At 36.3% G+C, this 72,089-nt stretch overlaps 2 protein-coding genes across 7 annotated transcripts; one reads left to right on the forward strand and one right to left on the reverse strand.

Annotated features, from left to right (window-relative positions):
- Positions 1 to 42,432: 42,432 nt before the first annotated feature.
- Positions 42,433 to 49,828, reverse strand: LOC113778340 (B3 domain-containing protein At3g06220-like). 6 transcript variants are annotated; one of them, XM_027323726.1, is made up of 5 exons: positions 49,726 to 49,828; positions 49,243 to 49,354; positions 44,680 to 45,064; positions 44,485 to 44,603; positions 42,433 to 42,953 (listed from the first exon to the last, which is right to left on the reverse strand). In XM_027323726.1, exons 1-5 carry the CDS (start codon positions 49,731 to 49,733, stop codon positions 42,714 to 42,716), a joined length of 864 nt encoding a protein of 287 aa, XP_027179527.1. In that variant the 5' UTR covers positions 49,734 to 49,828; the 3' UTR covers positions 42,433 to 42,713. The 6 variants fall into 6 exon arrangements, with proteins under 6 accessions (XP_027179527.1, XP_027179523.1, XP_027179522.1 ...); XM_027323722.1 differs by having other exon boundaries at positions 44,485 to 44,591; positions 49,225 to 49,354; XM_027323721.1 differs by having other exon boundaries at positions 49,225 to 49,354.
- Positions 49,829 to 56,266: 6,438 nt separating this feature from the next.
- LOC113777161 lies at positions 56,267 to 56,953 on the forward strand (the record flags this gene model as incomplete). The annotated part of the gene is made up of 1 exon (XM_027322201.1): positions 56,267 to 56,953. A coding segment is annotated over one exon (687 nt), but the record flags the coding sequence as incomplete, so codon positions are not given.
- Between the last annotated feature and the right edge of the window lie 15,136 nt (positions 56,954 to 72,089).

Raw genomic sequence — 72,089 nt, forward strand, 5'->3', positions numbered from 1 at the left:
CCTAGTATAAGATAGTTCATGTTAAGTGTGAAGTGTGTGATGGACGTGGGACCCGCTATTGCGTTAAGTGCGATAAATTTTTGATGATTAGGTGAAGTTTACATAAAGGGATATTATGTTATAAGGTGCTAGAGAATAATTACAGGGTAGTTATATGGTGTACCATTGGGAGAAAAGAAGATAAGATTAAACATTCAAGGTGCCAAGTGTCGCGACCCGATTGATAGTTGGACTTTGACCAAAGGTTTCTTAACTTTACTAAATCAAAAAAATTGACCAAATTCATCTCATTTTCTTCATGCTTTGGCCAAACCTCTTAGAGGAGAAAAACAAGAGAAAACTTTCAACCTCAACTTCATTTTCTTGCTCAATCTTGAGTTTCAACCGTTAAAATTTCAAACTACTCCATAGAAGTTGCTCTCTAAGGGATATTAAAGGTATTGGTAGAGTGATTTTGGAGGGAAAGGCACTAAGCTACTATCTTTCTTGTGGTTCTAAGGTGTCTTGCCAAGTAATCTCTTTTTACTCCTAATACTAGCTTATTTGTGGTTCAAGGTTGCAAAATATGTAGCTTTATGAGAATATTTCATGGTTTGAAATAGTTTTATGGTAAATTTCAGTTTTATGGTGAAAATTCTGGTCACATGTGATGCTTGAGGGTTGTTCATGTTTTGATAGCTTTGCTAAATGAATTATTGAGGTATTATGTGCTAGATGGACTTGCCTAAAGAAATTTCCAACTTGGGTGCAAAAATTCCAGCTTTAGGGTTTCTAATTTGAGCTACCATTTGGTTGTATTTGAAGGGTATTGTGACCCTAATTAGGTGTGTTCAATAGCTTGTGATTTATATGGGAAATTGTGGCTGAAATGAGATGAGATTGGTTGTTGATGTTAGGTTGGAAAAGTAAAGAAAAACAAGGGAACTGCTGCTGAAATTTTTCGCAGGAACCTTTGAGCAGTTTTGGGAAATTTTCTATATCTTGTCATAGAAATACCGGAATTGAATTTGTTTGTCGTGTTTTAAACTAGATTCGTAGAGCTATAAACTGTAAAAATTTCAGACCCTGGTTCTGTCTGTGTGATTTATAGTGATTTTTCAAATTTGACTGAAATTGCATACCTGTTCTGTCTTTTACTGGATAAAACAGTAATTTGAGGCTCGAATTTGACTGACTTGTGATCTGAATCTTATAAATGTGTCTTCTGAGAAATTGTACCCCTTTGAGTTTATTTTTGGACAGTATAAATTTTATCAATTTTGGACTTAAAAATCTTGAGATATGATTTTTCAAATGGTAGTGCCCAAAACTAGAAAATTCTATTTTCCTAAAATTGTCCTTACTCTCATTTTTCCACCTTAAGTTTGGATTTAGTAAATCATTGTAGGTATGATTTTTGGTAGAAGTGAAGGGTTTGGGGTCATTTATGTTCTTAGGACCAACCGTTACATTTTTACTCCAAAGCCACCTTTTTATCTCCTTGCACTAGTAGTTAACTCGGAGAGGCATACGATTTGTAGTCGAGTCTCATTTATGCATTCTGTTTACTGGATTCGTGAATGTGGGCACTATAATTGTTTTACCTTGGTTATTCTAGGGTTTCTCAGTGATTAAAGCCATACTTTAGGTGAAAACTTTTGAAGTCTTTTTGCTTGAACTGGTGAGTGCCACTCCCTTAAATTGGTGCTTATCTGATTTATCTGTACTTGCAATTTGCAACCTGATTATCTGTGACTTCTGTATACTCTGTATGAAACGAGGGTGTACTTTATCACACTCGTCTCTTCCGTCTGTCTGTTCTGGTTCCTGTATACGTTTGAATCTGTTATCTGTATCTGTTTTGATGTCGTTTGGAGGTTTGTATCCAATGACCCTTCTGTGAATTTTGAGCCCCAAACCTGTGGCTAGTTACTCGAGTCGAGCCGGCAAGGGTCTGGTCGATTAGATAACGAACCACGGTAATCTGTTTCTGGGAAATATTTAGGTATTGTAGACTCTACATTTCCGGTATGCTCGAGTATTACCACTTCTGTTTCTGAATGTTTTGCTGGCCCGAAAAGGGGTATGTTTGGTGGACGGAATTTGGTGTATAGTGGTACTCTACTGGGTTGGTTCCTTTATTTGAAAGTTGACGGAGTGTCAACTACTGTTTGATCAAGTTCTGGTAAAGCAAAAAGGGAAATTTGGCTTGAGAGCCACCTGTATCCTTTCTATTTGAAATCTTTGTTTACTACCTTATCTTGCGTGTATATTTGACTATGTGTACTTCTGGTACCTCATTGAGCGTAAGCTCACCCTGTTCCCATTATTTTGTTTTCCTTACAGGAATACTACTATGGAAATCATGATTTTTGAAAAGGAAAGTTGAGCTAGTAGATATATATGATTTTGTTAAGCTTCTTTGTAACAAAACCCTAGTCGTATTTTGTATATGTATGAAGAATGAATACTATGGCTTGTATTTCAGGTTATTTTGTTGAAGCTCCGATGTATATATGTATTTAAGTGCTTAATCCTGTATATTAAGTGTATTTATTGAGATGATACGTTATTATGGCTCTGGTGAACATTTCTTGTATCCATTAGGGAAATCGAGCGAGCCCGGAACTTGAACGAGGAAGAAAAGTATTTTTGGCAGGAAACTGTTCATCGAATCCGGCCATATATCTGGCCAGTTCTTGGCCGGATAGTTGGCCCGATTGGCAGGGGAGATTGAAAAATTTGGGTTTCGCCACTGCCTCGGATTCGGCCAGTAATTTGGCCGGATTGTGACGTGGTAGTAGCACTTTCATTTTTGTTTTCGATTTTCATTAGAGCATCGTATCAAAATTCTATTGCATCGCTTAGTTTAGTTAATTTGGTTTCTGAGAGTTCGATTTCTCGAAGTCTTTTTGTGCGTTTTGTAGGGTTTATGTATGTTCCGGATCCGTAGTCCCGACAAGAGCTAGGCAGGCGGTCCGTCGAACCCTTTGGTTCGCCTTAGGGGGAGGTGGGGCTATTGCAGGTGGTATCAGAGCCATTTCACGTGGTCTCTGCGCGGAGTGAGTTTGGGCCAAGTGGTGTTATGATTCCGATTGTGTGAATGAGTGTGAAGGAATAAGTGCTCTTCTGGGCCTAAACTATGAATCATGAAATTTTATAGGTTTCAAACCTTTATCATGGTACTTGGAGATACTAGATATGTATGTCAGGTAGGAATTTCAAATGTAGATGATTTACTCTTGGAACTGGCCAGCTCGAGTTGTGAATTATTTTATTTTGAATTTTTGTACTCGAATACGGAAGAGATGAGAGCCTAGGTTAGAAATGATTTGGGCAAATTAGAAATTTGATTTTTCGGAACTTCGTGTGATATCTTAGGGTTTCATTAAGTGTGATTAGCCCTGAGTAAGATATAGACTATGTCTTCTTGTAGGCTATGGACGGAGCGAATGGAAGGCTCTTAGTTAGATGTTTTGTATTTTTGGGCCTAGTTTGTATACTGTATTTTGGATATGACCCTGCTACTTCCTTGGGCTTATTTTCACTTGTATCTGACTGTTACTGTGTGATATATATGTTAAAGTTGTGTTGACTGTTTAGTTTTGACTTGTATATACCTTTGTAACTTGTTTATGCCATTATCTCTCTTTAATCTTATATTCACGCTTCGACCCTAAATTGATTAAACCACATGGAGGGTATCCGTAGTAGACGAGGTCATGGGCGCAGACGTAGGCAACCGTCGAAGGAAGGAGAAAATCAGAAACCCATACCTGAACCCAATCCTGAACCTAGGGTCGAACCTAATGCTTAAGTAGCTGCTGCTATCCAGCGTATGACCGATTTATTATCTCATGTAGTGGAACAACAGGGCCAAAACCCTATTCTTCAACCTGAAAATCCTGGTGACCAGGTAGAGGGCGAGAATAGAGCTCTCGAAAGATTTCAAAAGTTCTCCCCACCAAAATTCATTGGAGGACTAGACCCAGACGTGGCCGAGAAGTGGTTGTAGAAAATGGTTGATATCTTTGCCGCGTTGCATTATACTGAGAAGAGATAGGTGACATTTGCTGTCTTCCAGTTGAAGGGAGTAGCCCGTTCTTGGTGGAATGTGATTAGAATGAAGTAGGAGAGAGAACAAACCCCAAGGACTTGGGTAAACTTCATGAGGGAGTTTAACACTAAGTATTTTTCGCCCCTAGTTCAGGAAAAGAAGGAAGACGAGTTCATTAGACTTCGCCAGAGAGCTCAAACTGTGGCTGAATATGAGAGCCAATTTACTAGGTTGTCTAAGTTCGCTCTCAAATTAATTGTGACTGAGCAAAGGTGAATAAGACTATTTGTTCAGGGGCTGAATGTAGAGATTCAAAAGGATCTAACTGTAGCCCAGATCAATACATTTAGCGATGCTGTGGAGAAAGCTCTACGAGTTGAAAATGCGAGGTTACAAGTTAGAAACTTCCAAGCAAAGAAAAGGGTTATTCTTGAAAGTAGCTTAGGTCAAGAGAATAATAGTACATTTCCTAAATTTGGAAAGGGAACTGGAGGAGTACGATTACCGGGGGTGTCAAGAGCTGTCTCACAGGGAGGCTCAGCCTCTTCTCGTAGTCCCTGTGGATATTGCGGAGGGCCAACTCACACAGAGGAGAACTGTTGGAAGAAAGAGGGAAAATGCCTGCGTTGTGGGAGCGCCGATCATCGGATTGCTCACTGCCCAATTCTACTACGCGAAGGGAGAGGGACCCCGCAACCAACTAAGACCAACCCTGGACAGTCAAAGGGAAAAGGAATTGGAACGAAGGTGTCGACTCGGGTGTATTCCTTAGAGCAACATCAGATCCTTGACTTGTATGAGGACTTAGAAGGTACGATCCGCCGTTTAACTTAGATGTTAATAGATCCCGTTGATAAGAAAATTTCGAGAACGAAATTTCTTTAAGGGGGAGAGAGTGTGAGGACCCGTAAAATTTCTTTATTTTATATTATTTTATTTTATTTCTTCGCGTGTATTTTCTTTACTTTACTTTATTATAGTTATTTTCCAGAGATTTTTTTAAGGGAGTATAGTTTTTAAATCATTTTTCTAGTATAAGATAGTTCATGTTAAGTGTGAAGTGTATTATGGACGTGGGACCCGCTAGTGCGTTAAGTGCGATAAATTTTTGATGATTAGGTGAAATTTACATAAAGGGATATTATGTTATAAGGTGTTAGAGGATAATTAGAGGATAGTTATATGGTGTACCATTGGGAGAAAAGAAGATAAGATTAAACATTCAAGGCGCCAAGTGTCCCGACCCGATTGGTAGTTGGATTTTGACCAATGATTTCTTAACTTTAATAAATCAAAAAAATTGACCAAATTCATCTCATTTTCTTCATTCTTTGGCCGAACCTGTTAGAGGAGAAAAACAAGAGAAAACTTTCAACCTCAACTTCATTTTCTTACTCAATCTTGAGTTTCAATCGTTAAAATTTCAAACTACTCCATAGAAGTTGCTCTCTAAGGGATATTAAAGGTATTGGTGGAGTGATTTTGGAGGGAAAGACACTAAGCTACTATCTTTCTTGTGGTTCTAAGGTATCTTGCCAAGTAATCTCTTTTTACTCCTAATACTAGCTTATTTGTGGTTCAAGGTTGCAAAATATGTAGCTTTATGAGAATATTTCATGGTTTGAAGTAGTTTTATGGTAAATTTCAGTTTTATGGTGAAAATTCTAGTCACATGTGATGCTTGAGGGTTGTTCATGTTTTGATAGCTTTGCTATATGAATTATTGAGGTATTATGTGCTAGATGGACTTACCTAAAGAAATTTCCAACTTGGGTGCAAAAATTTCAGCTTTAGGGTTTCTAATTTGAGCTACCATTTGGTTGTATTTGAAGGGTATTGTGACCCTAATTAGGTGTGTTCAATAGCTTATGATTTATATGAGAAATTGTGGCTGAAATGAGATGAGATTGGGTGTTGATGTTAGGTTGGAAAAGTAAAAAAAACAAGGGAAGTGCTACTGAAATTTTTCGCAGGAACCCTTGAGCAGTTTTGGGAAATTTCCTATATCTTATCGTAGAAATACCGGAATTGAATCTGTTTGTTGTGTTTTAAACTAGATTCGTAGAGCTATAAACTGCAAAAATTTCAGACCCTGGTTCTGTCTGTGTGATTTATGGTGATTTTTCAAATTTGACTGAAATTGCATACCTGTTCTGTCTTTTACTGGACAAAATAGCAATTTGAGACTCGAATTTGACTGACTTGTGATCTGAATCTTATAAATATGTCTTCTGAGAAATTGTACCCATTTGAGTTTGTTTTTCGAGGGTATAAATTTTATCAATTTTGGACTTAAGAATCTTGAGATATGATTATTCAAATGGTGGTGCTCAAAACTGGAAAATCCTATTCTCCTAAAATTGTCCTTACTCTCATTTTTCCACCTTAAGTTTGGAGTTAGTAAATCATTGTAGGTATGGTTTTTGGTAGAAGTGAAGGGTTTGGGGTCATTTATGTTCTTAGGGTCAACCGTTACCTTTTTACTCCAAAACCGCCTTTTTATCTCCTTGTACTAGTAGTTAACTCGGAGAGACATACGACTTGTAGTCGAGTCTCATTTATGCATTCTGTTTACTGGATTCGTGAATGTGGGAACTATAATTGTTTTACCTTGGTTATTCTAGGGTTTCTCGGTTATTAAAGTCATACTTTGGGTGAAAACTTTTGAAGTCTTTTTGCTTGAACTGGTGAGTGTACCACTCCCTTAAATTGGTGCTTATCTGATTTATCTATACTTGCAATTTGCAACTTGATTATCTGCGACTTCTGTATACTCTGTATGAAACGAGGGTGTTGTGAGGACTTACAAAATTTACTTATTTAATCTCCTATTTCTAACTTATTTAATTATTTATTTGGCCTTTTACCCTGAATATTATTTTCTAAGCTCTTGAGACCTAATTACATGGAAATATAGTTTCATTATATTTTTAAAGTGACTTGTTTCAAAAATTAATTTCCGAAAGCTCGTTTAGTGAAAATAGTGAGCATGTCTTTGGAAATCTTGACCGATTGAGAGTACAAAAAGTTTGGAATATTAGAGATGTGGCGACCCCACTTCCCCCTAAGGCGAACCAGAGGGTTGGCGGGTCGTTTGCCTAGCTCTCGCCAGGACTCACACAAGCAAACTATCCAAATCCTTCCGAAGAATAACCTAAACTATTACAACACCGTTTCCTTCCAAATAGGCTGATGACTAAAACCACATTAATTTCAGAGATAACAGCATTTTTAAGATAGCCAATCGTCGACTCTTAAATACCTTACGCGTTACAAACCAGGCAACAAAACATACAATCCAAATACATTAGCACAAGCCAAATAACAATTCCAGGGTTTACACTTTTCTAGCTTCAAGCGGCAATCCAAAATAAAAGATACAATGTTTAACTCAACTACATGCATAAAAGTGAAATTAGATTTCAAGTCTTGCTCAAGTGCCAGGACCTGTCAAGGAAAACAAATGAACGTGGGGTGAGCTAAAGCTCAGTGCTGCCCCAAAACATGCAATCACGTAAATCAAACAGCGAGTAACAATTTTACAAATTGAACAATTAGGAAAGCGTATAACAGCACAAGATAGGATACAGGGCTCTCAGGAACCATTCTCCACGCTTGATCAAAATTTACCGTAGTTGACCCTCCGTCAACTCTCACTACCTAAGGTCCATGTAGATCTTTTTATTTTTCTTAACGCCGGCCACCAATCATACCCTTTACCGGGCCCGAACGCCAAACACGAGAGTGGTAATACTCGAGTATACCTTTGGGACTGGTCGAGGAATTCATCCAACGACGTTACGTCCAACAAGAGATTAGGGACTAGTCGAGGAATTCATGAAAACATTTCAAGCAAGTCACCACTCGAACGGCTAGTGTGATAAAGTACACACTGCTCACTTCGATGGATCAGAAACCATTTTTTTCCAAATATCACATATCAAGTCAAGAAAGCGCTTTAATCAAGTAAGCATAGAACAAGCAGGGACACTCACCAAGAGTGAAGTCACAAGTCAAGCTGGGAATCAAAATCCGCGTCCTCGCTAAATCCTAGAAAACCAAGTTTTAAGAACTATAAGTTTTCTATTCAAGTTCTAGGTTTATAAATATAAAAGATTCTCTAGTATATAAATAGTTTATTTTCTCGAAATAATTCGACAATCCACTTAAGATTAAAACTAGTAAAAGTAGCAAAATATTCCGTATAGTTTCCTTATATTACTTTTCTTTCTAAAGATGTAACTAGAGCTACTTTACTTGAATAAGTTTGCTTGCCGAACAAGTTTTCCTCTAGAATAGCTAGCCAGGACAATTTTTAAAGAAAGAAAAGGAAATAGAATAAAACCTAGGGTTTTAAAACTAGTGAAATCATTTTCTAAAAATGGTAACGTTATCGTATAATACTAAATTTTATCGTTCCATACTGGTGTAAAATATATTTAAATAGCTTGATTAAAAATTGTTCAAGTTCACAGGGCCAAAATGAACTTCACGATTCCGATTCACAAGCACATTATATCTCAGATTTGCTAATATAGTAAAATCACATTTCAACCAGCAATTTCACTAGGGCTTCGTCAATCATTAGCCCTGGGTTTCAACAGATTCATATCTGATTAAAATTAAACAAATGACCAAGGCTTCGTCAATCATTAGCTCTTGGTATCCAACAGGCTCATATCAGATCACAGTTAAACAAATAAATTCAAGGCCTCCAGGCAATTCCATCGACTAAACCGCAAGGGTTTTATCCACCAAGTGAAACTAATAACATGTAATTCCAGCAGTTAATTCCATCAAAATTTAACGCTTGTGCAATTCACTCAAATAGCCAAGAATCTCCATCTCAACATTTTAGCCATAAACATTACATTGTCACCCCAACTTTCACATGCATGACCCTTTTAAAATGTTCTAGAGTGAAATCAACAAGTATAGGATATTTTACAGCGAATCAAACTTTAATGTAACAATCTGGAACCCAAAATTTGCAAAAGAAATCTGGAAAATAAATTCTTTCTTCTTCCCTCGGCTAAGCTGAGAAATTCCAGCACTTTGCTTCAACATTTTTGGTCAATTCAACCAACCAATCAAGTGTTTCACATCTATATATCTTATAAGACTTTAAAACAACCTATTTCATGCATTTCCAAGCATTATTTTCCAGAGAAAAATTCCCAAAAACAACTGCAAATTCCAGTTTCACTCCCTCGGCAAATCACGTAAATTTTCCAGCACTTAGTTGGTCTTAAATCCGAATTTACCTCGGTTGAATCATTGTGTTAAGTACCCAAAACTAACATGCAAGGCTACTTAATGAAATTACTATCATTTCTAGTTCAGATCAAGTTCGGACAGCAACTATAAACATCCACAAATCCAGAAATTCATTCGGCTATTCTCGGATGATCTTGCATGCAGCAGATTTTCTTGTTCATTTTTTTTTCTTGCTTAACCGAGCTAATGAGCTGCATGCAAAGCTTAATCATCTTGTCTTAAATTAGTTAATCACATTTATAAGCTCAGATTGCCTCAGGGAAACAAAATTAAAGCTGCATTTCCATTTCAGCTTCTCGGCAAACCCATTCCTTCCAAATCAGATTTTTCTAATGCTTTGATTTCATCATCCGGAAGCATAAACTTCACATGCAAGCTCTTAAACAGCTTCATCTACCCATAATTAGCTAGCCTAAGTCTAGAATTTACCTCGGCTGGAAGCTCAGCTCACGCAACAAGAAGCTGCAATGTTTCTTTCTCGGCTAGCTCTCTGACAGCACAGGAATGCAGCCCGCCAACTCCCTCTCTTGCTCAAGCTTGCACGCGGAATGGAATGGAGGATGATCGCAGCTGGTTGAGGTTGAAGAAAGGAATGGAAGCTCTAGGCAGTGAGGAAGAGGATGATAAAACTCACGCGGTTATCACTCACACTCACTCGCGAACAGTTTAAGAAAGCAACTTGCGCAACTTCCTCCCTTGCTCAAGCTTCTGATCAGACAGGAAAATGGGAAGCTCGGCTCTTCACTCTCGGTCGATAATAACAAGGCAAAGAGAGAATGTTGTTGTGGTTTGAGGTGTGATAGTGGAGTGGAGATGGGGTGCTGAAATGAAGATGAATCGCGGATGGAGGAGGTTGAGTGTTTGAGAGGAGAAAAGAAATGTGATCCGGCAGAAATGGAATTGTGATTTTAAAAGGTTGGCCAATGGATCCTTAGTGGTTGCATGGTAATTTTCGACGTGGTGGAGGCTATTTTAATCTTTTCACGTTTCCTCCGAATTTCCACTTAAGTCCTTATTCTTAATCTAATTCCAAAATTTATCCCAAATGCAGTTTGAATGCCTAATGATATACTATTCTTGCAAAAGTTTACTTATCGAAATTTTTACGTCCTAAGTATACTTAGTATACTTGTATCGCTTGTATATAAAATTTATCGACTTCGTCCTAGTACTAAGGTTCCTATTAGCACTTAACCTTATTAGCAATTAAAACTAACTATCGAAATTCAAAGAATTTATTTTAAGGCAATAAAATTAATCTAACTAAAGAAATACTAATTTAGCATAACAAAACCAAGTAATTTAATATTTTAGCACGATTATATTATCTTTCACATAAAAATTGTTTTTACGCCCTTATTTAAAACAAGTGAAAGTAATGCTAGAATTTATTAAAGAATTAAAAATTACAAATGAAATATGCATTGATATTTATAGATTTCGAGGTTCTCACAGGAGACATGTACAATGGACCTAAATTAGGTATTTTAATGTTTAAATACTCAAGTGATAGTTATTAGTACTATCGTTATAAGAATTTCTCGGAAGTTTTGCGTTATCGCGCTTAAATTGGAGATACGCGTTTTCACACGCGCGATTTAAATTGAGGAACGTTAGACCCTTATTTTAGGACAATTGAGAGTGAATAATATTTATATGAATATAAGTGCATTAGAGGTTTAGTGCACTAGTGAAACAAACACGAGAGGAATCGAGCACGAAACGCGGGAAAAAGAGTTGACCTTTGAATCAATGAGAGCCACACATTTTAGTTTCGCATGAGAGCATCACACTAGATTAAAACCCTCCATATACTTACCTCAATTGCTGCCTCTTTTGCTTCCATTCCAGCCGTGCAACATCAAGATAGAAAAGGACCAAGTTTACTTCACCAAATTCCTTCATCAAATCTTCATCATACCTCTTCCAATTCACTCCAAATTCGAACTACACTTAACTAAACATTTAGAGATCCCATTGAGCTAAGAAAAGGAGCTGTTATTAACAGTTTTTCTTGTGCTAAGGAAGGCCAAAAATTCTGACTTTTCTCACCACACAAGTAGGTAACGATCAACTACCGAAATCTTGTTTTATGGAGGTTGATTAACACCTTTAAGCTCTTGTATTCATATGGGTGGTTGTTATTGTTGGAAAATTTGGAAGGTGGGCTCTATGAACGCCCACCCTTGTCTTGATGGCTGATGTGATGATTGATGATGAATTTAATGTTGGTTTAGTGCTCAAAATGGTAGATTAATGGTGTATTATTAGTATGAACTTCAAGAGATGCATGGGGTAAAAGTTTCGATTCTGCCCCTGCTTTGAACGTACCTATTTCTGCGGAATTTTTGAGGTTCTAATGACTTGTTTATGATGTATACATGTTATATGAGTTGTGTAGAAAGTTTCATTGAAAAATAACATGATTTGGTTGGTCAAATGAGTTGATTTCCAAAGTTAGCAAAACTGGAAAATGAATCCCGTATTGCCCAGGCAGTCATTTTGTATCGGCCATAACTCTTTGCTCTGATGTCGAAATCAAGTGCCGTTTGTGGCACTGGAAACTAGACATTCCCAGCTTTCCATTGGTATAAAATACACGACCTAGTTCCACTCGAGTGAGCCACACCATTCGTTTGAAAATCACTGCCCTGTTTCGTTGCTCTCCAGGAGACAGGACAGAAATTACTTCTTGATGCTCAAAAACGAGCTGTTTGTGGATGGAATTTGAAAATGGTTTCTTCTAAGAAAATTCAGCTTTATGAGATATCTTTCCAACGCCATCAACCACGCCCAATTCCAAGTTGAATTGAGTGAGTTGTGGCCAAAGTTTGAAACTGCTACAGTGATAGAATTTTCCACTTGGACAGATTTGTAACTAACAATGATTTGGGACTTGTTTTCCGAAGCTTCTTGGTATAAATCACCTATCAAATGCACCTTGGACATATTTTAGACATTTCTTACTGGAATGGACCATGTTTGAAATGTGCCTGGCCAAACGTTTGAAAAACGGCAAAACGGAAGTTCAAAGGCAACTTAGCCTTGGAATTTCTTGTGGTTTCATTAACCGACTTCCCGTACATATTTTTCTATGAAATTTGGTAGAGGAATAACCCTTATATGGTCGTATATACATACCAAATTTTGTACTATTCCGAGGTCGTTTTGATGTTCAATCAAACTTCCAAAGTTCATGATTTAAGTTTGAAAACCCTTGTTTAACAAGGAAATTTTGGTAACTTTGGGTCACCATATCTTGGTGCTCGAAACTCCGTTTCTCATTCCGCTTGTTTTTTTATACTCTTGGATTGCAACACTAATTGATTTCCAAATTTCAAAGGTTAGTTCAAAACAAGTGAATTTTTCCGAATTTCCAAAGTTGGCCAAAAACCAACTTAAATCTGTCTTGGTAGTTCAAGTTACCAACTTTGAGCCAAAATTTGAGTGCCTTTCACTTACATTCGTGGAAAAGTGTCTTCTAAGAACTTTTAGTACTTTCAAAGAGGTTTCCAATGGTACCAAGTTTTTCAATTTTTGACATGTAGAATGTGAGATACGATTTTTCAAAATATCGTATCAAACCTGAAAATTTTCCGAATTTCCAAGGGAAGGGAGTTTTCAAATACTCCTTATTCCTTCGATATTACTCGAACATTTTATACTTGATTTCCAAAATGAAAACTCGATTGCTCATGTACTTTAAGAAACTCCTCTTGAACCTCGATTTACGAGTAATTGAGGTTCATTTTCATAAGATTTCCTTAGATTGCTCTAGCGTACAATCTTCCTCGATAATTAGAGATTTGTAGTGATTTTGAGTGGTAGTTGATTATTGTTTGCTCAGGCACTCGAGGGAATCTTCAAGAGGATCTCGGAGCGGACACCTAAAACGCTTGTTTGAGAACTACTCGCTTGTTTTGACTAGGTGAGTGTTCCATATAGGGATACGTAATTGAATAAGTCTAGGACATGCTTATTTCATGATTATTAAAAGTGTTAAGTATTTACCATACTCATGCCTATTTAAGGAATGTATACTTGCATTGCATATCTACATGAATTGGTTAAATGATTAACCATATCAAATGACCATATGAACTCGATACATGCTTAACTTGCTAGATTGCTTGCTTAGCCTACTCAATTTTGAAAAATGGAGTCGAGTGTGTATTTTATCGCACTCGTTCTCTTTTGAGATGAATAACTCATGCTTGGAAATGCTCAAATAACATGACTTGGTATGCTATGGTTGCATACGTCGTTGGAGTGAATCTCCTCGACTCTCACATGGTAAAAATGGGATAACGGCCAATGATGGCCTATTAATATGACAAATGCCTGTCAATTAACCGTCACTACTCAACCGTTACCCGTCAACCGTGAACCGTTTATCAAATCACATGACTACCTGATTACTTGATTATCTGTTTACTCGATTTCCAATTTACATGAATATGTGATATCCGTGAATTACATGCTCCCATGAAATCAACTTGTATTGCTTACGTGCTTACGTGCTAAGTATCCACTTGATCACTTGATTATCATGAATCGCATGTTATATGAAGCTGTCCATCATTGTTAGGCGAGTGTGTACTTTATCTCACTCGACCTACTCAAATGATGAATTTTACCTTTTGCCGAATTACTTGATTACTTGTGCATGTTGTAAACTCTAAGCTGAACTGGGCCCTGCTCATGGTTACTAACCTACTCGAGTCAGGACTGGGCTCGATCGGGTAGGTTGGAATCTTGGGACACCGTTTCGGTATACTCGAGTATTACCACTGGAGGGATAAGGTGATGGCCAGGCAAATCGAGGGGATCCGAAAGTCATAAGGTGCAGATGACCGACAGAGTTCCACCGGAACACCGTATCCTGCAGTATATGTTTACCTTGTATCATGATAATTGTTTCATGCTAAAATGCCAACATGAAATCCTGAGCTATGCATGTGATATGCTCCATACCTGTTACCTGTCCAATGTACTCATATCATGATACCTGTTTCATGTTAATGCTCCATACCTGTAACATGCTTAATTACTCGCACCTGTAATAAGCTCCAATCACTCGTGAACTATACATGCCAATGTCTTGAACCATGATGACTGTCTCATGATAAATGTCTCAAATTACCCGTACAATGATTATCACCTCATGATAACATGCCATTGTGTAACCTTGAACCATGCATATGATATACCCAACTTACTTGATTTATTTGAACTGTTAGAGTGTTTTGGAACCTCACTGGGTTGTGTAGCTCATCCCACGTTGTGATTTTCTTTTACAGGGTTCGAGACCAAGGGTGCTCGTGAGTAGTACTAGATTATTTTCTTTTGAAGACTTTAAGTTATATTATAACGGATGGCTATTGAACCCTTTTCCGTTGGGTTGTATTTAAGCTTGAAAGCTACATAATTGTAAGTGTGAGATATTTGAAGTGCTTTAATTATGTATTGAAGTTACTTAAAGTATTTCGAGCTTTTGAATAATGGATTGTAGTGAGTCCTGGCGAGAGTTGGGCAGGCGTCCCGCGGATACCCTTTGGTTCGTCTTAGGGAGAAGTGGGGGCGTCACAGTTAGTATCAGAGTTTAGGTTTCAGATCTTTATAGTGTATCCTAGGCTTAAATGTTTAGAATGTCGGACTGTGGGACTGGTCTGAAAGTTAAATGATTGCTTGTAGCGATGAAATTTAGAGCCACTTCACGTGGCCTCTACAGATGAGCAAGATAGGGTCAAGTGGTGTTATGGTCCTTACTATGTGATTGAGTAAAGGCTTAAGTGTCCTTCTAGAAATGTAAGCTGTGAATCACGAATGTTATAAGTTGTAAAACCTTTATCTTTTTATTTGAAGAGAATTTGATATGTATGTTGGGTAGGAATCTCGAATGTGGTGATTTACTCTTGGGACCGGCCGGCTCGAGTTGTGAATTACCTTATTTCGGATTCTTGTACCCGAGTACTTGAGAGTGGAAAGCAACCCTAAGAACTTGATATCTCCATTTGTGGGGAATATGAATGAATTGATATTTCATGGGAATGGTTACAAGAAACCACTAATTGTTTGGTTAAGATGGTACAATAATTAAGAGTGGAAGATGGAAAATATCGTAACCCAAAAGATCCTTGTGTTGGGATTGAAATCGAGCATGTTAGGGAACGAGAATCGTCTAGTTCCAATTAATCTAGTGAATCTCTACTTGTGATCTTTCATAGTGAGACAATGGGAGTAGAACTTAAGAGTTTACGCCTTGGAGATGAATGTACTTGTGATAATCACTTGTTTATTTTTGTTATTGACTTTGACTTGGCATGAACTTTACTTGGCCATAATTTGTGTTATGATTTAATGAACTCTAGTTTGTGTTTACTTGCATAGTGATAATGATATTTGTATATGTGATTTCTTTTCCTTTAAAGGTTATTACTGGCATATGTGTGTAGTTCGACTATGGTTTAGTGTGAGGTTTATACATATGTGTATAGATTAGTTGTGAACATAGAAACTAGAGGACAACGAAAAGGACGTCAACCTAGACAACCCCGAAATGAAAGAGTAGATAATAGATCTGATATTGACCAAAATGCCGAACTAAGTGCTGGGAGAGGAAATGACCAAATGGGACAAGTTTTAACTCGCATGACGGATATCCTAGAGCTCTTAGTAGCTCAACAAGGTCAAGGTGTTGGAAAAGAAAACCAACGGGGAAACCAAGAAATAGGGGAGAATCGAGCTTTAGAGCGGTTTCAGAAATTTTCTCCCCCCAAGTTTGCTGGAGGACCTGATCCAGAGGTGGCTGAGAATTGGTTAGAGAATATAAGAAATATATTCGATGCCTTGGATTACACAGAGGAGAGACAAGTCACCTATGCTGTATTTCAACTTGAAGGAGCAGCCCGAACATGGTGGAATGTTATAAGAAACAAGTGGGAAAGAGATCAAACCCTAAGGACTTGGATAAACTTTGTACGTGAATTTAATGAGAAATTTCTTCCTCCATTTGTCCAAGAAAAGAGAGTAGATGATTTTATAAAGTTTCGTCAAGGAACTTTAAGCGTAGCTGAGTATGAAACATGCTTTACGAAGTTATCTATATATACCCCAGAATTGGTGGCTACTGAACGAAAGAGAATAAGATGGTTTATCCAAGGATTAGATTTGGAAATCCAAGATGCCCTTGCCGCAGCACAAGTTAAAACATTTAGTGACGCTCTCGAAAAAGCGCAAAGGATAGAAAGCACAAAATCTCAACTAAAAGCTTTTCAAGCAAGAAAAAGAGATGCATCTGACAGTATACTAGGAGAAAATGGACCACCACCCAAAGTTCGAAAAGAAGTGGATGGAGTAGGACTGTTATTTCCTGCACCACTCATGATAAAGGAACCAAAAGAAACTATGTCGCGAGGGACTTCAGTAGGACAGACACGATCAAAGAAAACCTCGCAAGCAAGTCAGGTCACAACACCTCGTTCGACTTGTGGATATTGTGGAAGGACGAATCACACTGAAGAAAACTGTTAGCTAAAGGGACGAAAGTGTATGGGGTGTGGGAGTACCAACCATAAAGTTCATGACTGTCCAAGGAGATATCCACGAGAAACAACTGCTCAACAAGGAAATGGAACTGTTCCTCGACAAGTCAATGGAAGGAGAAACCGATCAGTGGCATCTGAAAGAACGCATGACATGAACACACCACACGGTTCAGAGTTGTCTGAGATTACAGAAGATATGAATTTCGAGGACGAAATTCTTTTAAGGAGGGGAGATTGTGAGGACTCGCAAAATTTACTTATTTAATCTCCTATTTCTAGCTTATTTAATTATTTATTTGGCATTTTACCCCGAATATTATTTTCTAAGCTCTTGAGACCTAATTACATGGAAATATAGTTTCATTATATTTTTAAAGTGACTTGTTTCAAAAATTAATTTTCGAAAGCTTGTTTAGTGAAAATAGTGAACATGTCTTTAGAAATCTTGACCGATTGAGAGTACAATAAATTTGGAATATTGGAAACATGTACAATGGATCTAAATTAGGCATTTTAATGTTTAAATACTCAAGTGATAGTTATTAGTACTATCGTTATAAGAATTTCTCGGAAGTTTCGCGTTATCGCGCTTAAATTGGAGATACGCATTTTCACACGCGCGATTTAAATTGAGGAACGTTAGACCCTTATTTTGGGACAATTGAGAGTGAATAATATTTATATGAATATAAGTGTATTACAGATTTAGTGCACTAGTGAAACAAACTCGAGAGGAATCGAGCACGAAACGCGGGAAAAAGAGTTGACCTTTGAATCAATGAGAGCCACACATTTTAGTTTCACATGAGAGCATTACACTAGATTAAAACCCTCCATATACTTACCTCAATTGCTGCCTCTTTTGCTTCCATTCCAGCCGTGCAACATCAAGATAGAAAAGGACCAAGTTTACTTCACCAAATTCCTTCATCAAATCTTCATCATACCTCTTCCAATTCACTCCAAATTCGAACTACACTTAACTAAACATTTAGAGATCCCATTGAGCTAAGAAAAGGAGCTGTTATTCACGATTTTTCTTGTGCTAAGGAAGGCCAAAAATTCTGACTTTGCTCACCACACAAGTAGGTAACGATCAACTACCGAAATATTGTTTTATGGAGGTTGATTAACACCTTTAAGCTCTTGTATTCATATGGGTGGTTGTTATTGTTGGAAAATTTGGAAGGTGAGCTCTATGAACTCCCACCCTTGTCTTGATGGCTGATGTGATGATTGATGATGAATTTAATGTTGGTTTAGTGCTCAAAATGGTAGATTAATGGTGTATTATTAGTATGAACTTCAAGAGATGCGTGGGGTAAAAGTTCCGATTCTGCCCCTGCTTTGAACGTACCTATTTCTGCGGAATTTTTGAGGTTCTAATGACTTGTTTATGATGTATACATGTTATATGAGTTGTGTAGAAAGTTTCATTGAAAAATAACATGATTTGGTTAGTCAAATGAGTTGATTTCCAAAGTTAGCAAAACTGGAAAATGAACCCCGTATTGCCCAGGCAGTCATTTTGTATCGGCCATAACTCTTTGGTCTGATGTCGAAATCAAGTGCCGTTTGTGGCACTGGAAACTAGACATTCCCAGATTTCCATTGGTATAAAATACAAGACCTAGTTCCACTCGAGTGAGTCACACCATTCGTTTGAAAATCACTGCCCTATTTCGTTGCTCTCCAGGAGACAGGACAGAAATTACTTCTTGATGCTCAAAAACGAGCTATTTTTTGATGGAATCTGAAAATGGTTTCTTCTAACAAAATTCAAATTTATGAGAGATCATTCCAACGCCATCAACCACGCCCAATTCCAAGTTGAATTGAGTGAGTTGTGGCCAAAGTTTGAAACTGCTACAGTGATAGAATTTTCCACTTGGACAGATTTGTAACTAACAATGATTTGGGACTTGTTTTCCGAAGCTTCTTGGTATAAATCACCTATCAAATGCACCTTGGACATATTTTAGACATTTCTTACTGGAATGGACCATGTTTGAAATGTGCCTTGGCCAAACGTTTGAAAAACGGCAAAACGGAAGTTCAAAGGCAACTTAGCCTTAGAATTTCTTGTGGTTTCATTAACCGACTTCCCGTACATATTTTTCTATGAAATTTGGTAGAGGAATAACCCTTATATGGTCGTATGTACATACCAAATTTGGAGCTATTCCGAGGTCGTTTTAATGTTCAATCAAACTTCCAAAGTTCATGATTTAAGTTTGAAAACCCTTGTTTAACAAGGAAATTTTGGTAACTTTGGGTCACCATATCTTGTTGCTCGAAACTCCGTTTCTCGTTCCGCTTGTTTTTTTATACTCTTGGATTACAACACTAAATGATTTCCAAATGTCAAAGGTTAGTTCAAAACAAGTGAATTTTTCCGAATTTCCAAAGTTGGCCAAAAACCAACTTAAATCTGTCTTGGTAATTCAAGTTACCAACTTTGAGCCAAAATTTGAGTGCCTTTCACTTACATTCGTGGAAAAGTGTCTTCTAAGAACTTTTAGTACTTTCAAAGAGGTTTCCAATGGTACCAAGTTTTCTAATTTTTGACATGCAGAATGTGACGATTTTTCAAAATATCGTATCAAACCTGAAAATTTTCCGAATTTCCAAGGGAAGGGAGTTTTCAAATACTCCTTATTCCTTCGATATTACTCGAACATTTTATGCTTGATTATCAAAATGAAAACTCGATTGCTCATGTACTTTAAGAAACTCCTTTTGAACCTCGATTTATGAGTAATTGAGGTTCATTTTCATAAGATTTCCTTAGATTGCTCTAGCGTACAATCTTCCTCGATAATTAGAGATTTGTAGTGATTTTGAGTAGTAGTTGATTATTGTTTGCTCAGGCACTCGAGGGGACCTTCAAGAGGATCTCAGAGCGGACACCTAAAATGCTTGTTTGAGAACTACTCGCTTGTTTTGACTAGGTGAGTGTTCCATATAAGGATACGTAATTGAATAAGTCTAGGACATGCTTATTTCATGATTATTAAGTGTTAAGTATTATGTGTTAAGTATTTACCATACTCATGCCTATTTAAGGAATGTATACTTGCATTGCATATCTACATGAATTGGTTAAATGATTAACCATATCAAATGACCATATGAACTCGATACATGCTTAACTTGCTAGATTGCTTGCTTAGCCTACTCAATTTTGAAAAATGGAGTCGAGTGTGTATTTTATCGCACTCGTTCTCTTTTGAGATGAATAACTCATGCTTGGAAATGCTCAAATAACATGACTTGGTATGCTATGGTTGCATACGTCGTTGGAGTGAATCTCCTCGACTCTCACATGGTAAAAATGGGATAACGGCCAATGATGGCCTATTAATATGACAAATGCCTGTCAATTAACCGTCACTACTCAACCGTTACCCGTCAACCATGAACCGTTTATCAAATCACATGACTACCTGATTACTTGATTATCTGTTTACTCGATTTCCAATTTACATGAATATGTGATATCCGTGAATTACATGCTCCCATGAAATCAACTTATATTGCTTACGTGCTAAGTATCCAATTGATCACTTGATTATCATGAATCGCATGTTATATGAAGCTGTCCATCATTGTTAGGTGAGTGTGTACTTTACCTTACTCGACCTACTCAAATGATGAATTTTACCTTTTGCCGAATTACTTGATTACTTGTGCATGTTGTAAGCTCTAAGTTGAACTGGACCCTGCTCATGGTTACTAACCTACTCGAGTCAGGACTGGGCTCGGTCGGTTAGGTTGGAACCTTGGGACACCGTTTCGGTATACTCGAGTATTACCACTGGAGGGATAAGGTGATGGCAAGTCAAACCGAGGGGATCCGGAAGTCATAAGGTGCAGATGACCGACAGAGTTCCACCGGAACACCATATCCTACAGTATATGTTTACCTTGTATCATGATAATTGTTTCATGCCAAAATGCCAACATGAAATCCTGAACTATGCTTGTGATATGCTCCATACCTGTTACCTATCCAATGTACTCATATCATGATACCTGTTTCATGTTAATGCTCCATACCTGTAACATGCTTAATTACTCGCACCTGTAATAAGCTCTAATCACTTGTGAACTATACATGTCAATGTCTTGAACCATGATGACTGTCTCATGATAAATGTCTCATACCATGATAAATGTCTCAAATTACCCGTACAATGATTATCACCTCATGATAACATGCCATTGTGTAACCTTGAACCATGCATATGATATGCCCAACTTACTTGATTTATTTGAACTGTTACAGTGTCTTGGAATCTCACTGGGTTGTGTAGCTCATCCCACGTTGTGGTTTTCTTTTACAGGGTTCGAGACCAAGGGTGCTTGTGAGTAGTACTAGATTGTTTTCTTTTGAAGACTTTAAATTATATTATAACGGATGGCTATTGTACCATTTCCCGTTGAGTTGTATTTAAGCTTGAAAGCTACATAATTGTAAGTGTGAGATATTTGAAGTGCTTTAATTATGTATTGAAGTTACTTAAAGTATTTCGAGCTTTTGAATGATGGATTGTAGTGAGTCTTGGCGAGAGCTGGGCAGGTGTCCCGCGGATACCCTTTAGTTCGCCTTAGGGAGAAGTGGGGGCGTCACAGGTGTACTTTATCACACTCGTCTCTTTCATCTGTCTGTTCTGGTTCCTGTATACGTTGGAATCTGTTATCTGTATCTGTTTTGATGTCGTTTGGAGGTTTGTATCCAACGACCCTTCTGTGACTTTTGAGCTCCAAACCTGTGGCTAGTTACTCGAGTCGAGCCGGCAAGGGTCTGGTCGATTAGATAACGAACTACAGTAGTTTGTTTCTGGGAAATATTTAGGTATTGTAGACTCTAGATTTCCGGTATGCTCGAGTATTACCACTTCTGTTTCTGAATGTTTTGCTGGCCCGAAAAGGGGTATGTTTAGTAGACGGAATTTGGTGTATAGTGGTACTCTACTGGGTTGGTTCCTTTATTTGAAAGTTGACGGAGTGTCAACTACTGTTTGATCAACTTCTGGTAAAGCAAAAAGGGGAATTTGGCTCTTGAGAGCCACCTGTATCCTTTCTATTTGAAGTCTTTGTTTACTACCTTATCTTGCGTGTATATTTGACTATGTGTACTTCTGGTACCTCATTGAGTGTAAGCTCACCCTATTCCCATTATTTTATTTTCCTTACAGGAATACTACTATGGAAATCATGATTTTTGAAAAGAAAAGTTGAGCTAGTAGATATATATGATTTTGTTAAGCTTCTTTGTAACAAAACCCTAGTCGTATTTTGTATATGTATGAAGAATGAATACTATGGCTTGTATTTCAGGTTATTTTGTTGAAGCTCTGATGTATATATGTATTTAAGTGCTTAATCATGTATATTAAGTGTATTTGTTGAGATGATACGTTATTATGGCTCTGGTGAACGTTTCTTGTATCCATTGGGGAAATCGAGCGAGCGCTGAACTTGAACGAGGAAGAAAAGTATTTTTGGCGGGAAACTGTTCACCGAATCCGGCTGTATATCTGGCCAGTTCTTGGCCGGATAGTTGGCTGGATTGGCAGGGGAGATTGAAAAATTTTGGTTTCGCCACTGCCTCGAATCCGGCCAATAATCCGACCAGATTGTGACGTGGCAGCGGCACTTTCATTTTGTTTTCGATTTTCATTGTAGCATCGTATCAAAATTCTATTGCATCGCTTAGTTTAGTTAATTTAGTTTCTGAGAGTTCGTTTTCTCGAAGTCTTTTTGTGCTTTTTGTAGGGTTTATGTATGTTCCGGATCCGTAGTCCCGGCGAGAGTTGGGCAGACGGTCCGCCGAACCCTTTGGTTCGTCTTAGGGGGAGGTGGGGCTATCACATAAGAACTGTTAGCCAAAGAAAGCATTTTGATTTAATGTGAATTCCAAATCTAGTCATGTGGAATTCCTCATTGAATTCAATTCCACGAATCCAAACGGATCGTAACATATTTGGTTTATGTGAATTATTATCAATTATCAAGACGCAAGTTGAAACTTTTATGAACCTTGTCATGCTCAAAAGAATTTGTACCTTATTTGTATCTCACTGCCTTATTTTTTTTTCACACTGCGTAAATTGGAAGAAAAATATTTGCAAAAGGGTTGTTAGAAGGCAAATTATGGACAGTGTAGAACTTCAAATATTTTTCTGAGAGTTCTTGTCTACCAACATTTATAGATATTGAACAGTTAAGTTTATGGAATATACACATATATTTTTTCTTTTTCAAAACTCAGCAATATGTCTTAACACCAAACGACAAAATTGTGCTTTCTATGAGAGTTGGAATATAAAAGTGCACATTTTTCACTTATCTTCCTTAAATAATTTGCATTTGTTTCCAAAAAGATTGTCTAGCGTAAATGTGGAATTAAATCATCATTTACCTTTGAAGTCAATATTTAATAGAAAATTTTTCAATGTACAAGGAAATCTTTAAATAAGTGAGGCAAGTGTAGTTGTAAAAACTTGAGCAGAACTATCTCAATATCATAAAAATTCAAGGAGCTATGTGAAATTGTCCTTTAATTTTGCAGACAAATTTGACGTGTAAATCAACTCACCATGCAAGTTGAGAAATTCAGCTTTCTTATTTACTTATTTTACACCAAAAAAACCTCATACTTCTGTTGTTGATATTATGCATTGGGACTAAAATGAATACAACTAGTGTCTAATCAAACCAAATGTATGAAGAATAGAACTAGAAACAGGATTCAAATGATAATTTCTATATTTTCAGACTCGAACCGGATATCGACTCGGTCGAGGTCAGGGGTCAGGGGGTCAATCGATTCGATCAGGGTTGAACCAGATGACGTTATAAATAAAAATTATTTAAAAATTAAAATATTGTATGTAAAATACCTAAGAGCATGTTAATATTAATAAATGTATATTCATATATATTTGATGTTTCAAATATATTTAACAAGAAAAGACAAAGAAATTAGAACGATCAAGTAGCAATTTATATTATTTAATGAACATTAATAAGTTTAGAATTAAAATTGTGGATTTGATTGAAAAATAACATCAAATTTTAGGACAATATTTATAATGTATGAAATATTTGAGGTATATTAATAATTTTTAACAACTTAGGGGTCAAAACATAATATTAAAAATATTTGACCTTTTTTCAAAAAAGGCTTCGACTAAACCTGTTCTTTCGGTTTTTTTTCCCTGTCAAATCCAGTTTTTGACCGGGTTAAACCGAGTTTTTATTCATTCGGTTTTCTAGACTAACTCGAATCTAACACTTGGCCGGTTCTCGGTTCGATCGGTCGAGTCCGAGTTTAAAAACACAGGATAATTTCGGTTAAAAAGAGAGGTTCTCATTGGCCTTCCAAATGATCCATCTGTAGTAGATGACGTCTGATCAAATTCAACAGGGAAATTGGCTTTAATACTAGTGGGGGTAAGGCTATTAACCACATTACATTATATATAGGGACTAAGGGCACGGACAATCGTGTCTTGAATGGTGTAACATTTTTTCAACGAGACGTAACTTTATGTGAATTATTTGTAAAATTTAAAAACAAAGACGTCATATAAACAGTAACAAAATATTATACTTTTGTTATAAGAATGTATAAAAAGTTTATTTAGATTTACAAAACATTCAAAAAATATTGCACTACTGCCCCATGTACAGAGGGAGACGTGGGGGCAAAAGGAAGGGAAATTTTGCTAGATGGAAAGAGGAACTTTCATTATTCAAAACAAGGGATTAACTTTGTTATAGTTCACAAGGAGGAAAAATGCCATTGCTGAAAATATAAACTGTAGACACCAAATTTTTGGTGTAATTTTTTTTACTGTTTATTTTTAGTTTTTTATTTGTCGTGTTAGTTTTATTCGATTTTTAGTTTTTAGTTTCTAGTTTTATTTTTATTTTTAAGTTTTTAGCATAGAGTTTCTTAGAAAAAAGGAAAAATTGTTCACAAAAATATGTTTATTTCTTTAAATTCAATCTTTGGGCACTTTAGTTATTTTTATTAAGTTATGTTGAGAAAAAGAAAATGATGAAAAGAGAAAAATTTGGAAATGTTAAAAATGGCCATTTTGTTTAGTTTTTTTGTTTAAAATTATTTTTGTTTTGTTATTATTATTGTTACCTGGTTTGTGTAATTTTTGTTATTGTTATTATTTATATTTTATTTTATCATTTATGTAATTATTATTGTAAAAAAAAAAAAAAAAAAAAGAAAAGACATATTTTGTCGCGGCATGCACGCTGCAATTTTTTGCAGCGTGCAAAGGATATTCGTAGGAGACAATTGGAGGGCTGGATTTCACAGGGGTAACAAGCCCTCATCCTCATCGTTGAGATGAGGGTTTTAGGAGATTTGGAAGTGGATATAAAAGAGAAAAGAGCTACAGCCGCAAGAGGAGGATGGAAGAGAGAGTTGACGGACTAAGGAAAAAACTGAGGGGAGAGTTGGAAGGCAAAAAGAAAACAGAAGCTAGAGAGGGAGTGAACGGCTGAGGAAAACTGAGAAGCGAGAGAGCGGGAAAAAATCAGAAAAGCTACGGAGAGATTGAAGGAAACTTCAAGGAGAAAGGGGAGAGAGGACCGAGAGTAAGGAAGAACTGGAAGGTTACTAGAGTTTCTGAGGAGGGGGGAGAGGATCGGAAAAAACAGAAAGCATTGTAGGGAAAAAGGGGCTGAGATTCTGAGAGAGAGCATATGGTTTGAGAGAAAAACAACAGCGGAGGGAAGAAGGATTGAAAGTGGCGGCTGCAAATCTGAAAAAAAAAGTAGAGCAAAACAGAGAGGGACGGCTGCAAATCTGGGAGGAAAAGGAGAAAAGAAAGTAGCGACAGAGAAGGGGTTTTAGAAAGGAACGAAAGAAAGGGTCTTGGAAAGGAAGTAACGGCTGAGAGGTCCTGGGGAAGGAAAAAGAAAGCAGAGCAATTGTTGCTCATCGCCATCATTGCCTGCAAACCCCCATAACCACCGCCCGTGAACCTCCAACCGCCAGTCCGCATCTGTTGCTGCCGCCGTCTGTCGATCATCACCCGCACCATCACCATCTGGTTTTAAGTTAGCTTCAGAAACCGAGAGTTCTGTAAGTTCCTCTCAAACTTTTGAAGCATGTCTCTCATGATTTTGCTTATGACTATATGTCTGTTGGGGTCCTCATTTTCTGGTTTGGGTTAAATGTTTAAGGGCTAGAATTGAAGATTTCAGCAGGTTTGATGGCATTTGGTTGTGTGTTTAATTGCATCTTATGGAAACTCCGAAGTTAAATCTGTCTAGCTGTACGTTACTCCGCATGATCATCTTTCGGTTTGTGATTTAAAATTGCAGAATGTTATTTCTATGCTTGCATGATCATCTGTCTGAGTTTCAGATGTTTAAACATAAGATTTTTGCGGCACTTTTTCTTTTCCCTGTTATTTCTGTTTGGTATTCCTGGTAGTCAGCTCTGTTTCTCTCTTTCAAACCTTGCCATGAAGCCGTTTTTTTAGCCGAGGTTGGATAGGTGTCATTCTGGTTTCTTATTGGTTTTGTTTGCATGATAAAAATGGGAGAGATTGTAGCTGGTTAGTTGTAGAAACCTGCGCATGAAGCCTGCTGCAATGAGTTTAAAGCTTTGGTCTCGTTGAAGCAACACGCGCGAGTAGATTTCTTTTTCTTTAGATGGCCGTAGCCTTGGGTTTGTTTGAAACACTGGATTTGTTTGCTGCTCTTTTGTTGCATATTCAGTTTTGTTGTGTTAATCAAAGTGTCCAGATGTTAAGTGAGGTCAAGTGATAGTCTTTGCTGGTTTTGTTTGAAGTTTACTTGAAACTTGCATTTGAGAGCTTAACGCTGCAGGAAGGAAAAATTCTGGAATGAACATTGCAGCAGAATATTGCAAAAAAAAAAAACCTGTGGCACTTTTTTCTCTTCTTTCTATTGCTGTCTTGTTGTTTAGTTTTACCTCTGGTGGTCAGTTTCATTCATTGTTTTAATCCTGCAATAAGAGTTGCTGTCTTAATCCTGCAATGATGAAATGGTTATGCTTAGATGAAATGTTTTTGATCAATGCTTGGAAATGGAAATGAGAAATGCAGCAAGCTTGCACTTTCCGTTTGCAGAAATCTTCTTGAGTTTGCATGAAAGATTGCTGGAATTTACATTATCTCATCACAATTTGTTGGCTTGTGGAATTCTGTGTTAGTTTTTAGTTTAATGCCGATGGCTTTGATTGATTGGTGAGATGTTAGTTGCATATTAGGATTGTATTTGAGAAGTTTAGCATGTTGCAGATGAAAGGAACCAGCAAAACAAAGAGATTTACGTAGCATGCATGAAATATGTTCTAAAATTTGCACTTTAACCCCCCAAGTCTCCCCTTGTCCTACTATGGCCCAATCAATCACATGTTTTCCTCAATTTGGTCCTTGGTAGCTTTTGATTTTGCAACTTCATTGCTTGTTTGCTTCAATTAACTACCATGCTTTGTTTCAATTGCGCTTAAGCCATGACTTTGGGGACTTTATGATCAAGTGAGCTTTGCTTTGCACATTTCTTTTAATTTTTCTTAAATAAATTGGTACCTTGACCATTTTTTTTATTTTGGAGGGTAAATTAGTAATTTCACTATGTTGGGGCGTCGCTTCAAGGGAGGTACACTCTATCCCTCATTTGCACTTCATTTGACCCTACGTGCTCCTACGTGTTATGTGAACATGCATGCCTACTCCGCTTTCCTTGCCTCCTTGTGTGCATTTACTTGCTTTTACTTTTATTTAAGTTTTATGGGGTATGTGTACACCTCTTGGCTTGTAATAGATAGGGCTCGGAGAGCCTTTGGTCCATTTCCCCTTCCCCTTGGTTGCTTTTATTTAAGTTTTATGGGGTATGTGTACACCTCTTGGCTTGTAATAGATAGGGCTCGTATAGCATCTGGTCCATTTCCCCTTCCCCTTTATGCTTTCATGGGGTATGTGTACACCTCTTGGCTTGTAATAGCTAGGGCTCGTAGAGCATCTGGTCCATTTCCCCTTCCCCTTGGTTGCTTGTTTTTGTTGCTACATGTTTAATTGCTTTAGTAGGCTCTTGCATCTAGTCGAGCATGCTAAGTGCTACGTGCTACGTGTTTACGAGCGTTTTGGCATGTCTACTTGCTTTCATAACCATGAATGAATGGAATGGATGAATGTACGTCACCACACTAGTCCAATGCTAGTTGTGGCTCATTAGGCCATCCCTTTTTGTTAGTGCATATTTGCATGTTCACTACATGTCATGCATTTTTCTTAGTTTTATCATTTGGCATGCTCCTCGAGCCCCTTTTCCCTCATTTTAGGATTCTTTGCATCTCATGCTAGTTAGGGTACATTTGCCTGAAGAGTCCCCTTCCGATAAGGGAAACGAGCGAGTGTGGCTACTCGATAGCCTTAGCACGCTAGTTTCGCCTTCTAATCAAAGGGAAAATCAAGTCACGATTTAGGTCTCCCCGTCCCAATATGCATGAATTCCCTAGGCTCATGCATTCTCAATCCACTCTATCATTACACTTTCACTTTTGTCTCATTTGCACACATGCACCTTTTTATCACTTCCACTTGCACACGAACCCTTTTATCTTCACTTGCGCACGAACATGTTTATCTTCACTCGCACACGAGTACTTTCATCTACATTTGCACACCTTCACTCTTATCTTACTACTTTTATCATTTTTCTCACAAACTCACACTTTCACATGGCATGCATTCCACTCATTTTTCACGTCATTTAGGTTTAGGTATGACCTCTCCAAAAGGATCATTATTGGGCTTCACAATTAATGTGATTGGCACCACTCAACCTTTGAAGAGAAATTTCCCCCAATCCCCCTAGGTCTAGGTTTTTGCATTCATATAGACATATCCAATACGCGATACATATATTGGGTAGAAAATTAGGAAAGGTAAGGTTAAGTCGCGCAACTAGCCTTGGCTAGGTCAAAAGGGGTGCCTTGGATTCTATCCTTGCCTTCCCCTTTGTCAATCGTGACCCCCGAACCTTTTTCTTTGGCTTACGTGGACTGGGAGTCGTTTTAAAAAGGGTTTTACTACTTTGTCTTTAAAAAACACTTTTTGGGTGACTTGGTACACCCCAAATCTATACCAAGTGGCGACTCCGTTTTCATATTTAAAAAACCCTTTTTAAAATTTCATTTGGCCAAATCGTCGCTTTCCAAAGTTCCATGGCCTTTTTACTTTTCATTTTGCACACGTTCACACCACACTTCACACACACACCACATCACAATTCATTCGAAAAATGGGGCGCGACAGTTGGCGACTCCACTGGGGACTTCCTAAGTGGGTCCGAGCATTTGATTTGGCCATTCTTTTCCCTTTTCTACCCTTTTTATGCATAGCGTTTGGATATTAGGGTTGCATTTTTCCTTTTTAGGACTTTTTGCCTCGCGCACGTACCAAACTACTCCCCACTCACGTATGTATGATTGGTTGTTTGGATGTATATTTTACTCGTTTTATCTCGCGCTTTGCATTGCATTTGGGTGGGGGATGTACCCTAGAGCCTCGCGTTGGTTCTTGATCCCTCCCCTCCAAACGAGCACTAGCATACGCGCATACGCTTTAATTATTTTTTACCCCTCATTTATTTTTCTTTTAGTGGCTTGTCACGCCACTGCACCTTATTAGGATTTTAGGCGACCCACTTGGACATGTGATCGTATCACGACGTGTGCGTAGCATGATCCGAGGGGTCACTCGATCTTCCGCTTTAAACATTAGGTTGATAACCTATTAGTTTTTAGTCGAAGGTTGAGGATTTTTTAGATTCGCCCAGACGGGTAGCCGTAACACGACGTGTGCGTAGCAACGTCTGGGGAATCGCTCGAGCCACCGACAAGGAACCTTGGGAGTGATGACCCTTGGTTTCCAAGTCTGAAGGCTCGGGGACCTATGACTTATCGAGTCTAGATGCATTAGTGAACCCTAACCTCATGCATCCATTTTAGCTTGCCTAGGGTAGAGTCGACCTTACCCTATTAGGGACACTATTCACGAGGGGAGGGGTCCAACCCCTTTCTCCCTTTTATCGCTTTATTTCTTTGTGCTGATTTCGTTGCCACAATGTGTTATGTGTATTTATCTGGCTGAGCTAACCTTTCTTGGTTTTGTGTCCCCATTGCATTCACAAACCCTAGCAAATAAGAGGTCTGGTATGACCTTCTTTTAGAACCTACCCTCGTAGATAGGTTATTGCACGTTTAAAGATTTTGGTATATTGCATTCATAGATTAATAATTGCATGGCATTCTAAGCCTACCTTGGCGTATAAAAGGTCCTTTTAGGTCATGTTTCATTTCGGATTGCATATTTTACTGCTTTAATAAAATGGCATCATGCACAAACCATAGAAAGGGAATGCCACATAGGGAATCCCGTGTTTAGGAATAAGCCACCTTGTGTCTCGGATACTTAATCCAGTGAGACTTGCACGTTTACATTTTTGTACCATCCAAAGGGGTAGTGCACAAGGTAAGGTAGGATCCGATCATTTTCATAGAGTGATCTTTGGAATATGAGCATCTAATAATCACTTTTTGGCCATTTTTATCAAAATTGGTAAAAATCCTTTGCATAAAGGACATTAATTTGAAGAAAATTCACAAATGATTCCTCATGGTTGAGATTATAAATTGAGGCCAAAATTTGATTTTTAGAAGGTCATAGACTAATGCACTTCAATAATTTTGAAATAACCAATGGCCGGACAATTCAACCAATCCATTTTGCCAATTCATTCAATAAATTGTCAATTCATTTGACCAATTTACCCTTTTTAGGGTCACCTGGTCGATTTTTCAATAAATTGTCAATTCATTTGACCAATTTACCCTTTTTAGGGTCATTCGGCCGATTTTTGAATAAATCACTAATTCAATTTCATTCATTTGGCCAATTTACCCTTTTTAGGGTCATTCGGCCGATTTTTGTATAAATCACTAATTCAATCTCATTCATTTGGCCAGTTTACCCATTTTTAGGGCAACCGAGCCGATTTTGAATAAATCAAGTTTCGTTCAATCTGTTTGATCAGTTTACCCTTTTTAGGGTGATCTGATTAATTTTGGATAAATTTCATTCAATTCATTTGACCTGTTTCCTTTTTTAGGGTAATTCGGTCGATTTTAAATAAATTGTCAATTTCATTCAACCCATTTGCCCTATTAGGGTTTCATTGTCAAAATCCAAATTGGGAAATCTAGTCAATTTTGAAGAAAACCGTTCATTGCATCCAATCACTTGATCAATTAGGGTTTTGACCTGTAATTCACTGAGAAATTTTATCAACGAATTCCAATCTCTTCGATAGGAGTTCGTCAAAGTCAAACCCGTGCGTTTTGCAAATCAAAGGTGATCAATCCTTTCGGACGAGATCCTCATTTTGACAAACGTCTCTCGTCACTCCAATTGGCCAAATTTTTTCAAATTATGTCTCACTCAATGAGTTGATCAGATCCATCAGGTATGGTATGGTGCCTACCCTAGAGGATTGCATTTTCATGCTAGGCCTACCATTGGCACAAAAAGGGTTCCCTCCATAGGGCATGCATACCGATTTTATAGTCTTGATTACTAGCTCAGGGTATTTTTCTTTTGTTTTTCCCCCTCCCCTGCATTCATAAAAATGTTTCAATAAGGTGAAAATATTTCTTCTATACCTGATAACAATTTTGATTTGATAGAGTATCAAGATTACAAGTATTATTTGATTCTTGGGCAGATCCTACATAAATGTTTCCGCTAAAGCCTCTGGGAGATTTTGTAATTATTTTTCAAAGGAAAATTCTGTTTATTTGATTTGTTAATACATTTTTGTTTCAAAAGGAAAGGAGACGAAAAGTGTATATGTGGAGCTCTCTAGAAATTTCCCTCCTCATTTGTATCGTAATTGAACGAGGAATTTTTGTTTCAAACTCTTTCAGCAATAAAGTTTTGGACAATTATTGTTTTGTGTATATTCATGTACATTTCATTCTTTTGCTCATTGGAGATTTCATGATGAATTTTAAGAAATAAGACCAAATTGAGATTTTTCCGACCTCTGGTCTGAAAATTCACAAGTGCCTGCCTTAAAAAATCCTTATGTACACCAGATTGTTGATCCGAATCATCCAATAAGAGTGCTAAACAAAAAGGGGTCCTTCAAAAGGCCCAATGAGATACCTTTTCTCCTTCGCTGAACAATTCATGTTTTGCCACTTCTATTGACCCCATTGGGGCAACCTTTACTTGGAAAAATGTCCATGGTGTCTAATTAGACTCAAATCACATCTAAGTGAAAGCGAAAGGGTGCATTATTCTTATTTGTTTTGAAAATTTGGAATACTTTGAGCATTCGGTTCTCTACCCATACAGATTTTATCATTTGCTCTCCCGTTTGAGCCTTTAAAAGAATAACTTCGTTTCAAATAAGCGCCTTGATGATCACAACCCTACAATGGAAAATTTTCGAATATCAAAAGGGGGAATGGATTCTCAATGAGCATTTTCTTTACTTTGGTTTGTCATGAAGCGTAAGAATGATGCTTTGGCCATCGTTTCTACCACTTAAACACTGTTTTACCCCTTGCATCCTCATTTGAGCTAAAATTGGTGGTTCTTTTCAAAGCACCTATGATCGCACCCCACATTGGGGAAGGAGATTGGGGAATTTTGAAAAAGAAAAAGGGAGAAAGGGAACCGCAAATTGGGAAAATTTGATTCCACTTGGGGTCCAATTTTGGGAAAAGAAAGAGAAAGAAGAGTTTTGTCCGCGTGGATCGCCTATGTTTCACAAAATGTGGATGAATAACGGTCTTCCTCAGTCAGTTAATTCAGATACATGCCAAAAATTTCCCATTAATGAAAATTTCTTTTCAGAGTCAATGTAAGGAACGGAATACAAGTCAGGCCATCTTCTTTTCCAATCAAACATTCTATCCTTAGTTATCCCTTTTGAGCCTTCAGAATAAATACTTCATTTGGCAACCCCTGAGAATCGCAAACCCCACACTGGGGCAAGTTTGAGTTGAAAAGGAAAAAGTTTCAAGAAGTAAAAAGGTGAAAAGCCACAAAATCAAAAGACAAAAGAGAAAAGAGAACCTCAGTCCAAAAATAAACTGGGGCAAATTTTGTGAAAATTTCAAAAATGGCAGAAGGCCGAAAAATCAAAAGAAAAAAGAAAATGAAAGAGAAAAGCCTCAATTGAGCATAAACTGGGGCAAATTCTGATTTAACCCTAAAATAGGGTTGACACAACAATGCGATCTCAGATTTTTCAAACCGCTTTTGAAATCTGCCTTCAAGCCTTAACTTTTTTAAGCACCCCACCTGACCCCATTACAAAAACCGAAAGTCCTGACTTCTGTTCTTTGCAATGGCCCTGTCAAGAAAATTTCTGATGCCGGAACATTTCAGCTATATTTCTGAATTGCTTGGGTATGGGGTTGACGCTACTCACCATGTGAAAACCCACCAAGTTGAGGGAAAAAAAAGAGGCAAAAAGCAAAGCAAGAAAAGTAAATGCAAGAAAATGCAGAAACATTCGACGCTGGAGTCCTTGGTGAATGATGAAAAATGCAAACAAAGGCCAAGATCTTTGAGTTCAAAATAGGGGCAATTTTGGAAAAATGCGATCTTCGGTGCAATATCCCTGAAAGTCTTATTCTTTAACTATCGTTTTCAAGTTACATTACAAGCTAATAAAGTCCATCGTTGACTTATTCCTTCATGACAATCCAAAGTGAGTATTGTGCTCATAAGAAATCCATCAATCATTTGTGATCTTAAGGCTATAGCCTGTTCCCACATGATTAGCCATCATTTCTGTCCACACGTTACAAGCCTAAAAAGCTTATATGTTGACTAAGTTTTCTCAAGAAATAAGGGTGACAAACTCTTTGCTTTCACTAAGATGTGACATTGAATGGATTACATACAATTGGGGCACAAAAATGAGACAAATTTTGACCTCCCATTTCCTTAGCCATTTCAAAAAATAAAGTCACTTGATTGGTCCTGAAAGATGAACCAACCAGAAATAGTGACCTATCACCCAAAGCATTGATGCTAAAGTGGGGAAGAAATCTTTCGTAATTTGGCATTATTTTGAGAAATTCATCATGAAATGTGCTATATGAGTTTAAGCAAGACATTCAATTTTCTTCACATAATATGTTAGGAAAAGCAATTGCTTACTTTGTTCAAATAATTGGAGAGTCATCCAAACAGTTTTTGCAATTAAATGGCCCATACTGGGGCAAAATTTTGTTTATAAGATTTTGTGAAAGCAAGCCCACACAGGGGCAAATATTTGTGTAGTCCAATTGAGGATTTCGTCCAAGAATCAAATAATGCATCTTTCAAATCAATCACGCTGCTCTTTTCATGAAAATGTGAATGCATGTCATATTTTGGTAAGCCCCCTGTGCAGGTATTCATTGTTGAAATCAACGAAAGAACATCTGGTGATGTGGAAGGCCGATGCCGAAGAAAGAGAAAAGAAGGGAAAAGGGCCCTACACTGGGGCAAATTATTTTGAAAAAAAAGATTCTCTCGAAAAATCAGAAAAATTCAAAGAAAAAAAATTCAAAAGTCAAAAATCAAATCCAATTTCTTATTTCTTGAAAAATCCAATTTTCATTTCTTGTTGGCGAGTCTCAACGTCCGCCGCACACCTTTCTACCTCCTTTCTTGACAACCACTTTTAATTCACTAACTTTAACCACCGTTAGCATCGAGTCTATCTCACTAACGTGTGCGTTTTTTTTACCACCGTTAGCATCGAGTTTATCTCACTAACGCATGCGTTTTCTCAACTGCCGTTAGCATTGAGTCTATCTCACTAACGTGTGCGTTTTTACTTCGACCGCCGTTAGCATCGAGTCTATCTCACTAACGTGCGTGTTTTCATTCCACCGCCGTTAGCATCGAGTCTATCTCACTAACGTGCGTGTTTTCATCCTACTGCCGTTAGCATCGAGTCTATCTCACTAATGTGCGTGTTTTCATTCTACCGCCGTTAGCATCGAGTCTATCTCACTAACGTGCGTGTTTTCATTCTACCGCCGTTAGCATCGAGTTTATCTCACTAATGTGCGTGTTTTACTTCAACCGCCGTTAGCATCGAGTCTATCTCACTAATGTGCGTGTTTTCATTCTACCGCCGTTAGCATCGAGTCTATCTCACTAACGTGCGTGTTTTACTTCAACCGCCATTAGCATCGAGTTTATCTCACTAATGTGCGTGTTTTCATTCTACCGCCATTAGCATCGAGTTTATCTCACTAATGTGCGTGTTTCATTTCTACCGCCGTTAGCATCAAGTCTATCTCACTAACGAGCGCGTTTTCATCCTACCGCCGTTAGCATCGAGCCTATCTCACTAATGTGCGTGTTTTCATCCCACCAACACTCCATCTCACTTCAATTCATCTAATTTTACATTTCTGTCCGGGTCTATCCCGTGGGTCTATCCCAATTTTAAATTTCAGTCCGGGTCTATCCCGTGGGTCTATCCCAATTTAAATTTCAGTCCGGGTCTATCCCGTGGGTCTATCCCAATTTTACATTTCAGTCCGGGTCTATCCCGTGGGTCTATCCCAATTTTAAATTTCAGTCCGGGTCTATCCCAATTTTAAATTTCTGTTCGGGGTCTATCCCAATTTTACATTTCTGTCCGGGTCTATCCCGTGGGTCTATCCCAAATTTTACATTTCTGTTCGGGTCTATCCCGTGGGTCTATCCCAATTTTACATTTCTGTCCGGGTCTATCTCGTGGGTCTATCCCAATTTTAAAATTTCCTGTCTGGGGTCTATCCCCATCGTTTGAGTAATTCGCAGCCGAAGAATGCAGGTAGGTATTTGGTGTCTACTTCTTTGTCTCAAGTTTTTTCAAAACTCAGACAAAGAGGGGCAAACTGTAGACACCAAATTTTTGGTGTAATTTTGTTTACTGTTTATTTTTAGTTTTTTATTTGTCGTGTTAGTTTTATTCGATTTTTAGTTTTTAGTTTCTAGTTTTATTTTTATTTTTAAGTTTTTAGCATAGAGTTTCTTAGAAAAAAGGAAAAATTGTTCACAAAAATATGTTTATTTCTTTAAATTCAATCTTTGGGCACTTTAGTTATTTTTATTAAGTTATGTTGAGAAAAAGAAAATGATGAAAAGAGAAAAATTTGGAAATGTTAAAAATGGCCATTTTGTTTAGTTTTTTTGTTTAAAATTATTTTTGTTTTGTTATTATTATTGTTACCTGGTTTGTGTAATTTTTGTTATTGTTATTATTTATATTTTATTTTATCATTTATGTAATTATTATTGTAAAAAAAAAAAAAAAAAAAAGAAAAAAAAAAAGACATATTTTGTCGCGGCATGCACGCTGCAATTTTTTGCAGCGTGCAAAGGATATTCGTAGGAGACAATTGGAGGGCTGGATTTCACAGGGGTAACAAGCCCTCATCCTCATCGTTGAGATGAGGGTTTTAGGAGATTTGGAAGTGGATATAAAAGAGAAAAGAGCTACAGCCGCAAGAGGAGGATGGAAGAGAGAGTTGACGGACTAAGGAAAAAACTGAGGGGAGAGTTGGAAGGCAAAAAGAAAACAGAAGCTAGAGAGGGAGTGAACGGCTGAGGAAAACTGAGAAGCGAGAGAGCGGGAAAAAATCAGAAAAGCTACGGAGAGATTGAAGGAAACTTCAAGGAGAAAGGGGAGAGAGGACCGAGAGTAAGGAAGAACTGGACGGTTACTAGAGTTTCTGAGGAGGGGGGAGAGGATCGGAAAAAACAGAAAGCATTGTAGGGAAAAAGGGGCTGAGATTCTGAGAGAGAGCATATGGTTTGAGAGAAAAACAACAGCGGAGGGAAGAAGGATTGAAAGTGGCGGCTGCAAATCTGAAAAAAAAAGTAGAGCAAAACAGAGAGGGACGGCTGCAAATCTGGGAGGAAAAGGAGAAAAGAAAGTAGCGACAGAGAAGGGGTTTTAGAAAGGAACGAAAGAAAGGGTCTTGGAAAGGAAGTAACGGCTGAGAGGTCCTGGGGAAGGAAAAAGAAAGCAGAGCAATTGTTGCTCATCGCCATCATTGCCTGCAAACCCCCATAACCACCGCCCGTGAACCTCCAACCGCCAGTCCGCATCTGTTGCTGCCGCCGTCTGTCGATCATCACCCGCACCATCACCATCTGGTTTTAAGTTAGCTTCAGAAACCGAGAGTTCTGTAAGTTCCTCTCAAACTTTTGAAGCATGTCTCTCATGATTTTGCTTATGACTATATGTCTGTTGGGGTCCTCATTTTCTGGTTTGGGTTAAATGTTTAAGGGCTAGAATTGAAGATTTCAGCAGGTTTGATGGCATTTGGTTGTGTGTTTAATTGCATCTTATGGAAACTCCGAAGTTAAATCTGTCTAGCTGTACGTTACTCCGCATGATCATCTTTCGGTTTGTGATTTAAAATTGCAGAATGTTATTTCTATGCTTGCATGATCATCTGTCTGAGTTTCAAATGTTTAAACATAAGATTTTTGCGGCACTTTTTCTTTTCCCTGTTATTTCTATTTGGTATTCCTGGTAGTCAGCTCTGTTTCTCTCTTTCAAACCTTGCCATGAAGCCGTTTTTTTAGCCGAGGTTGGATAGGTGTCATTCTGGTTTCTTATTGGTTTTGTTTGCATGATAAAAATGGGAGAGATTGTAGCTGGTTAGTTGTAGAAACCTGCGCATGAAGCCTGCTGCAATGAGTTTAAAGCTTTGGTCTCGTTGAAGCAACACGCGCGAGTAGATTTCTTTTTCTTTAGATGGCCGTAGCCTTGGGTTTGTTTGAAACACTGGATTTGTTTGCTGCTCTTTTGTTGCATATTCAGTTTTGTTGTGTTAATCAAAGTGTCCAGATGTTAAGTGAGGTCAAGTGATAGTCTTTGCTGGTTTTGTTTGAAGTTTACTTGAAACTTGCATTTGAGAGCTTAACGCTGCAGGAAGGAAAAATTCTGGAATGAACATTGCAGCAGAATATTGCAAAAAAAAAAAACCTGTGGCACTTTTTTCTCTTCTTTCTATTGCTGTCTTGTTGTTTAGTTTTACCTCTGGTGGTCAGTTTCATTCATTGTTTTAATCCTGCAATAAGAGTTGCTGTCTTAATCCTGCAATGATGAAATGGTTATGCTTAGATGAAATGTTTTTGATCAATGCTTGGAAATGGAAATGAGAAATGCAGCAAGCTTGCACTTTCCGTTTGCAGAAATCTTCTTGAGTTTGCATGAAAGATTGCTGGAATTTACATTATCTCATCACAATTTGTTGGCTTGTGGAATTCTGTGTTAGTTTTTAGTTTAATGCCGATGGCTTTGATTGATTGGTGAGATGTTAGTTGCATATTAGGATTGTATTTGAGAAGTTTAGCATGTTGCAGATGAAAGGAACCAGCAAAACAAAGAGATTTACGTAGCATGCATGAAATATGTTCTAAAATTTGCACTTTAACCCCCCAAGTCTCCCCTTGTCCTACTATGGCCCAATCAATCACATGTTTTCCTCAATTTGGTCCTTGGTAGCTTTTGATTTTGCAACTTCATTGCTTGTTTGCTTCAAATAACTACCATGCTTTGTTTCAATTGCGCTTAAGCCATGACTTTGGGGACTTTATGATCAAGTGAGCTTTGCTTTGCACATTTCTTTTAATTTTTCTTAAATAAATTGGTACCTTGACCATTTTTTTTATTTTGGAGGGTAAATTAGTAATTTCACTATGTTGGGGCGTCGCTTCAAGGGAGGTACACTCTATCCCTCATTTGCACTTCATTTGACCCTACGTGCTCCTACGTGTTATGTGAACATGCATGCCTACTCCGCTTTCCTTGCCTCCTTGTGTGCATTTACTTGCTTTTACTTTTATTTAAGTTTTATGGGGTATGTGTACACCTCTTGGCTTGTAATAGATAGGGCTCGGAGAGCCTTTGGTCCATTTCCCCTTCCCCTTGGTTGCTTTTATTTAAGTTTTATGGGGTATGTGTACACCTCTTGGCTTGTAATAGATAGGGCTCGTAGAGCATCTGGTCCATTTCCCCTTCCCCTTTATGCTTTCATGGGGTATGTGTACACCTCTTGGCTTGTAATAGCTAGGGCTCGTAGAGCATCTGGTCCATTTCCCCTTCCCCTTGGTTGCTTGTTTTTGTTGCTACATGTTTAATTGCTTTAGTAGGCTCTTGCATCTAGTCGAGCATGCTAAGTGCTACGTGCTACGTGTTTACGAGCGTTTTGGCATGTCTACTTGCTTTCATAACCATGAATGAATGGAATGGATGAATGTACGTCACCACACTAGTCCAATGCTAGTTGTGGCTCATTAGGCCATCCCTTTTTGTTAGTGCATATTTGCATGTTCACTACATGTCATGCATTTTTCTTAGTTTTATCATTTGGCATGCTCCTCGAGCCCCTTTTCCCTCATTTTAGGATTCTTTGCATCTCATGCTAGTTAGGGTACATTTGCCTGAAGAGTCCCCTTCCGATAAGGGAAACGAGCGAGTGTGGCTACTCGATAGCCTTAGCACGCTAGTTTCGCCTTCTAATCAAAGGGAAAATCAAGTCACGATTTAGGTCTCCCCGTCCCAATATGCATGAATTCCCTAGGCTCATGCATTCTCAATCCACTCTATCATTACACTTTCACTTTTGTCTCATTTGCACACATGCACCTTTTTATCACTTCCACTTGCACACGAACCCTTTTATCTTCACTTGCGCACGAACATGTTTATCTTCACTCGCACACGAGTACTTTCATCTACATTTGCACACCTTCACTCTTATCTTACTACTTTTATCATTTTTCTCACAAACTCACACTTTCACATGGCATGCATTCCACTCATTTTTCACGTCATTTAGGTTTAGGTATGACCTCTCCAAAAGGATCATTATTGGGCTTCACAATTAATGTGATTGGCACCACTCAACCTTTGAAGAGAAATTTCCCCCAATCCCCCTAGGTCTAGGTTTTTGCATTCATATAGACATATCCAATACGCGATACATATATTGGGTAGAAAATTAGGAAAGGTAAGGTTAAGTCGCGCAACTAGCCTTGGCTAGGTCAAAAGGGGTGCCTTGGATTCTATCCTTGCCTTCCCCTTTGTCAATCGTGACCCCCGAACCTTTTTCTTTGGCTTACGTGGACTGGGAGTCGTTTTAAAAAGGGTTTTACTACTTTGTCTTTAAAAAACACTTTTTGGGTGACTTGGTACACCCCAAATCTATACCAAGTGGCGACTCCGTTTTCATATTTAAAAAACCCTTTTTAAAATTTCATTTGGCCAAATCGTCGCTTTCCAAAGTCCCATGGCCTTTTTACTTTTCATTTTGCACACGTTCACACCACACTTCACACACACACCACATCACAATTCATTCGAAAAATGGGGCGCGACATAAACAAATATGTCTTGTGATGAGACGACCAAAAGGGCCCAAAATTTCTAGCCTACCTTTTGTATTTATTTAGCATCTTCTTTTTCTCTTCATTTGCTTCTCTTTTTCATCCTCCTCCTCCTCTCTCTCCATCTATTTGCTTGTTATTTCGTTTTAATTTTCCAATCAATACATGTGTTGGCATATCCTTAGTGACGTGTTTTTAGAGAATCTCGTTTCCTAATGAATTTCTTGTAATTGTTGTGATAATTAAAAAGGATCATTTTTGTGATTGTGATGGGTGTTTTATAACTCATACCAAGGCAATAGAATTAAGAAAATCGTTTAAAACGTCCCTCACATTTTGTAAAATAATTTTTTTGTCCCTAACTTTTAGAAGTATAATTTTACTTCTTCTACAAATTCACATTAGCCAATTTTAGTCCGTACCTAAGTTTCCAACTATTTTTTTTGTCAGAATCCACCACGTGCCTTGCACATGATTATTTTTTAGGGATAAAATTGTCAAATCAAATTTTACATAATTTGATCCATAGTCCCTCACATTTCATAAAATGAATTTTTTTTCATCTCTCGTTGACCATGTGTATAAATAGCAATTTTTTTTAACCCACATATATATCTATTTGCTTTCTCTTGAATAGCATGAATAGCGTGTAATATATCTTTATTTGATTTCAACTATAAACAAATTAATTGTAATTGTACACATGCTATTTAATACATATATACATGGGTTTAAAACTAACAATTTTTTTTTTAACTCATGTACATATTTATTTGATTTTACCATGTGAACTCGTTCAATATTTGTGGTCTTTTCTCTTTTAATAATAATTCATTTATCGAGTTGTATAATAAGGCCATCTAATTAATGGGTTTTAATTCAAATTCTATAATCATGCTAATAAATTGCAATTTAAATCTAAAATTTCTACTTGCCGCCTTTAAGACCCACTGTTGAATTATTTGTCTTGTGATTATCTTAAAATTTGAAAGTGCCAATTACTTATTTCCTTCTGTCATACTTTTCATTTGTTTATTTTTTCTATCCAAATTTAATTCGATATAAACACTTGACAATGTTTAGCATTAAATCTCTTCTTTGTTTTCAATTTTTGAGTAAAAGGAAATGAACATGAGTGAAAAGCTAATAATTTTTTTAAATCCATGTATATATCTATTTAATTTCACCTAAATAGTATGAATACTATGTAATATATCTCAATTTAATTTCGTCTAAATAGATTAATTGTAGTTGTACACATGCTATTCGTATTGTTCAGGTAAAATTAAATAGATACATACATGAGTTTAAAAAAAATTATTCGTACATATGATCAATAAGAGATAAAAAATTCATTTTGTGAAATATAAGGAACTATAGATAGAACTGTGTAAAATTTGATTTGACAATTTTGTCCTAAAAAATGATCACGTGCATGGCACGTGATAGATTTCGACCAAAAATTAGTTAGAAACCTAAATAGGGACCAAATTTGACCAATATGAATTTGTAAGGGATGTAAAATTATACTTTTAAAAGTGAGGGACAAAAAAGTCATTTTACAAAATGTGAGAGATGTTTTGAACGATTTTCCCTATTTTAATAAGGATCGTGATAAACTAGTAAGCATGACTAATTGTAATTTACAAGTCCACCGGTATTATTTTAAATATGACAGCAATCAAAATTAAGTTTGGTATATTGTAGTTAGTGAAAATTAATGAAAAATTTCTTCATTTGTCAAAGTCATTGATTTGACGCATCTTGCACTATATCAGCTTATAAATTGCACTCAATACTTATATATTATGTGCTTTTTAACCATCATTCATCATTTACATCAGTGAAGCCACCATGTCAGTAAATGATTGATACTCAATTTTTGCTCATTGGGTGCTCAATCTTTGTTTCAAGTCCATTGTGTATTGTAAGAAATGATGGCTAGACTAATGCTCCTTTTGTTTATCATTATTTCAATCCTGATTTCACCTTGCCCCTACAGTGCACTGGACAGTCGATACAAGCAAATATACTTTTCTTTTCGTCATCTCATAAGATTTGATGCCAAATGAGTCGACAATAAAATCAAGCCATGAAATTGATCCAAAAGGTAGCCAACCCTTTCATTCAATAGATCTTCAGAGTCAGTTTTCCTGTGAGCTTCACGCAAAACTCAGGAAGCGAAAATCACACTCTTGTATTGGGCAAGGCAAAACCAAACAAAAAAGATCCTAATCTTTTCCCCTTACGCAAAGAAAGACCAAACAGGATATGCTAAGTCACTGGGGCAACTATACTATAGTTAATTACAAGAAATTCCAGCACAAAATGTACTCTATATACGCCAAGTTTAGCCAATATACTAGAGGGCCTTTGTACCTAAACCTTGCACACTGTTATCATCTTTCCTCCTCTTCCCTCGTCAAACACCAACTTGAATTTGTCACCCTCGCACATTCTGTTGTCTTTCCAGAATGCCATCCATCCAGTCCCAATACATGCACGGCCATCTCTGAAGTGTGTGAATTTTACGGGCCACTTTTCTTCCTTCTCATTGCAGAGCATTACATTTGACCCCAGTTCTATGTTGTTCTTAGAGATGAAACCTTTTGAAAGCATCTGAAATCATCAAAAAATATTCACCCGCAAAAAAATTATTGTAGAAGGATGAAAGTCTTAAATGAAAAAAAAAAAGATAAAAAGGCTGAAAACTTGAGAACCTCGAAATGTGCTGTTCAGATTAGCTTATAATAACATGGAGGAGAAAACAGAACTGGATGAAAACAAAATTTCATGTATGAAAGCAATCAAGAAAAAGAACGGACCATAGAGGAACTCAGATTTCCTTGGGATCACGTTATCAGTAATTACTGCCTATGTCATACATCATTAGAGTTAAATTATCACTGTACAACCCGAAGTGAGAATGAAGAAGTTAAGGATCCAAGGGGATAAAGATTAAAAGAGACTCAGAAGAGAACTCCATGAATGGTGCATAAAAACACCGTGACTTTCAAGCAAATACATGGAAACCAAGAGATCATCTCTAGAAAAGAATATCAAAGAACATAATAAAAAAAATAGTTAGAATGGCCAAAATCAAAACAAATTTTTTAATGATCATCTTAAAATGCCTGATTACTATTTTCAATGAAATGCTCTGTATCTTTTTGTTAGAAAAATCTACTAAAATTGATCATTATTTCTCTCTCTTTTTCACTCTGTCTCACAAGAAGAGTGTTTTTTATATTCTACTAAGGCATGGCAGTAAACTTTAAAAATACACTCAGACTTTGAGCATAAAAACCTCCTCCGCATTTGAGCCAGAGAGTGAGTAAAATCAAAATTATTACTTGAGCAAGATATCTAAGGATTAACACAAGCCCAGATATGAGACTAGCCCTGAAAGGGAAGTCATAATCCTACAAGAACAATTGCATTCTCATGTTTAACAAAACTGAGAGAGAGAGAGTAATCTTCCAGGTTAGAAGAGAATATAAAAAGAGAATTCCGTAAAATATAGTATCCTATCGAGCATAAGAGCATCTCAAATGCACAGTAGAAGCCGCTTTTTTGGTACTGGGCTCTAACTCTCACTAGTAAATCATCATCTTGGAAACAAGACGCTGAAGGCCCTATAATAAGCTCTGAAACAAATTACTTCCTTAATCACCAACCAGGACACATTCATCTAAATTCTGCTAACAGAAAGTTCTGAAAACGGTAATCCAATAATTTTCTTCTCTTTCAATTCTTATCAATCTCTAAGAATAGCTTAGTCTAATGAAGCTACAAGCATGCTTTCATAAAGTTCACTGTTTACCACAGCAACCCTGTGAAACCAAATAAATGGCCGGAAAGAGACATCTTTAAGCATATGAAGTACTTTTACAAACTTGTATTGTCTGTTTACTAAACCCACTGTTCAAAATTTAAACTTCTTTGTTCAGTCAACCAACAGGTATGCAGTCTAATGGGCATTACATTATATCAAAGTTACGGGCAAACCAAAAGAATAATCAGATATGCAAATCCTAAATAGTATGGTGTTCTGAATACAAAATGTCTGGAACTGGATGGATGTCAAAGCACATGATGCTTGACCATGCTTCTTATGAATCAGTTCTGAGGTGTAAAATTCAAAGCATACCAGCTTATGCATCTGTGTGCGACTGATAGACCTGATACTGCCAAATTCAGAGTCCCGCTCCATCTGAACTGTCTGTGAATGAAATCTGGATGACATTTGCTGCTTTCCTTCTCGTACACCTGCATGTACATATCATATTCGATACCACAGAGCAATAGTATTGCAAAAATACTTCTAGAAACTTTCAGAACTAACCTCTTGATGTATCAAGCTTATTGCCCTCTCCATCTGAATTGCAAGAGTGTTTTGCACTCGTATGCTCTGTAGCTGCAATCTGATCTTCCAATGGTTCAATTTTCACATCTGCAGCAATCTTCTCTCTGACAAAAGCTTCCTCCTTGCATCCATGTGTCCGAAATATCTTAACAGTAAACACAGAATTTCCATCATAACGGAAAACTAAAAATTCTCCAAGTTTCAAGAGATGATGATCAGCAAAAGCTTGCCAGCCATTCTTCATGAAAACACCTTCCTGAGTTTCTTCAACATCCACATCCCAAATTTTCCCGTCAATACATCTGAGTTTTATTCTTTTGCATACTAATCCACTGAATTTCTTAACAAATAGTGGTGGCACTCGCTGCAAAAATAACAACCATTTCAAGTTGGGTACATCATAGTATATCCAGAAGCGGAATGCAGCCCCTAGTTCTCTGTCTACACATAATTATTCTAAACATATTGTACACTGCTAAAGAGCAATGATCAATGTGATAATCTTCAAAATGGAATATCCAGCTTTCCTTTCCAGGAGTGGAATGCAGCCCCTAGTTCATTGTCTACACATAATTATTCTAAACATATTGTACGCTACTAAAGAGCAATTATCAATGTGATAATCTTCAAAATGGAATATCCAGCTTTCCTTTCCACATAAGTAGGGGGGAAAAAGTAATGGAAAAAAAAAACTGTCCTACAATTACTGGTTTTCGTATTGATACTCAGAGAAGTTGATTGGAGCCTAACATGCTCCTTTGGAGACCACAATGGTGCCCCACTTCATCTTTTGGTTTCATACTTTAGTTGTCGCATGAAACTTGATGTCAAGTGGAACTACTACAGAACAGATGGGAAATAGCAGATAAGAATACACAAAGGCAACATGAAATCATTAGACATATTTTGTGTAGAGGACAATAAATCCACAAACTGGAGTACAACATATTATCAAATCCTACTTAAGCACGCAATGGCGTTCTGTCTGCTTTTAACTCCAAAAGTCATATTATTGAATCACTTTCAAATAATCTTTACTCCTCTCTTAATTGCCTCAATTAGTCTTAACAGCTTGAAGCTGTATTTGTACATTTGCACATCTACTATCCTCATGTTTCATCTCAAAAGGCTAAATGCAACATTAGTTTGGCATAGTTCCTCATTTTGCAATACCCTTTTGACATCAACAGTTGCTTCCAATGTATATCTCATCATAAAAACTCAAATTTTCAATCCTAGCATGTCTGAAACATGTATATTATCGTATCATGGTTTCTATAAATGAAACTGCTATTTTCACAGCTTAACAGGTAACCACAATTAAAGTTTTTCAAGCTGCATAAAAGCCCTCTTATTCTCTTGGTTATAACTATAATTATAACTACACACACACATGCGTGCACATGCACACACACATACATACATACATATTTATGTATATGAACATACGATCAGAACAAACACTTTCTGATGGCCCATCCTATAATTAGAAGGTTTCTATATAATGTTCACCCAAAAGGATAAATTTGCACAGTTTATACATAGAGGCACTGGATTTTAAAAAGAATATCTAGCCACATCCGTTGCCAGACATTCCCCTCCCTTGAAAACCCTTGTCCCATTTAGACTCCTATCGCTTACATGGTCCTCTAAATTCATCCATGGATAAGTAGCTATCACTTTGTTCTTCCCTGATAGCGTAAATCTATGTTTAGATCCATATTTCATCATTTACAACAAGAAGTTTCCATGTCACTTTTTGTTTAAAATTCCATGTTAATACATCAATTTTATATGTTCATCCACATCTGTTTTTACGCTGATCAAATTGCATTCATATTTTTGAACTTAGACTATGTGGGAAAAGCAAAGTTAACAGAAAGCACCACCAAAATGACCCAATAGCAGTAATGAGTTAAAAGACATTAGAGTGGCCATTTCCTGCACTAAACTAAATCTGCAGTTCAATCCATTCCCTGTGTATCATCAAAGAAACAGGAGAGTCGTACAACCAGGCAAATAACTGCAAGAAAGTAATCAAAGTTAATCAAGTGACCAGCCAATGCCAGACTAGTTTGACAATCAGGGAAAGAGAGATCGGTCTTACTTATAGTACTATCAAAATTCTTCAAGTATAGTGTATACTTATCTGAATACAATGAAGGTTGATATATTATCAAGTTACTAATAATACATTCACTTAGAATCCTAACTCTCATTGGAACCCCCTTGCCTCCAATTGAAGACATTAAAGAAAAAGGTGTCCATTTTTCATTTTTAAGCAATTCTTTGATTGTCAGCTCTTGACTGCTCTGTGTAATTATTATTTAAACCTGGTTGAAATAAAATCTTCTAGCAGTTTCAATCTTGATTCCAAAACAAGTTGCAATGTACACTATGTGTGGTGTTGTTGAACTTGAGCAATAAGAAAATGATGCGTTGCAGAGGCAGACAATTAAGGATATTGACACCATCTTCCTCTTCAGTTACCAATACCATACAATTACACCCAAACAATCGACCACAAATGCATGGTAAACAACACAAGCTTGTATGTAGTATTCATTCAAACTTGTAATACTTCCGAGTTAGACTGTATGGAGGCAAAGCACCCCACAACATTGCCTTGGGCATACTGAGACACTCGAGCAGACACGAGTCTCATCTGGAAATAACTTGTACATCAAATGCTAGATCATACTAATTTGTGATTTAAAGCATACTATATAGTAAATGGAAGTTCACGTGAATACGTCATTCATACTGTCAACGAAGCATGATGTAGGTTGCAATCAAAACTCCATAGAGAATCATAGATCACAGTGTCATTAGTTTAACTAACCCAATACCATGTTAGGCATCAGTTTCTAGACAATTTACAAAAGCTTTTATCAGAAAAATGTATTATTTCCCCAGGCTTACACCAGTGAAGACTTTTACATTTGAAATTGGTTTCTTTGAATATTTGTTGTCTGCCACAATCTCCTATTTTCAACAATTGAAAAGCAAGTGTTTAAGAAGGTTCCATTGTGAATATAATTAGCAGCCATGATATATTGCAAAAAATGCAAATAAGTGCACATGGTGCTGCGCTGGTTGTAACACTGTTGGGACAAAAATCAACTACTTGGTACTAAGTCCAAATGTAAAATTAAGAATTTCCACACATAACACACTTGAATAAGAGTATACAGAAAACAGCCGCTTAAAAATAGATCTTTATTGGTTCCATATTCACTAATAGAAGAATAAGACAACATCAAAAAGTGCATACTGCTTTAATAGCACCAAATCAATAAGTACATCCCATTTAAGAAGAAGGGTGAGCCCATTCTGCCACAACCAACTCCATGTTCTGCTAAGTAGAGGATGTTGTGGGCTGAGAGAAGTTCGCTTCTTAAGTCGCACTTGCTGCTTTTAGCCAAAAGCCAAACCTAAGAGAACTAGGAGGCATGATTCATGGACCAAATTACTTTACTGAAAACACTCAAAATGCCGTTTTTCCTTTCAAACTCCAGCGAAGTGATTGACTGGTTATTGATATATTTTTTTCTAAATTCCAGAAAAGTGATTGTTAGTCAAGATTGGGCTCAAAGCATACCATTTATAATTACTATCAGCAGAGACTCTACTCTACCCAATTAGCCATGCAGCTTACAGTTTTCTTTGCCACTATGATCATGATACAAACATGTAACCAAGAACAGGCACCAAACAAGTTCAACTCCATTGAGTTCAAGTTCAAGTATGCACTTAATGCCAGGGGAACCAAATGCTGGAATTAATCCCATCCAGTGCTTGCCAGGCAAGTTCAATTTGCAGTTGCCCAGCCTCTGAACCACCTTGTAACCAATCTTTGTGCACTCAACTTGAATTCAAGTTTTCACTACTTGATCAACCCTACAATTTCCAATCATTTGTTGTCAATTCCCTTGACTAACCTTACACTCTGGGACCCTGACTTCAAGTTTCTTGACACTATATCAACCCATAACTTGCAGGCATTCGTCAGTTCCCCAAATAAACTTGGAAAAAATGTAAAAAAGGGCGTGCTTCATGACTTAAAAATTAAAGACTCACAATTATGAGCTATTTTTGTATAATTTTTTGCATACAATGACCAGTGCATGCCCTGAGTACAAATGACCATAATAAGTAACTGAAAATTACGCCCTCTTTTCTGTTATTAATTAAGCTACAGAGCACGCTAATTCCACCAGTTTTGAATCCTATAATATGGGACTGGAACTTAGAATTTCTTACAACTAGATCAAACCGAAAAGCCAACAGCAGTTAAACATGCCGAACAACAAAGAATTAATGACGACAAAAAAAATTTTGAATGCACTATTTCTCGATTCCAGACAGAAAATCGACAGCAGGAAACACTAAAACATGAATGATAAAAAAAAAAAAAAAGGAAAACAAAACATAGCATGCATTCAATCATCACAATGTATGAGACTTAAAAAACAAATTTTGATGCACGGAAAAGAGAATAAAAGGGAAGAGGCACGGTATTACAAGCTGTTGAGAACTGACATCGGGCAAAAACACTTTGAAGAACTCCGGGCGGACATCCATGAAGGATAAGTAGGAGGAGGAGGAGGAATCTTTTCTAGGGCGACCTCTGCCCCGTTTCACCATTTTTTCCCTGCGATGGAACCAAGAGACTTTGCTTAACTGGAGATGTTACTGACACATCAAAATTTTAAAAGCTACAGAACCACAAGAATCACACTCGATAATATTAGAAATCAAGTCCCAGCTGCCTCGGCAAATTACCAGATAGCACCAAAGCACTATTTAAGGAAGATAGGAAACTAATTTAGCACCAATATTTTCTTCAACCAGATTGTTAAAAAATGGAAACAAAAAAGAATGCATTGTAAAAGCTTGTAAAGCAAAAACCAATATCCACCTGATTTAGCACCAGTATTTACTTCAACCAGATTGTTTAAAAAAAAAAAAAAAGAATGCACTGTAAAAGCAAAAACCAATACCCACTCTCCAGAACAAGCTCACATAGTCATAATACTGTGTTTGCCACTAGTAAGATTTGCAGCTCAGGAGTTCAACACCATGATAAAGCGCTGAAAAAAGCAAGAAGCTCATCTAGTGAAGTAACTCAGAGTGTTCATTTAAAAAAAAAAAAAAATCTGCAAAGCCTTGAGTTCTACAGGTAAAGATGGCAATTGGCCAGGTTGGGTTAAAATTGGGTGGGCCACTGATGGGCTTACTGTATTTGGGAAATGACCTAATCTGCCCAACATTCCAATGGATCATTTATAAGTTGGGTAAATTTGGGTTCACTCAAACCCAATCACCCAAAATGACCCAAAGCCATGATGACCTTAATTCTTTTTCTTTGCATTTTTTTTTAACCTTCTTCGACACCACAAAACAATTCTTACTTTACTCATAGGTTGTCACCCTCTACACTCACCGGTGTTTTTCCAAAGAGCTTATTAGATTAGTTGCTCATACAACTTATTACCAAGCTCTATTTTTTGTTTAAGGTCATAGATCTGTGTCCAAAAGGGGCCAAAATCCACCATAGTCAATATATATGAAATTCCTCAGTGTAGCTTTATCACTTGCTCCACTATGAAATCGACAAACTCTATAAAACTTGAATCTATACTACCTTTGAGCCAAGAAAAATTTGTAAGGCAAATATTTTGCTCAAATTGTGAGGACCCAAAAATTTTCATATTTTCTCAGCATTATTTTATTTCTTTGATTATATTTTATACTTTCCTTGGAAATATTGAATTTTCTATGCATTTTGACAAGTAAGTACTGTTTTAAAATCATCTTCCTAGTATGAGTTAGTGTACGTTGAGTTTGAAGTGTATTAGGGACGTGGGACCCGCTAGTGCGGTAAATGCGATATATTTTTGACAACTTGTTGGAGTTTGGTTAAGTGATATTATTTTACAAGATTAAATGATAATTAGAAGTTACCTATATGGATTAGTATTAGAGAGACAAAGAGATAAGTTTAAGCAAGCAAGGTGCCAAGTGTCACAAACCCATTGGATGTTGGATTTGACCAAGACCTTCTTAACTTTCCTAAAATCAATTTTGACTCAATTTTCTCTCATTTTTCTTGTGTCATGGCCGAACCTCTTGAGGAGGAAAACAAGAGAGAGTTCTTCAATTTCTAGCTTCCAAATTTGCTCAAATCTTGAGTTCCAACCAACCAAATCACAAACTACACCATACAAGTGATCATTAGGGAAGGTTAAAGGTGTTGGTGGAGTTGTTTTGGAGGGGGAAAGATTAAGCTCCTACCTTTCTTGTGGTTTTAAGGTATTTTGCCAAGAACATCCTCTTTACTTCAATTAATTGCTTATTAGTGGTTTTTAGTTGTTTTAGATGTTGTTTTGTGGAAGATTAGCACTTGAATGCATGAATTCCAGATTAGGGTTTCATTTTTTTTCCCAATTCTGCCTGGTACTGTTACACCTAGTTATAGGCCGATTTGGCCTTAGCACAAAACATGAAAGTTGTAGATAATGATTTTTTATAGTTGCCTACAAAATTTTAGCTCAATCGAAGCAACGTAGCCTATGAAAAAACTAAAATACCCCTGCTGCCCTGTTTCTGTCCGAAAATGAAAATCAGCCTCTGTAAGAGGTTAGTTTGACCAGGAATATTACCGAATTGGTTGATGATGTCTTCTTAAGAATTATAGCCTTGTATCTTAGATTTCAAATGGCTTTGGAATTACCTGAATTGGAGTTGTGTGTGCTGAGATATGAGTGAATAAAGCAGGACTGCTAGTTGATTTCTGCAGTGAATTTCGAACTGGAAAATCTGGAGTTGTTTTGGTAAATTTGACCTAGTTAGGGTGAGAACTGGACTGAGTGGTCTTCATGAAAGTTGTAGGTATTTGTCTTAGTCTTTCAACGCCTCCAAGAACGCCTTAAACGGACTTTGGTAGCCTGCGATATGGCCATTTAAAGGTAGTACGGTTAATTAGCCGATTAGTTGGAACTTGGTTCTGGGAATTGGGAATTGACTAGGTTACACTGGAATTTGGACTAAGTGGTCTTCATCAAAATTGTAGCCCTCTGTCTTAGCTTCGAAACGGTATAAATTACATCCCAATCCGATAAGCGTAGCTTCGGATGTGTCCGTTACGCAAAACCCGTCAAATCTGTCTTTTGTTAAACTTCATTTCCGCACATGTTGTTAGCTTGATTTTGTACTTATATGACTTTGAGCCTATGGAATGGCTATTGAAATGAGATGATATTGTGTGTGACTTTGGGATTGATTGAGGAAAACAATGAAGCCATAAATGGCTGGAAAAATAGGTAAATACAAAGGGCGTGCTGCCCAAATTTTCGCTCGAGGGCTAAGTTTCTATTTGAATTTGTATATTTTCGTTTGGCAAATACTATGACCGTTTTCCATCTTAAAACATGATCCTTCTTCAATTGGAAACTCCAAATGTTTACTTACGCTTACCAAATAAAAAGGGAGTGGTTTAGGGTTTTCTTGGGTATTTTGTCCTCCCTTTTACATGAATTTCATTAAGACATTTAGTCTATAATATCTACTTGAATATGAGATGATTCTGAACCATATAAACGATCCCGAAAACAGTATTTCTTAGCCTATCTAGTTGGAATCCGACTTGTCTTTGGTTCAAGTGTTTTCCATTGGAAATTTTATACCCCTTTTTGTTTGGTTTTGCGTTTAGTTTATGAAACCCTAGCTATTTCCGTCCACCGGTCCAAATGCCCTCGTTTCACTTTAAAGTCATTTTTATACGTTTTATTCATCAATTGTTGGGTTTCTTCGATTTCACCTAATTGTTTGTGCTAGATATTTTTGTGCTAGATAGACTATAATATTCTTTCTCATTTACTCTTAGGTTTTTTCGGTGACTGAGATAATATCCGGAAGGATATTTGCACGTTATTTTGCGTAAATAGGTGAGTGTTCCTTGTTTGCTATATTTTTCTTGACTTCATGACTTGTGTTCTTGTTTGATGATGTATTAAGTGCTTTCAAGGATTTCCAAAACGAGTTTTCTAGGCGAGCGTGTACTTTACCGCGCTCGACCTAAATGAAACGTGAAATTTTCAATGATTTAATGATTGCTACATTAGTTACGCATGATGTAAGCCTTTTGGCTGAATTGGACCCTGCCCTTCGTTACCGATCGACTCGAACCAGAAGCGGACTCGGTCGGGCGATATGGTGACCCTGGGTGAATTTGGTATACTCGAGTATTACCTTGTAGTCTGGTGGAGCCTGGCCAATTTCCAGGAGGGGGTGAACGAAACGAAAGAATGAACGAGGGTTTTATTTACCAAAAATGCATTTTATTTAATTGACCGGAGGAATAAGGGGAATAACAGGAGAACGAACGAACGAACGAATATATGGCTCCCTGTGAGCCCGTATCCTTTTAATGAATGTGTTTATCGCTTTATTTTGTATTTGTATCTTGAATTATTGGTTATATGTAATGAATGCATTGAACTTCTTGTTGCCTATGTGTTCGGAACCTCACTGAGTTTTTAGCTCATTCCTTTAGTTTTGTTTTCCTTAACAGGGGACGGCGAGCAAGGACTAGAGCTCGGTAGAGTCTAGCCTAGACTGGTTTCTTTGGTTTTGTAATGGTTCTCGCTCTAGTGCTCGGCACGGGCTGGATGTATGGTGAATTGAGAACCTTTGTATATTCGATGTTTGTACTCCCTTTTGAGATAGCAATGTATATAAGTTTTGCTTTAAGTTTTGGATCGTTGTTATGTTTAGTCTTGTGGGTTTATTCTGGTTTCGATTGAGGATTGACGTGGACGACTGAGTCCCGGCGAGAGCTGGGCAGGCGGTCCGCCGAACCCTTTGGTACGCCTTAGGGGGAGGTGGGGCTGTCACACAAATCTACCTTTTCAACTTAAATCTAGAACTTGATTTCAAACTAAAGTGATGTTAAACAAACAAAAATCATCATGCTTGAGAAGGAATCAGAAGACTTTCAGGACAACACTTATCGAGAACTCAATTAGAGATTTCGTAGCCACAGATTTTTCAAAAATTTTGATTTAGGAAAAATTGAGAGGTTAATGTTAACATATTTGGTAGGTTTCTGATGGTCAACCATCTTAATTGTCTCAAAGTCTTCCATCTCAAAAAAAAAAAAAAAAAAAAAGCCTTCCACCTATCAATTGTTAAGATGACAAGTCAAGGATGAAAAAAATTTTATTTATTGTTTTCTGAAATTCCATTGGGCATCCAATCAATAGCCTAATATGCCAACAAAGTACTTGGATACCCAGCCCATTTGGACCCATTATCCATTTAAATCCCCCAACCTTTCAAAAATATTGGGCAAGTTGGCTGGTTCCGTGGGTTTTAGGCTATTTTGCGAGGCATAACTATAGGTATGGTAGCGTGACTATTTGGACGATGAATTCCTAACATAGTACTTCAACAGAAAGATTGCACCAAATTGTACCAAAGATGAATTCCTAACATAGTACTTACAACAGAAAGATTGTGCCAAAGATGATATGATAACAGTGGCGAAGCCAGAAAAAATTCTTAGTGGGGGCAAAAGCAACATTAAAATTTTTTACCTATTTTTTTTCTAGTTTTTTAAGGAAAAAAAAAATTCACCAACAAGTACAAATGATGTATATATTCCATGAAAAACATAAAAAGACAAATTCAAAATTATTAATGTAATAATAATTTTTTTTCAAAAATAAATTAAACTATTTACAATTGCTCACTGCGAGTTTTTATATTTTGATAACTAACTTGGTTGTGAAAGAAAGAATAGCTCTCGGTTGTGGAGGGAAAATGGGGGACCCATGGAGGGAAGGGAAATTGGGAAGTGGGGACAAAGGAAGTGAATAATATGATTGGATGAATTGATCAATAGAAAGAGTAGCTAGTTGCTTGGTTGTGGAAGGTAGTGGCTCTCGGTTGTGGGGGAAAAATGAGGGATAGAGGAGGGAAGGGAAATTGGGGAGTGGGGCCCAAAGAAAGTGAATGATATGATTGGTACTTGCTAGTTGAAATGAAAAGACTTTTTTTTTTGTTTATTTCAAATGGAATTTGTGCCCCACGTATTTTTTTAGAATTTTAGTTCATGAACTACCCAAAGAAAGTGAATGATATGATTGGTACTTACTAGTTGAAATGAAAAGACTTTTTTTTAGTTTATTTCAAATGGAATTTGTGCCCCACGTATTTTTTTAGAATTTTAGTTCATGAACTAACTTAAAAAATTACGTAATTCCTTCACATCCTTTTTAAGAAAACTCTGGGAGCACACTTAAAATTATATCAAAATTGTATAAGTATTATAGGAATTTAAGGGGGGCACTGGGGACTGGGAAAAAAAAACACCTTAAATCTGCCCCTGTATGATAAGCAACAAACTATATAAAACAAGTATTTCATCATAGTTAGCTCAGGATTTTCTTAGTAAGTAGAAACAAAATAATTACTAGTAGGAGGATAAAGTAAATCCATAGTGTATTGCTTCTTCATATGAGTTGAAAATTGCAGATTTTGGAGTTATCTAACTTATGCAAATAGTCAAGGATACAATTAAAGGTTACATGCATATGTCGTGCCCCATTTTTTACGATAAAAAGGTATTTATAAAAAAAAAAATGTATTTTTCATTTTTACAAAAATAAGTGAAAAAGTTAAAAACGGGATAGATTAAAAAATGTGACAGTTTAGCCCAAAATTTAGTCTAAAAAGGGATTTAGGAAAAAAGGAGTCGCCACTTGGTATTGAATTTAGGTGTACCAAGTCACTCAAAAATGTTTTTGACCAAAAATAAAATAAAATAAAACCCTTTTTGATAACTCTAGATTTTTGAAAACAAGAGAAAATGAGTTTAGAAGTTATGGTTGAAAAAAGGGAAGACAAAAATTCGATTGTCTCAAACCTAAGGCACCCTTCGACTTAATTTAAAGAGCGAATTGCGCGAAATATCACTAAACTATTTCAAAGTGCCGGTTCTGGTCACTAAACTTTTTTATTAGCTCGAAATGTCACTGAACTAGTAAATCTGTACCGTTTTGGTCACTCCGTGTATTTGTGCCGTCAGGAGAGACGGAAATCAACTTTTTGAGGGGCAAATTCGTCTGCACAGTCTTTTCCTTGAAACTCTCCACCATAAATCACTCTCAAATGTCAGACAACTCGTAAGTTCAATTAGGAAGTGCAAACCCTTATCCTGTAATAGATTTCTTCTGCAAATATGGAGTAGGAGGGACAATATATAGGAGGCAGAGAAGATTCGTGCACCTGCATTTCCCGAACATTCAGCTGCTGCTATAGGAGGCAGAGAATATTCTCATCTCCCTCCTGAAATTATCTCAACTTCCACAAGGTCTCCTTCCTCTTCCCTACGACCACTTACACAATCCCGGAATCCCCCGCCAAAAACCCATCAGCTATAAAGTTTACCATGATTAACTCCCTATGCACCTCCATTGAATTCATCCACCTAAATTCTCCACCATTTTCCCACTACAGATTCCCCAAACCCCTTTTTCTCATTCCGCAATTCGCCCCCTAAAAACCCCCAAAACCCCTCTCCCTATCCGACCCCAATTCATCTGGTAAATGGGCCAACATCAGAGCCTGTGCAGCAGAAGCTGCAGCCGAGAGCGAAATCGATATGGTGAGAACCAAAGAAGGCATCTACACAGCTAAGCCTAAGAAAGTAGTGGTCTTGTGGGACTTAGATAACAAGCCCCCTCGCGGGCCGCCGTACCAGGCGGCGATGGCCTTAAAAAAAGTGGCCCAGCATTTCGGCAACCTGGTTGATATCTCTGCTTACGCTAATCGACACGCTTTCATTCATTTGCCCCAATGGGTTGTTGAAGAACGCCGAGAACGACGGCGTATGGACATTCTTGAGAGGAAAGGTGTTTCTACCCCTTCTGAACCGTATATTTGCTCTGTTTGCGGGAGAAAATGTAAGACACATTTGGATTTAAAGAAGCATTTTAGGCAGTTGCATGAGAGGGAGAGGCAAAAGAAGCTGAACAGAATGAGGTCATTGAAAGGTAAGAAACGACAGCGTTTTAAAGAAAGGTTTATTGATGGCAATGAGAAGTATAATGAAGCTGCAAGGACTTTGACTTCGCCGAAAGTTGGGTATGGATTAGCCTCCGAGCTTAGGCGAGCTGGGGTGTTTGTGAAAACGGTGGAGGATAAGCCACAGGAAAATTTTACCAACATTCCAAAGCCCCACAGTTAAACCTTTCACTTACCAGATGAAACTCTTCCCACTAAGGCTGTGCAGACGAATTTGCCCCTCAAAAAGTTGATTTCTGTCTCTCCTGACGGCACAAATACACGGAGTGACCAAAACGGTACAGATTTACTAGTTCAGTGACATTTCGCGCTAATAAAAAAGTTTAGTGACCAGAACCGGCATTTTGAAATAGTTTAGTGACATTTCGCGCAATTCGCTCTAATTTAAACTAGTTGCGAGATTTTTAGTCAAAATTTTCATAATCTAACCCCTTTCATTTATCACATTGTTTTCTATATGAATGCAATACCTAAACCTAAAGAGAATATTGGCAGGGACAAATGTCCCTTCAAAGTCTAATTAGTACCAATTGCATTAATTGCAAGGTTTATAAATAATCCCTTGAAAAGGTCACCAATATGCAAAAATGAGAGTCGAAAAAATAAAAATGATAATGTGTATATATATATATATATAAGTATACATGCAACATAATGGGTGTAGGAGACTAAAAACTCGTGATACAATTTTCCTTCTTAAAGAGGATTAAGGGAATGTTGAAATTAAAGAGCTATAATAGCCCATTTTTCATATTCGAAAGGTGATTCTTCCAGCCTAAATAAGCAAATGAATTAAAATTATTTTCTAATTTCCTAAATAAGATACAATTCTAAATGATATGGTTCGTACATGTAGGGATAAGAAAATAATATAAGAAGAAATATTATACAAATGAAAAAGATCCTAAAAATAGAAAAATATGCATAAAATGGAATGAATGACACGATAAATGAACCTAGAATGCGGCTGATCTAAGAGTCTAGTGTTGGACTTACACATTTCTATAAATCCTTACCAGCGTTGGACTAATGTGGTGATATCATGCATCTATTATTTAAAAATAAAGCATATAAAACACAGATTAAAGCAAATCAACACATAGAGCACATAAGCATATTATCTAAATACAAAATCCTAAGAAAAGCAGGTAAAACATATAGGCACATAAGACGCAAACACACACAAAACCTATCTATCATAATAGTGACCCTAATTACAATCTAAAAGGGAAGTATAAGAAAATAAATCTATCTACTCTATCTATTACATTTAGGGGCTTAATTACAATCTAAAATGGAGAAATATAATAAAATAAATCTATCTACCCTATATATTATATTTGTCTATCTAATTTCAATTTTTACAAAAGAAAGAAAAGAAAAAAGAAAAATATATTACCTGTCTATTACATCTTGAATATTTAAGTATTCCTCAAATAATTATAAAAATTAACTAAACAAACATAAAAAAATTGAATAGAAATTTAAAATAAATAAATAATGAAAACATGTAAAAACATATAAATATATAGGAGCACATAAGAGCGCATAATTAAAATTTAAAAGATAATATGGGTACTTCCATTTTGAAATAGTGACTAAATGAGATAATATTGCACTATTTATACTCAAAATCAACAAAAGAATCACGACACCAATTTAATTGAAAATATTTAAAAAAGAACATAAAATGTAGTAAATACTCATTATCGTGTTAAACATACAAGAAACTTAAAAAAAAAATACTAGTTAAATGCACTTAAGAGTAACATAATTAGCAATTAAGGAAAAGAAACAATCATAATAGAAAAATCAAAAAGCCATTAGGGACTAAATTGCAAAATCAAAAAGTTTCTGGATCAATATACAATTTTTTAAAAGATTAGGGGTCAAAATTAAATAAAGATAAAGTTTTGGGTCAAAATAAAATTAAATCAAGGGCCTAAATAAAAAATAAAAAATTTGCAGGCCACAATAAAATTCCTCAAAAGACTAGGGGCTAAATTTTGAAATTTGGCTTCTAATTTGAGAAAAAAAAAGAAGAAACAAGGTGAGTCAATTTTCTTAAGTATTTGGGCCGTACCATTTTAGCCCAAAAGAAAGATGCAAGCCTTTTTCACATAAAAATAAACAAACCCAATTGGGAATTTAAACAAACCCAAATAATAAACTTATCTAAACTAAATGTTAAATCCATCCACAAGCCTAACAATAAATAAAAACGCAACCTAAACAAAAATAAAAAGAAAACCCATGCTCTTTTTTGTTTTTCTTTCTTTTATTTTGTTTTTCTTCTTCTTCTTCCTCTCTGGCCAAATGCATCTCCTCTATCAACGACTATGGCAGACGCCTGCGGAGACGCTGTTGCCTACTGGCCATCAGTCACCGGCCTTTTTTCAGTTATTCGCCGGTCACCAGCCTTTTCCCGGTCACTTTCACGTAGAATCCATTTCCGAATTTAAGAAAATGAACAAAGATGGTAAAAATACAAATATAAAGCCACAATTTCCCTTTTTGAAACTTTCTCAAAACATCATCAAAGTTCAAAAGTTTTACCAGAAATCAAACACCATGAAAGAAGGAAAAACAAGCTCTCATCTTGAATTCCATTTTTCATAGCTTCCAAAGACAATTTAGCATAAATTCTTGGCATTTTATCAAACAATTTAGGGGCATCAAGCAAGATAACTTCTATTCAATTACAATCCACTAGCAAGTTTCTCAAAATTTTTTCAACATCAAAACTATAGCCAATAACACAATTCAAAAGCTTCTTCCCCATGGGAAACAAAGAAATTACTAATAATTACAATAAAAGAAAATAGGAAATATTAGAAGGGAAGGAACCAATGGCTACATAAATTTTCTTAGCTTCATATCTCTATCAGAAATCAAAGATAAGGGATGGAGAAAGGAAAGAGCCTCACAATGCTTTAGGCAATGACCTGCGATGATGGCGGTAGTGTGACGGCCCCACTTCCCCCTAAGATGAACCAAAGGGTTCAGCGGACCGCCTGTCCAACTCTCGCCAGAACTCGTTTATTCACTTCAAAAAAAATAAGATAAAACCTCGAGGAAAAGTAAAACAAAACCAATTCCCAAACTTGAAAAGCATACTTACATTCATTTCTTTCTCGCAATAAAATACAATCCAAATATAACAAAAGTTTTAAGTTCCAATACTTCCAACCCTAATCAAGCACTAGAGTGAATACAAATTGCAAAATTCCAAATTCCAAATTCCAAAACTAGACTATGCTATTCTATACAGGTCTCTCGCCCTTGCTCGTATCCCCTGTAAGGAAAACAAAACTAACGGAATGAGCTAAAAACCCAGTGAGGTTCCAGACACATAATCAACTTAAATAAGAACATTAGTCATGTAATAACACGTAATCCAGGAAACATTAACAATATAAAACAATGATAACATATTCATTAAAAGGATACATGCTCACATGGAGCCTTTCGTTCTTTCATTCACCTTTCATTTCCTTATTTCTCCGATCATTTTAAAATGCATTTTGTAAGTGAAAACCCCTCCATTGACATTGTCACTCGTTCATTTGTTTCATCTTTCCCCCTTCTGGACATTGGCCAGACTCCACCCGACAACGTGATAATACTCAAGTATACCAAACTTTCATCCAGGGTCACCAAATCGCCCGACCGAGTTCGCTTCTGGCTCGAGTCGACCGGCAACAATGGGTAAGGGTCCAGTTCAGCCAAAAGGCTTACATTCATGCACAACTAACATTTAATCACTTAAACATTGAAAATTTTACATTTCATTTAGGTCAAGTGCGATAAAGTACACACTCGCCTAGCAAAATTCATTTGTAACAAACATTTATCATTTAATCAAATATCCACAACAAATCATATAGTTCATAAAAACATAACAAACAAAGAACACTCATCTATTTAAGCAAAATAACGTCCAAAGTATCCTTCCGAATAATACCCTCAATCACCAAGGAACCCTAATAATAACCAAGGGAAAATATTACGGTTAAACCATCCAAAGTTTAGGTGAACCAAAGAAAATCCGAATAACTACTAGTACAAAGTATAAATATGGTTTTGGAAGTGAAAAGATTACATTTAAACCAAAGGACATGAGTAAAATATTTGTAAAACTTATACTCGCTGTAAACTTTTGAAATCTCCATTTGAGTCGAAGTGACAAAGAAAACGTATTTCTATTAGTCGTAAATTTCATTTTTCTAAGGGTACAAGTTTCGGCCGAATTCTAATTTATATACCTCGATAAAAGAAGACGCAAATATCCTAGATGGTTCAAATGGTATTCGTCCTCAAATCCTTACCTAGTCCTCGAGTGCAAATTTGGGCAGCACGCCCTTTATATTTACCTATTTTCTAGCCATTTATGCCTTCATTCTTTTCCTTAATTAGTCCCAAAGTCACACACAAAGAGTCTCATTACAATAGCCATTCAATAGGCTCAACGTCATACAATTACAAAACCATGCTACAGAAATGACAGGAAATAAGGTTTAAGGCAAAAAGTAAAAAAAAAACAGGTTCGATGTCGCTTAGCGTATCGGTCACAACCGAAGCTACGCTTATCGGATTGGGGTGTAATTATACCATTTCGAAACTAAGACAAAAGGCTACAACTTTAATGAAGACCACTCAATCTAGTTCATAGTGTATCCAAGTCAAATTCATCGTTTACAGAACCAGAATTTCACCGTCAAGCTGGTTAACAGTACTATATTCAACAGACAATAACTCAGGCTACAAAAGTCCGATTGAGGTTTTTTCAGAGGCGTTGGAAAGATAAAACATAGAACTATAACTTTCATGTTTTGGCCAAATGGTAATTCAATACGGATCAAGGTGAAAAAATGCGGCCAAAATGGTGAAATGTCAAAACCGTCCACAGAGCTCTACCTATGGCAGTCAATGGTATTTTTGTCTTTTCATATGTTACAGTACTCGGATTGATCTAAAATTTTGTAGGCAGCTGTAAAACATCATTTCCTACAACTTTTATGTTTTAACCTAAGCCCAATTCGACCTCTAACATGGACAAATGAAGTTGGTCAGAAGTAGGGCAGTTCATCATCAAAGTTGGAAATTCATCAAACCTAACAATACCATGATAGCTATCATAAAAGTCATGTCTTTTTCCTTATAAAGTATCATCCATCAAGTAGATACAAAGACAAGTGAAAATGATAAGGTGACTATCAATTTTACCTCCTAAATTCCACAAAACAATGCTGGGAAAAGCACAACACAACCTGGAAATCATGAAAACCACCATACAAATCCTTCCTTTAGCTTCTATAACATCATCTATCAAAGAAACTCAAAGATAAGGGAGGATTTCTAAGAAAGTTCTCCTCTTTACCTCTAAAACTTATATGGACAGCCAAGCAAGAAGTACTCAAGGGTGTCTTCCTCCAAAACTTCTCCAAGAGCTTCCCCTCAAGATTATCTCAAGGTCGATTGGAGTGGATTAGGGTTGATCTTGGTTTTTCTTCTTCCATGATTCAAGCAAGAGATCAAGGCTGAAAATGGAGTATTTTTCTCTTCTTCTCCTCCCAAATTTCATCCATCATGGAAGGCAAAGGAAGAAAATGGTGATTGACTTGAGTTGGATAAGTTTTAAGCTTAATCTTGGTCATGGTCTTGGTCAAGATTGGCTTGGTGCTTGACAAGTGGCACAAATCCAAGGGAAGTCTATCTAATTGTCTCTCTTAAGCACTCAAATATCTATTACTCCTCCAATCATCTCTTAACACCTTTTGTCACATAATTTCTTTTGCACAAAACTCCTTCTAATCGTTAAAATTTTACCGTACTAACCGCACTAGTGGGTCCCATACCCAATATGTACTACTAACGTCACACGAACTAACTTATACTAGAAAAATGTCTTAGAACTTAATTTCCTTATAAAAATAGCTAGAAAATTAATATAATAAAGGAAAGTATAGAAAATGTATGCACAGAATTAAAATAAGGGTTAGAAAATAAGAAAATATCGTGTTCTCACCGTTTTCCTTAACTCGCACGTACTAGGATTTTTCACTTATAATTCACTAACTTATTTTTTTTTATTACTTCTAATCACATACTTTTTCTTATCTAAAACTCACTCTTAACCACCAAATTTAGTACATACTCCGTACCGATTACTCACACTACGAAAAGATATAAAAATCCTAATTTACGATAACTAGAAAACAAAGGGAAAAACTCTTGATTCTATATTTGTTTGCACTTATTGTGGGGTGAATAAGTAGTATAGCTATTATAAGATAATGGATTTCAAATAAAAGGGAATTTTAAGAAAAATATGATGGATTTTACAATTCCATAGATTAAAATTAGGGTTTCGACTACAATATGAGAGATTTAAGAAAACTTGTTAGTCACAAGTAAAACTAGGGTTTTGAGTACAAGTAGAGTTTCTAATCTTTAAAACAAAATAATGTCTTAAAACAAAAATGAAATATAGAAACCGTAATATCCTAAAAGTCGGGGTATCACAGATAGCCTATGCAGTTGGCAATATCCTCTCCTCCTTCACCTTCTATTTTCCTTTTTCTTTTTTGTGTGATTTGTGAAATTGAGAAAGAAAGAGAGAACCGAGAGTGAAAGCTTATGTTTGGAGTTGTGTTAAGTGTGTGCGGATGTGTCCAAGAGAGTGAATTTGAGGGAAAAAAGTTGCATGTGAATGTGTGATGAATAAGGTGTTTGTGTGTTGTAAGAAATTGAGAGAGGAAAGGAGAGAAAAGGCAGCTGAGAGGGAGAGGGGAATGTCTTGTGTAGTTAAGAAAAGCCAAATGAATAGAAAAACAAAGAGTGGAAAGAAATAGCCGAGAAAGAGAGATGCAAGAGTTGCAGGGAGTTGTCGTGTTTGGTTGTGAGGGTGATCATTCCATTTTTTGTGATAATTGTGAAGAAAAGGTCAACAAAATTAATGTGGCAGGTGGTGCAAAATTTTGGGTTAATAGTGCATTTGGTAAAAGAAAAATTATTAGGATGTATGGGATGGATAAAACTTTGTTAGTTTTTTTTTTAAAAAAATTTTCCCAAAATAAGAAAAACTTACATTAGCATAAATGAAAATAAAAACTCAATAGGCCAATACATATCTTGACAAAAATTAAGGAGCAATAACAAAGATTAAAAATTTTGATGTTTACAACTTGTCCTTTTTTGTCTAGATTTCAAAGAAACTCAAGACAAAGAAGTAAACACCAAATTGTTTACCTGTCTCTTCTAACTGCACCTGAGCTAAAATAAACAAACAAATACCCAGTTAAAAAATTATTGAACAAAAAAATGCAATGAAATTGCAAAAGATGTGGCTGAATTCGTGTAGAATTGCTTACGTATTCTGTCATGGGAATTAGGTCAAACGTAGTTCAAGTGCAAATGAACTATGACAAAATAAGTGCATCACCCATCAGGAATCTTTACAAAACAAAGAAGTCTGAGTCCTCAGAACTTTTGAATAAAAAACATGTAATGCATGACAGAACACAATTACCAAACAAACCCATAAAGAAAAGTAAGTCCACATAATAAAGAAAACGGGATGCAGAGGAATGCGATTATATTCCAAGAAGGGGGATAGAGGGGTGAGTGGCGGACATTGAGACTTGCCAACAGTAGATTAAAGGTCGTGCGGAGGGACATGATTACGCTCCAAGAAGAGGGATAGAAGGGCGAGCAGTGTGCGCTAAAATTCGCCAATGGTAAATAAAAGATCGCTCGAAGGGATGTGATTATGCTCCTCTAAGAAAGGGAATAGAGGGGTGCGTGGTGGCTGTTGAAACTCGCTAATAGTAAATTAAAGGTCACGCGGAGGGACACAATTACGTTCCAAGAAGGCGGATAGACGAGTGTGTGGTAGACGTTGAGACTTGTCAATAGTAAATTAAAGGTGAGTGCTAGAAGGGAGATAGAATAGGTGCGTGACAGACGCTAAAGACTTATCAATAGTAGATTAAAAGTGATTGTCAAGAAAGGAAATAGAAGGGTACGCGGCGGATATTGGGACTCATTGATAGTAAATTAAAAGTAATTCCTAAATCTAGACTGTTCAGTGGGATGATACCCAAATCCAAACGACTACTAGGAGAAATGAAAATGCATCCTACACCTAAACTGCTGGTGGGATTGGACCCAAGTCCAAACAGTTAGCGATAGAAATGAAAATGCACCCCAAGTCTAGATTATTGGTAGGATTGGACTCGAACCCCAAATGACTAGTGGGAGAATTGAAAATGCAAGTTATGGGTTACCAAATTTGAAAAGTAAAATGCAATGTCTAGATTGTTGAACAAAATATCGAAATGGAATACCATGTTGTTAGGACAAATGAAAATGTAAAATCTGGACTACCAGTCGTGAAAATTAGAACACAAGTTGGTTAGACATTATACATGCCCTACCAAACTTATTCAATGATTGGTTGATTTTTTTTTTTCACATAAGAAGAGGAAAGAAATAATTTTTTTTGAAGAAAACAAAAAATGACATATTTTGAAGTTTGAAAAAAAAAAACAAATGCAACAATTTCTTTAGGACACTGGAAATACATGTACACGTGTCATTATCTTCTAAGAAACTCTTTTTTTTAAACAAATTCTGAATGTGTAGACACCAAAAAAATTTTAGTTTTATTCTTATTTCATTTTTTTGTCTATTTATTCATTTTATTTTATTTCTATTTTTATTTTATGTTTATTTATCACTTTTTCTAAAGAAAATCATTTCAATTCATTTTTAAAAAATTAGAAAGAAATCAGAAAGAAAAGAAAAGATAGAAAAGAAAAACCAGAAAATCAAAATTAGATTTTGTAAAAAAAAAAAAATTTCCTTTATGCGCGCCATTTTCTTCAACCTTCGTACCAGTTATGAAGCTTCAGTATAGGAATGTTACAGCTACATTTTGTCCCATTTCCACTCGATTTTTTTTTTTTTGCATTTTTCTTTCCCTCCATGGCCCCCAGTACAAGGCCACGTAGCCTTAATCCAAATCATCAAGAAAAATCTAGAATCAAAGCCATCCAATGGCTTCAAAAATGCCACAAAAACCCAACTCATCTGCACCATTGCTTCTAGGGTATTGGGAGGGGTTGTGTTCCATATAAAAGGGATAAAAACGCAAGATTAGGGTAGAAGAAAAAGGGGGAAGGGCGGTGGAACAACAAAAAAAAAAAAGAGAGAAAGAAAGGAAAAACAGAGGAAAAAGAGAAGAAAATCCCTGCTGCATGTTTCTAGGATAAGGCTAACCATCCAGCCTACTTACAAGGGACTTTTTTCTTTTGATTTAGCTTCATTCCAGAAGCTATCAGTTTCTGCACAAACTAGAGAGTTAGGAGAAGGAGTTTTGTTCAGAAATTTTTTGCAAAAAAGGTCGAGAAAGCCTCCAAATTCACCCCCCAAAGTCGTGACTTCGTTTGACTGCTACACCTGCAAATTTGTGTGCACTCCATAGAAACCAGCTTTTGACCCTTTTTTTTTGGCTTCAATCTCGTCCAAGATTCATCCTCAGGTAATCACGACTTCTATTTCTCTTGTTCATGCACCCTTTGTTTCCTTTTTCATTCCTTTGTTGTTCGTCTTTCCTTGCTTGCTCTTCATTTTTTGTTCCAGAATTTGCTTTTTCCATCTAAAAGTTAGGCCTAGTTGAAGTTTTGGTGATTTTGCTAGAAGAATGGGAATGGTTTTGACTTGGTTTGTTACCTCAGAAAATGCCTTGGCTTCCCTTCTTTTCATAGTGTAACAGGCATGATTGGTGAACTGCGAAAGGAGAAGTTGCAGAAAGGCTTCGAAGCTTTGCATGATAATCTGGAAAATTTGCAGTTTGGCCCCTCAATTTTTGCATAATTCTACTGGAGCCAAAAATCTGAAAAAATTGAATCAATTTTGCCCCTTTTAAGTTTTAATCCTCTTTTGCATATTTTAAGTGGGTTTTTGGGCAAGTTATTTCTGGATTTTGGGCCATGAATAAAGCTTAATAATATTTTTTGGTTAAGTTAATATCTTGTTGGATTAGGTTCTTGGGTTAAGAATAATTTTAGTTGGGTTTCTGTTTTTTTTTTGTTTGTTTTGGCATTGGGTTAAAAGGTTAAAACCCAACCCTTTTGATTGTTTTTTTTCCCTTGGTAAGAGGCAGGCCAGCCCATCCTTGTTCTTGAGGCCTTTCATTGGGCCAAATGACTTTTGGCACAAAAAAATGTTGAAGATGGTCTAATGGCTTGATTTTTTAAGAAATCTGATAACAGAATTTGCAATTAGGTCCTTAGTCAAGTAATTTCACTGTGGCTCTAAAAACTTTAGATTTCTTTCAATTAGGTCCCTAATTTAATTATATTTTGGTCCCTGAACTTTATTTTTATTTAATTTTGACCCCTAGTCTTTTCTCAATTTTTACAATTCAATTCCTGACAGTTTTGATTTCTTAAATATAAGTTGTTTATCTTCTTTAATTGTTAATTATACTTCATTTAAATGCTTTAATTCGTAGATTTCATGGTTATTTTCACTTCTTTATAATTTATTTATTAATTGAATTAATGCCTTAACCATTATGTTAATTTTGGAGTATAAATAGAGCAAATTCCACCCCATTTAATCAAAACTTAAAGGAGGTACCTTCTTTTATTATTTTAAATTCTTTTATGTGCTATTATGTGCTTTTTACATGTGATTGCATGTTTTAAGTGCTTGTTCTTTTATTTAATCATTTTACTCATTTTAAGTTTCATTTATTTTATTTAATTTTGATGATTATTTGACAGGCATTTAAATGCCAATTTGTAATAGATAGATGCTCGAGACATGTATTTAGTTAGGTTATGTAATAGATAGATTTTAATTTTACCAAAAATGTAATTAGTTAGATAAGTGTAATAGTTAGGTTATTATTCTTTTTAATCTCCCCCTTAAATTGTAGTTAGGGCCCCAAATATAAGAGTTAGGTCTTTATGCGCGTTTCTTTGCTTGTATGCTTGCATGCTTGTGTGTGTATATGTTTATTTGCTTTCTTTAGGGTCTTTGCATCTAGATATTATACTTATAAATTATATGCTCTATACGTTTATTTGCTTTAATTATACTTTATATGCTTTATTTAGTTATAATGAATGCATGACGTCACCACATTAGTTGTGGTCTTTCTCCCGATTTCTCACTAGTCCAACGCTAGTGAGAACTTGTAGAAATGGATTAGTCCAATGTTAGATCCTTTAAACCGTTTTCGCACTAGATTCACATTTTTTTGCATGACATTCATCGCATTTCATGCATATTTTTATTTTTAGGGTCCTTTTCCTACCTTGAATGATCTTTGCTCTATATATTATCTCCCTTATCCCTATGTGCGCGAACATGACATTTAGACTTGCGTTCCATTTAGGAAATTAGAAGTAGGTTAGTTCATTCGCTTGATTAGGTTAGAGAATTACCCTTCAAATATGAAAAATGACTGAATATGGCCTCTTAACTTTAGCACGTTCTCATATAAGGGTGGCAATATGGGTCCCCTACCCCCCACCCCGTTGCCCATTAATTCCTTCCGCCCCCGCCTCATCCCCCGTCCTTGGCTTTCCCCGCCCCACCCCTAAAATAATTTTGTTATATAATTTCATTATAATTAAATTTTAGCAAATAATCAAGTAATAAAATATCAACACATCACCAAGTTATTATTTATTGTAATTTTACAATTGAAACTCATGAAAATAATTAAACAAAAACTATTTGAATACAATCCAATATGATAAAACAAATATAACTAAAATAATCAAGTTTTCATTTTTGATATAAATACAATCACTAAATTATTATTGTATTTTTTTAAGAAAAAAGTGTTGTTGTGTTAAATATAGTTAGAAATTTAATATAAATGTATTAATAAATTTAGTATAAATAATTAATAATTTTTATTAGTAGACATGTATAATTAGTAGTATAATTGATAATATCAATTATATTACACATACTAATATACAATAAATGATACATATAGCTAATAATATCATTATTATAAATTTATAATTAATTAAATTAAATATTATATAGATAATTATGAGCATATATATATCTTTGTTATTTTTTTAAACGGGTGGCGGGGTGGTCCCCCGATCCCCGCCACATTTCTAAACAGGAGAAAAAAAATTCTCCCCCGCCCCGCCCCATTCCTTGCTCGTTATTGAGTCACGAATCATAGTCTCCCATACCCGTTATGTTGTATTCTCCTTTTCTAAGTCATATATATTTATCTATACGTTATAATTTTCTTTTTTTGAGTCTCATTTTTTGCATTCTTCGTGATCTCTTCAAAGAATCACTCTTAGACATCACAATTAATATGATTGCATCAATTAAATTTTGAAGAGATATCTCAACCCTCTCGACACCTCCCTAAGTTTAGAAAATGCATTCATATAGAAACATCCTAATGTGATATATTTATAGGTTAGATTAGGAAAATTTTTGATTAAATCTTGCAATTAATCTTGACTAGATTGAAAGGGTGTTTTAGGTTTGAATTTATCAAATTTTTGCCTTCCTTTCTTCAACCGTGACTCCCGAACCCTTTTATCTTATTTTCAAAAATCTGGAGTCGTCTAAAAGGGGTTTTATTTTTTTATTTATTTGTTTAAAAAATATATTTTGGGTGATTTAGTACACGTAAATTCAATACCAAGTGGCGACTCCTATTTTTTCCTAAAATCGTTAATAAACTATTATTTTGGGCCAAAACCGTTGCATATTTTAAGTCTCATTTTAAGCCCTTTTTCTTTATTTATTCTCTAAAATAAAAAATTAATTTTTCTTTATTTTCAAAAATCAAAAAACTCATTTTTTTTTTAATTTTATCATTTTATTTCAAAAAGGGACGCGATAACTAGCGACTCCACTGGAGACTTTTAGAGAATCCAAGCACTTGGTTTAGTCGATTCTTTTTCTTTAACCTTTTTACATATTACATTGGGATGTTTAGGTTGCATTTTTCTTTTTCTTTTTCTTTTCTTTTTTAGGATAATTTGCATTTCACACACGTAATCGCCTTCCTCTCTCCGTATATGTGATCGATAACTTGTTTATTTTCACTTATATTATCACGCTTTTACATTTGGGGTGGGGGAGTGTCACCCTAGAGCCTTCATGCATGCTTAATAATAATCCCTCCCCTCAAAGGAGTATTTCATACATGCATACGCTATTTCTTTTAACCCCCTCATTTTATTTTCTTTTAGTGCCTGTCACATCACTCCTCCCTATTAGGATTAGGATCGATCCACTTGGACATGTGGCCATAGCACACCGTGCACATAACAATGTCTGAGAGATCACTCGAGCCACCGACTGAAGGCCTTGGGATTGATGACCCTTTGCTTCTTGGTCTGAAGGTTTAGGAGCCTGAAACCCTATCAAGTCTAAATGCATTAGTGAACCCAACCTCATATATCCATATTAGAAATTACCTAAAATAGAGTCAACCTTACCCGATTAGGAACACTAGACATGAGGGAAGGGATTCTACCTCTCTTTCTTTATTTTACATTTTTTATATCATTTTCTTGCTCCAACGTGTTGTGTGTTATTTATTTAACTAACATCTCTTTGTTTTCTCTTCTTTTGCATTCACAAACCTTAGAAAATAAGAGGTTTGACATGGTACTCTTTTAAGAGCCCATGCTAGTAGATAGATTCTTACACGTTTGACTTACAAGTTATTGCATTTTAATACCTTCACATTGCATTTCATTTTTAGGCTTACCCCAGTATATAAAAAGGGGGGTTCCTCTAGGTCATGTTTAATTTTGTTACTGCTATTTACTCGTTTTAATAAATTGACATCATGCTTTAATCTTAGAGGGAATGCCACTTAGGGAATTTCGCATTACTAATAAATTATCCTTTTGTCTCGGATATATAATCCAATGAGACTTGGATGTTTATATTTTTACATCATTCAAATGGGTAGTGCATGAGATAAGGTAGGATTCGATCCTTTCCATGATAATGACATCGAAGATGATAGAGCAACTTGTGCACATTAGAATATGAGCCGCTAATAATCATATTTTGGCCATTCTATCAGAGTTGGTAAAATCCTTGGGCATAAATGACACTAAATTGAAGAAATTCACAAATGATTTTTCATTGTTGAGATAATAAATAAATCGAAATCAAATCTTGATTTTAGAAGAGTCATAGACTAATACATTGTAACGAAATTTGTGCAATTTGAAACTACAAATGGGCGGGCGATCCAGTCAATTTTTGAGTAAACCGTCAATTCTATTCAATCCATTTGACTAATTTATTCACTTTTAGGATAATCCAGTCAATTTTAAATAAATCATCAATTTTATCTAATCTATTTGATCAGTTTGTCCATTTTTAGGACAATCCAGTCAATTTTTGAATAAATCATCAATTCCATCCGATCCATTTGACCAATTTATTCTCTTTTAGGATTTTGATCTATGGTTCACTGAAAAAACTAGTTGAGACATTGCAATCCTTTCAAGAGAAGGTTCTTTCATATTAAATTGAAATTTAACATTCCTTTATATGTCAATCAAAACAATCAACCCATTCGAGTTTTGTCCTCATCCTATTAGATCAGATGTCTTTTGCCATTTCGATTAATTAAATTTTCAAATTACTTTTCACTTGAATGTCAGTAAATTGATCGGATCCCTCAGGTATTGTATGATGCCTACCCTAGAGAAAAGGATTCCCCTCCATAGGACATGCATACCAATTTTACAGTTTTACTTACTAACTCTCTGTATTTTTCTTTTTTCCGCCCTTCCCTGCATTTATAAAAGATGTTTCAATAAGGTAAAAATATTTTTCTTATATCTGATAACAATTTTGGTATGATAATTTTTTTTAAAAAAATAATAACAAGTATTACTTGATTCTTGGGTAGACCCTACAATGTAAAAATATGGAGAATCCATCTGGAAGCGCTTTTCTAAAACATCTAAGATATTTCATGATATAACTGTTTGTCAAAAAAATCTCTTAATTGGTTGTTTCTAACACATTTTGTCCCAAAAAAAAGAAAAGAGAGAGAAAAAGTGTGTGTGCATGTATAAGGGAGCTCTTAGAAATTTTCTCTTTTCTCATTTGTAGTATAGTTGAGCAAAAATTTTGTTTTAAACATTTGTGATAATAAAGTTTTCATTTAAACAATTATTGTTTTGTATATAACGATGTACATTTCATTCTTATTTACTCATTGGGAGATTTCATGATGGAATATAAGAAATAAAATTAAGTTG

This window comes from Coffea eugenioides, chromosome 7, assembly GCF_003713205.1.
Source record: "Coffea eugenioides isolate CCC68of chromosome 7, Ceug_1.0, whole genome shotgun sequence".
Lineage (NCBI taxonomy): Eukaryota > Viridiplantae > Streptophyta > Magnoliopsida > Gentianales > Rubiaceae > Coffea > Coffea eugenioides.

Excerpts from the sequence above, each read along its gene's own strand:
- LOC113778340 (XM_027323721.1), bottom strand. Across the intron at positions 44,604-44,679 it reads TAAGCTTGATACATCAAGAG|GTGTACGAGAAGGAAAGCAG; the intron begins GTTAGTTCTGAA and ends ATGTACATGCAG. Across the intron at positions 42,954-44,484 it reads GCACACAGATGCATAAGCTG|ATGCTTTCAAAAGGTTTCAT; the intron begins GTATGCTTTGAA and ends TGATGATTTCAG.